Source organism: Limanda limanda, chromosome 16, assembly GCF_963576545.1.
Source record: "Limanda limanda chromosome 16, fLimLim1.1, whole genome shotgun sequence".
Lineage (NCBI taxonomy): Eukaryota > Metazoa > Chordata > Actinopteri > Pleuronectiformes > Pleuronectidae > Limanda > Limanda limanda.
In genome coordinates, this window is record NC_083651.1 from 5715144 (window position 1) to 5786860 (window position 71717).

The window sequence follows — 71717 nt, forward strand, 5'->3', positions numbered from 1 at the left end:
ACAACATAGACTGTATATATAGAAAAACAGGAAACCCAGATTTCAGAGGACTTTCATATCCATTAATTTACCTTCAAACGTAACATTAACCATTAACTCACCTTCATCCAAGTGTGCACCTATAAATTTAATCACTAACATTATTATTTTTTTCCCAAAACGACTCAAGTCCCCACAACGTGAGTCTTTTTCACTTATTGTATCCATTCCAATGGTCACATAACGAATTAAAGTTTAACTGATTTAGTTAATTTATAACAATCTATCAGGTATTTGTCACGATTTGTACGTATATTTGGATTTTTTAAATGTTTTTTTTGGTAATGTGAAAATGCTTCAGCCTTAAGGAAGGAAACGTTAAAATAAACCACAGAACTGGAGTTAAAAACTGATTTAAATATCATTAATCAGTTTGACACAAATATACATGTATATCATCACTTAATTTACTTTGCAGGAAATTTAACTCTAAATCAACAATTACTGTTTTCTGAACATAGTTTTAGTCCTGAATTATTCCCCAAAAATCTTTACGAAAAAGACATTTTGAAACATCAGTTTTTAACTCTGGTTTCCTGAAAGAAAAACAAATGTGTCCTGAGCAGAGAATCCACTCTGCACAAATAGATTTCCCTTCATTCCCCTGAGCTGCGTGTCAGGCGAGTCTGCAGCAGCTAATCAGGACATCGATTGTGTTAATGAGGTTGAGATTTACATCGGTTTGTTTTTGTCTCTCCCAGATTCAAGCTGAGCTGTGACTTCATGAGGCCGACGCTGGCAGACGACTCTCACCCGCTCAGGAGGGAGGAGGAGGGAGGAGAACTGAAAACCACCAAGGAGGCAGCAGAGATTTATGATCTCACCTCAACAACAGAACAAACATTGACTTGTTCCACTTCACAGCTGTAACTTCCTCCTGTTACATGTTAGTCTGAACCTAAAGCTACAGATGTGGGAAGTGGGAAGTTTGTAACCATTACATACATGAGAAACTGCAGATTTACACGTGTGCACACATTCACAAACCTGAAGTCTGGAATCTGGGGAAGGATGAACAGACTGAGATGAAAGATTCAGTTTAACACAGATTTGTAAATACAGCTGCTTCACTAACGTCCCAAGAGAGATGTGATGTTTTTAAAGTGACACGATGCAACTTCTTTGACCTTTAGGATTAAAAAGAGTTTGATGGTTGAGTGAGTGTGAACTAGGAGAAAGTTTCCTCCTTCTCTCCCTCAGCGTCTGTTCTCTGTGACTCTGGTGAGTGGGTTCCGTCTCCTGTGAGAAGAACTGACTCCGAGTCACAGCTTCAACTGTCACAACCAGTTCCAGGTGAAGAGTGAAATAGAAGAACACATCCCTGGTTTCGCCAATTCAGCCAGAACCGCTCGCATAATGGGTTCCTCCTCGGGTCAAATCCCACCGCTCAACAAAATGTCATAGAATCATTTCTGTAGTTGTTTTATCCTTTTAATAAACAAATGCAGATGAAAACATAACCTTAGAAAGTCTAGAAGTTATTAAAACCCAGAGTTCATCTCCAATATTCAGCAGAACACTTTTAAAAGATGAAGAATGTTCAGTTGTGCCTTAGTTCAACTCCAGACCACAGAATGAGTCCACACGAGTGGCTGCAGGGGGCGCTGTCGCTCAGTCAAGTCACCCTGTGTTGCTTTAAAATGTTAATTTGAAACGAGGAAGTGAATATGTTTACAGGATCATTTTAGCTTCTGGATCATCGAGTCCATCGTATCTGGGCGGAGTCAGACCGAGGAGCTGTGAATCACCGCACCAGACGACACATCAAACAGTTATACACACACACACACACATTCACACAGACACACATTCACACATTCACACATACACACATACACACAGTCACACAGACAGCTATACACTACATGTGATGTTTAAAATTTGTCTTTAAATAATAACACACCCACTGACTTTTGACATAAGCAGATTTATTGTTCTTGCTCTGTGCGGTTTTACATAAACACGTATGTGCTGGTGCGGGTCACACATTCAGGAGGAATGCTGCTCTGGTGACTGATGAGTCAGGACGCACAGCCGAGTGGCGTCACACGTCCACCACCTCATTTCATTTGGCACAGTGTGTAGTAAAGTACACAAAGGAAATCATATTTACATACTCTCCAATCAATCACCAACGCCCGGCCGAGGCCACTTTCACTGTACGACCATGGAAAGAAGGAAAAGGGCCCAAGAGCTCCGCCCACCTGACGTGTCCCCCTGTCAGACTCCTCCCCTCAGAGGATTTCCAGATGTTTCCACCCACTCCCACAGCTGGACGACAGTTTCACAGGGGAACATATGACACACTGTGTTACCAATATCAGCCTATAATCATCCGGGACGTTCACACATCAGAACCACAGTCTGACCCGCCGGCCACTGAGCAGCTGGGGTCAAACTCCTTGCTCAAGGGCACCTCAGAGAGAGAGAGAGAGTCAGTCACAAACCGGCCGAGCCTCAAACCACTGCAGCAGCTGGGAGGTGATCTTATCCTGGGTGTGACATATTTACTCGAGCACATGAGAATTCTTCCAGGCCGTCACCCCAGTGGGAACATGTGTTTCTGATTGTGAAGTGAAGCGTTTGGAGGTCGGTGATATTTTATATTATTCTTACTGTCACATGTAAATTCAACGAAAAGACCAAAACCAGCCAGGAACTGATTTACTGGAGATAATTGAGTGTGTGTGTGTCTCCTCAATGCTTCAGGGATCCATCAGGGATCCATCAGGGATCCATCAGGGAGCCACACCTCTGCACTGCTTGTTCTTTTTCACCCAATTAGCTCTTGTTCTTGAACTAGTTCCTTTCAGAATTATTGAAATCTGGAAATTCATGTCCACCAGTTTTAAAAGAAACCATAAATAGCGGTGTGTCATCAGCGTACGGCTTCACACAGCCTGTAGAATCTGATCGGCTGATGAACCTGATGCTTTAAATACTTTATATAATGATTCAATATTCACTTTAGCTCATACTATAATTTGTCTATTCAACAAAACAAAACCAAAATATATATTTACTGTGGGAAAAGGAGCCTGAAGCTGGAATTAGAAAATATTTAGTGGTTATGAGGGAAAAAGGTTAATTTTACCATCGGAATTATCGCAGATCAATTATCTATTGATTGACTGTTAAATGAATTATTGTTAAAGCATTTTCTATTTAAATCATGTTTTCAGATATTTATGTCTGAGGTCACTAATTCTCAAAGTACCGACGGACGACCACATGGCTGGTTTTGGTCTTTTCATGGTTTCATGATTCGATGAGAAAAAGACAAACCCTGGGGTTCAGATGGAGAGAGTGGAGTGCAAGTGGAGCAAAAAACACAACAACACACAAACATTAAAGAAAATCTAGATCTTTCGCTGTGCAAACTGAAGGTAAGACATCTAATGCTTAGTAAGTGTTAGTAGTACCACGTCACAGCCGCCTTCAGGAACATGTGCTTTTACTAATAATCCCGTGAATTTGAAGAGGAGTGAAATTCATGTTGTTCTGAGTCCTGTGCATAGTTTAGACTAAAAATAAGGGGCTTTTTAAAGTGTTTATAAAAATATACAAATATAAGTCGATGCTCTGTACAAAGAGTGAACGGTGGTTTTAAGTTGTCGGAGTGTTGGACTTCATGATCGAGAGTTTGTTGATCTGGTGTGACGTCAGATAAACTCATTGCTAACTTCCTCTCTCTAAACACAACTAAGGAGTTTGTGAACCATCGCTCCTCCGCCGGCGGCCGACGCCACCGCCGACGCACACGATGGAGGAAGAAGAGGAAGTCAAATATTTTCTCTGTGGTCGGCTCCGATCGTCTCTGTAGAGATTAAAAGGCCACATATTCCCGCCTCCGACCTCGGACACAGTCCAGTTCGTTTCACGTCAGCGATCGGCACCGAGCGGCGGGATGAGTTCAGTCCTCCAGGGATCTGTGCGTTGGACCGGTCCGGCCGCGCCCCTGTGCCGAGGGATCAGTGGACCCCTCCGTTGTAGGACTTCCCGTACATGTCGAAATCTGTTTCCACAAAGTGTGTAGTGACGGGCTGCTTGTACAGAGGGTTGGAGGCCTGCGGAGGGGAAGAAACACAACCTCATTTACTGTTGTTGAAAACACATGCAGTTAACGGTCACAACAAAATGCTACAGGCGTGATTCAGCCTCACCATCTCGTATCGGGCTCGTGAGCGTGCGTTCTGGAAGCGTGTGAACTCTCTCCGGTCGTGGACGGTGATGGCGAGCTTCCAGACGGCGAGCAGGACCACCCCCACCAGCAGGATACTGCCCACCACGGCCAGCAGCACCGTCATGGCGTCCGGGCCGCCAGCACACTCTGACACCGGAGGAGGAAAAGTCACTCAAACTGAACTTGACATTTGCCTTGTGGCGCTGAAGAGAGGATCCTCAGAACAACGTTTATTTGATTTGATTTTTTTATGTAAAATGCAGAAATGGTTGAATAATCCTTTAAATATCAATAAAATATTTTAAACTGCATGAAAAACAGTATCAGGAAAGTTCTCTGCAAAGACTGAATAAACAATGTGATCAGATCTAAAACTAGATTCTTTGCAGACTTTAAATTCCGACCAGAAAAATAACTGTGGTTGAAGAAAACCTAATTTGTTGTTGTTTAAAGATTCTGACCTGGCTCTTTAAGAGCGGTGAGGACGGATCGTCCGCTGGCGTGCTCCGAGTACGTGAACTTCATGACACAATCGTTGTCTGTCTTGTAGAGACAAAGCACAGCGCCGGGGTCGTCAGCGTCTGGAGAGAAACAGAGAAACACACTGAGCTTCAATCACCGAGACAAAGAGAAGAAGAAGGAGAGAAGGAGAGAAGGGAAAGAGAATCGTATAAAAACGAAACAAGGACGGCCTCGAAAACAACGGGTTTGATTTGATTCACTTCTCTTTGTTATCCACCTTCTTATTTCTCATGGCGTCCATCTTCATACTCAGGCTATGGTTTTATCTTTATTATCTTATTTTCTCAGCTTGAGAAAGAGACAGAAAAAGATGACGAGATTGAAAAGTAAACAGAAAACGTCTTCGTCACATAGTTTGAATTTCTTCCCTGATTGAGACGCTGTTGCTCCGTGTGCCCTCGTTTTCAGTCAATCTTCATAAACCCAAATATCTGAGGAACTCACAAGGGAGGGTGAGGTCAGAGCCCCCCCCCTCCTCTATTTCATGCACAAAGTATCTGGAATGTACATGTGGAGTCTATTAAGGCCAGTCAGATGGCTGAGCGAGCGGGGGGGAATGCTATGAAACAAGTGGGATCGGAGCCAGCGCTGTGCCGGGCCAATATTTAAAGGTCTTATAATAGAATCTGTAGCTGAACACGCAGCCGACGAGTCTCCTCGGCCTCCAGAGCGATGAGAGGCCGGAGATCACTTTGCACTTGTTAATACATTCCTGAGCATCATCTCCCGGCGGTTTCCCACCAGGCTGCGAGCGACAGAGAAGGGATTCTGCAGGTTTCAACTAGTTAAATTTAAGACTTTGTAAAAAACCATAATGGATTCAAATTTAAGATCCTTGTCGAGAACGATGGATATGAAGGAATATCAGAATTACTTCCACTTCCTCGTAGTTGAAGAGAAGTTTAGGTTATAACCCGGGAAACTACACGTTATCTTTCAAACTATCCAGTCTTTACCAAACCGAGTGAACTGATCAATTCTGAAAATGAAGCCAAAAAATCCCACATATGAACGCTGCCATCTTGAGGTTCCCCCGATAGACGCTTAGTCTCAGCTGTCAATCGTCACGTGTCATCAAAGACAAAGCTAACCCTCACCCTAACCTAAAATGACCAGAAATAAACTTCTAGACAAGTTGATTTAACTTATCTCTTGACTTTTGAGTTTGGTCCATGTCACATCTGCTAACATGGAGGAGACAGGGTTTCGGACCTACACTGCAACCAGCCACCAGGGGGCGATTGACACAGATCGACAACAACACAAAGAGACATTCGAAACTCTTCATGCCATCAAAACAAAAACAAAAGTAATGATGGAAGTAGTATTAAATAAATGTTAATAAACTTATTTAAGACCTTTTACGTTATATTTTACGTATTTAAGACTTTTCAAGGTCTAAAATTCAAATGATCGAGTTTATGGACGGAGTCAAACTGCAGCTCTGTGTGTTTTGAAATGACCGGAGAGGCTCGGCTCTGCATGTTTGCTTAGTGGGTGGAGTCTCCCAGTAGAAGAGCCCGGACACAGGAGGAGCTCTGTCCAATCTGAAGCCTGAATCCACTGAACTCTCTGAAGCAGAGCGGAGGCTTCAGTCGAGGATCGGCTGCAGTTTCCTGCTGCGTGAGGCCGAAGGTCGAGAGAGAGACACACCTGCTGCAGGATCATACAGAGTCAACACCAGCACCACAATGACCAGTGTGTTGTCATGACTCATCAGAGGCGTGTGAGGCCTTAAACCATGTAAGATGCGAGGCAGAGAACCTGCAGCTATTCTCCAGCCTGCGGGAGGCGGAGCTCAGTGACAACAGGTCGTGGTTGAGCAGATACAATCCAGTTCAGCTCGTTAGCCGAGGGAGAATCAAGGGATTTCAGTTTATGAGCTTTAAACAAAACCACATCCAGACGTGGTCGTTGGGACACGAGCTTGATTCACAGCAGGTTGTTCACTCACGGTGACAGAAGAGGCTGTGGTTTAAAATACATATACATGACGCAGATGTTAAGATATTCTCCATCCTGTTATTGTGTGTAGATATTTCAAATATTCCTGCTCTCAGCATGTCAGTGTTTTGAAAACCATCTCTTCAGATTCACTTTTACCGAATGGTTTCTACGTTTATGAGCTTTTATGAAGTATTTTGTAAAGGCTGTTTCAAAAGGTGCTATATGAATAAAGTAATAAGTACTATAATAACTAATCAAGCTTTTTGACCTAAGTCTGAATGATCATCATTATGTCTGAGTAGTTAAAGACTTCAGGTGACATCACTGTGGGCGGGGCCTCACAACGACAACAACCACAGCGAGAGCTCAAATTAAAAGTGAAGTTTGTGATGTGAAAAGTGAAACTGTGTCAGACGCCCCAGATGTGAAGACGTCTCTCTGCCAACCAGCTGCTCCCAGTGTGTGTGTGTGTGTGTGTAGAATGTGTGTGTGTGTGTGTGTAGAATGGGTGTGTACTCACTGAAGCTCTCCACAGTGATGATTTCATCCTTGCACAGGCGCTGGCAGGTCTGGTTGTCTGCAAGTCGCCCTGAGTTGAAAAGCCGGCACTCGATACACTCCCTGAAGAAGAGGAGGACGAGTTCAGAGGAGAAACATGCAGAGCTGATTCTTTAAACTTCAGTATTCATGAACTTCTGGCTCCATCCTCTAAATGTGTTATTGTTTCAGTGCTGTTTGTTTTCTTTGCTGCAGGAAATGCCTCCGTCAGCTCGACAGCCAGTGAGCAGCGCTGCAGTCTCTTCAGGTTCCAGGGACATTTCACAGACGCATCACTTTGATTAAAACTGTGTTTGAACTTCAGTCCAAAACCTTCAGCAACAACATAAACACACAAAGTGACACAACTCTCTTAAAGCAGGCGAATACAGCAGTCCTGAGAGGAATCCTCCCTCCATGAAGGTTAGAATGTTCAGCTGTTATTGATTCAAGTGTCTGATCATTCTGGAGGATTCCTGGTTTCTGTTGTTGAGCTGCACTGAATTACACTGACAGATTTTTGTATTAATTTCTCCACATCATTTATATCATGAGAAAAATGTACTCAAACACACACCTAAAAACTATTTGAAAGTCACAAATTTGATTTATTTGCCCTAATTTCAATGCAATGTGCATTTGTGTTGGAAAAGTAAATAAAAAAAGGTATTAAACTAAATTGGAATCGTCATAAGCTCAATTCAAAATGAAAGAATAGAGGATAAAGTATATTAAACTATATATATAAGCAAAAAAAGCATAAAAACAAATGGTTGATGGTTAAATCTGTCTTTTTTTATCTCCTGCTAAACTAAAAGGTTTCTGTTGCTTCCTAGTTTCATTTCTTCTGTCAACTTCCATCTTATGGACGCACACGTTGTTCACAGGCGCTGATAACCTGTCTCCAAAGGTCAAAGGTCAGAGGTCGTCCCATAAAAGAACTCCTGTGCCTTGGAAAACCAAAGCCATGTGCACGTAAGGAGACACGTTGAGAGGACACAGCAGTTACCCGTCCTCACACAAGACCGCTCTCTCTCTCTCTCTCTCCCCGAGACGCCTGATGGACGTTTGACCCTCGGCCTCAAAGAGTCCCCCCGCTGACGGATGTGGGCTCAAACGACGGGGGGCAACAGTTTCTCTTCGTAAGGTCACCAACGGTACGAGAGTTATCTTAAGACCCTCGTATAACTGAGTCAGATAAACGAGTGATTCATGTGTTTTCACTTCACTTTCTGGTCCTGATGCGTTTCGACCTCGTCCCTGCGTCTCGTCACACGCAGCCGATCCCGAGGTCAGATTCTTACCTCTTGGTTCCGCAGGCGTCCGGGCAGGTCGGGCACTTCTCACACGTGTCCCCGAAGGCGCCGGGCTCCGTGCACTGGCAGCGGCCGCACACGCAGTTGCCCCGCCCACTGCACATCTGCCCGTCGTCCGAAACGCAGACCGACGTCTCCGTGGAGCAGTTGCAGTTGTCTCCGATGTAGCCGGCGTGACACTTGCACTCGCCGCAGTGACACTCCCCGTGACCTGGAGGAGAGAGAGAGAGAGAGAGGAGGGATATTAATATATCACACATGCAACAAGACTCGGGTCAATACTGGAGAAACGCACATTTAGTGTTTAATCTGTAAACAAACTACAACTAACAAATGTTTTCATAAATATAATCCAGATGTTTTGTCCAAATCCTCATGAACGACAAAAACAAAGCTTCCAATCGTAACAATTGAGAAGTTTATAACATCAAATATTTGTGTTTTTTACATTGAACGACGACTTGAACAGTCCAGAGGGACCAGGATATAAACATGGACGACATGACAGCTCCCAAAAGTAAAGCCAAAGTGTCTGGATCGCCCCCTGGTGGCTGGCTGGAATATGGGTCAAACCCCCTTTCTGAGTGTCCAGAGAAAACCCACAACGACAAAGAGAGAACATGTTAACTCCACACAGGATGTGAGGTTCGAACCCAGAATCTACTTCCTGTTCCTATACGAACCAAACAGAGGCTCAGTCAGGTTGCATCTATGAAGAGTTTCTTAAACCTGAAGCTACAAAGCTTGGAAACACAAATCAAAAGTACACAAGCTCATCTGTCCAGATACTGTCGGTTGTGTTGTTTGTGTAAACATTTGTATTCAATGTCAGTCTCTTTGGAATCAGTGTGTGTGTGTGTTCCCTGATCTTAAAACCTTCTGTTTGACGTCCTGCTCCAACAGGGAAAACAACTTGAGGAGCTGTAATTCTTCAGTGACCGACTCGACAACCACGACCAGCCCCGAGCAGTCTGCCCCTTCTCCACCACACTTATTAACTTATTATCTCTCCTGGAACCGATCCAATAGGAAGCAGCCTTCAGGGAGGAGGCAGCGTCCTTCTGGACTTTGTTGAAACTGTGATTTGTCCCGGTCGTCTCTCCTCCCTCCGCCCGACAAGAGGCAAGAGGACCGGTTGATAGAGGGAGGACGGCAGCTGTAATCGAGTGAAACATTACTCGACAGGCTCATTTCACACCAGTTGGTCCAGGACCCTCCACAAAGGCCACATTCAATCCGCCGCTATCAGGGAGGGAGTTGACGGAGAGGAGATAGGTGCAGGTTCTCCCGGGAGGAACAAGTGGGTCAGGCCCAAAGGTTCAGAGGAAACAAGCAGAGCAACAGCAGGAGAACACATCAGCTCAGTGAAGTGACACAGGAGGAAGGGGAACAGCTGCAGAGCCCAGACGCTGCAGAAGAAGATCCTGACGCTGCAAACTGCTCTGACAGAATCCACAACTGGATCCGAGCCGTTGTAAAAAAGCAGCTGTGCCCCCCCCCCCCCCCCCCTCAAATCCCCTGTGTAAACCACAGAGCTGTGGGAAAGTTCATCCATGTGCAGCAGCGATCACTCAATTAATTAATTCTGCTGATGCACAGAAAATGAAACAGCGACTGTACTGATTATGAATTAATTCTTTAGGTCAGTTGTAGATAAAACTGCGGAACTTTCTGGTTTCAGCGTCGTCACTGTGAGAATTTAAAATATGTGATTCTACAATAAATATCTTTGGGTTTGTGGGCTCAAGGAATCTGAAGATTTCAGGCTCAAGGGAGTTGAGATGGGACTTTTTCCCCATTTTTTTTACATTTATAAAACCAACAAATGATAGAAAAACACATTCAAAATTGGGAAAATAACTTACTTGCTGTCCTGTATCACTGACTGTCCTATTCCAGATTCATTCTTGATCTGTGCCTTGTTATTGTCTAACCCCCCCGATCCCCAGGCTAACTTACAAATGTTCCAATTATTCAGTAGAGAAGCAAGTTTTCTAACTTAACTTCATGGATTCAAACAGAAATACATTTAAAACTGACGACACCCTTCAAGTAGATATAGACTTAGCTTACGTGTGTGGTGACGAGAGGACGCACTTAATGAAACGATGGAACAAAGAAGTGAAGCTTGGTTCAGACTCTCAGGTGAGACAACATCCAGGTTGTGGTTTATGTTCAGCTGCGAGTTCCTGTGAACTCTGACTCAAGGATTCTGCTGCACATTCATGACAAACACCTCCGCTGCTTTGTTGCATTTCTAACCAAACCAGAACATGTGGAAATGTGTTTTTACGAGAGTCAGTCACTCCTATGAGGGAAATTATCTTAAGCTGTTTTATATAAAAAATATATGACGCCTGTTGAAGTAAGCAGTTACATAAAACTGTTATTTTTCCAACAGAGTTTAAATGGAAACAGAGGAAAGACGGAGGAGGAATTAGGTCAACGAGCGTCTGAACTCTTAGGAGTGGCTGCTCCTTCTGTCCAGTGATGACAACACAACAATACGATCACACTCACACTCACACGCAGTGGGGACGGAAACCAGAGCCGCTGATTAGACCCAGACCCCGAAAGAGGTCGGAGGAACTTAAAGTGAACAGGAAACATTCAGCCTCGTTATCTGCGTTGTGCAACATCCTGTCTGGACCAACACGCATTGAATTCTTTTTCTATTTTTTGTGTAAACACATCAGTTATTAATTATTCCTTCGGTTGCAAGTCGCAGAGTTGAGTATTTTTAAGGTGGAAAAACTGACACTGATCAGAATCATCAGGTTTTTTTTGGGGCTTGTGGTCACCGAGTGTGGAGCACCACTCCCAAACCTCGGTGAGCGGAGGCAGGGCGACATGGCGCTGAGTCATGGTACCGACCCCGGAGACGTGACCTTCTACCACAGCGCTGCAGCTCAGCCACTCATAGGAAGAGATGATCCTTTCTTCACGATTTCAACTGTGCAAATCTGTTCTCCTGATCCAGAGTCACCGGTTCTGCAGATCCAGAGTTTCTCTTATGATCTGGCGCAGAGCTTGATGGTGGATGAAGCTTCAGCCAACCTCCACAAGGCAAACTACTGCTTTCCAGCCTCGTTGTTCTGTCTCTTCCTCGTATTCACTTCATGTGACCCAGGTGCTGTCAGGGTCACACAAAGGGCTGTTGGACCAGGTCTGGTCTCAGAGTGGTGGTGGGACTCGCCAACTATATGGACTAGTGGCAGAAACTTGGACTATGGGCAGAAAAGGTCTCTGGTTCGTCTCTGGTTCGACTCCACGGAGAAACAACAAAAAGACGAACCTGGATTGATCTGTCCAAAAATCCAAGAGGATTCTCCCTACCCTGTCTAGTGCCCCTGAGCAAGGCACCTTACTCCCCCAACATCTGCTCCCCGGGCGCCGTACATGGCTGCCCACTGCTCTGTGTGTCCTGCACCAGATAGGTTAAAAGCAGAGGTTACATTTTCCTCCTTGCATGAGTGTGCTTGTGCATGTGTTTGGGACAAAATAAATGTATCTTAATCTTAATCTTAAATCTCCTCTTTGTCAAATGATGGTATTTACCTGAACACTGAGAGCTTCCTGGCTCTCCACACCACTGGCATCAAGACAGATGAGAAAACCAGAAGTGCACACAACACGAGGCCACATCCCGGAAACACGTCCGTGTCTTAAACCAGATGTTTGGAGCAAGTGCACCGGATTCCTCGTCCCACCGTTCCCTTCTTTTTGTTATTAGGCTGCCGGGACTAACTGACTCACTGAGATGAAACACTGCTCATGATAAACACAGCTGTGGCAGAGGAGGAGATGTGGAACGTGTTCAGATCCTTCAGAGCTGTGACCTTACTCCTCCAGGACATTTCTGCAGACGCTCCGTCAGCCTGAACCAGCAGCTCAGCAGGCTCAGGCTCAAAGCTACCAAGAGGAAGAAGCTGCTGATGACAAATCTTTACTCTCCGGTTTCTCTTCTGCAAACCGTCTATTCCTGCGATTCAGATGCGGGCGACACATTCAGAGAGAGGAGAGAGAGTGACAGGGGGAAATCAAATCCCCGTGAACCAGGCTGTCAGAGTCCTCAGCCCGGAGCAGCAGGAGGCCTCCAGCTCACTTCCTCTGCTGGAGGTTCACAGGGTTCATTCCCTTCTTGCACTTTGGCTGCTGAGCAAGAACAAATATCTGATCATCTACAGCGAAGGAATTTAATGGATTAAGGCTCGGTGTCATCATACAGCACATTCTTCCTCATCCCACCACCTGTTTAAAATGTGAGTGAACTTGTTTCTGTGGCCAAATGCAATCAGCGGATCTCCTTTAAATGTGCTAAGTTTCTGATCTGTACATTTATGCTTCTTTTAAGGCTGTAGAGTACATTGACTTCTATAATGTGCTCTATAAATTACTGTGCCTTGCTTTAATGACCCTTGTCAAGAGCACATCACACCAGTACTTTCAGTTTTACTGGAGTGTGATATACTGGCACCGTCCCTTCACATACAGTGTGTTGTTTGTTTTACATAGGAGGGAAAAGATTTTAACTATCTCAGATCAGTTGATGTATGATTCGTAAGATGTTATTCTCAAATCCTAATTGCAAACAGATGTAATTGAGGCTTTGTATTTCATAATTAAAACGTAAACCTTATGATAAATAACTATAAATGAAAAGAAAACACAAATACAAACAGATACATCGAACTTGAATAATAAAATAAACATATTTTGAGGTAAAAAGATAAATTTAAATCTTTTCTGCATCGTTTATTCTGTAAAATCAAAGTGTCTATATATGGAGAATTTACCGATGTGAAAAACTCATATTTGCTAAACAGATAAACCCGTTAAGCTCTAATCTGAACGTTGAATTTGCCGATGAAGATCACAGGATTTGACCAAAAGCTTCTGGACACTAAACGGATCATAAAGAACAATTTGAAGATTGTTGATTCTTACAGGAGTTTAACGCCTGTGACTGTAGAGGGGAAACGTTTCAGAGAGACTGTGTACAACTCAAACTCTGCAGCTCCTGAACATCTCGTGGGTTTTACCTCCAGCTGCTGAAACCTGTCATGTCAGCTGAATCACAGCCCGTCTCCTCCGTCACAGCCGCTGCCTTTAAAGACACAATTACAGGCTCTAGAAAATATTTGACATTAAACGCAAATGCAGCTTTATATCACGGTGCAGGGCCGGCCTGTGAATACGTTCCCATGTTTCTTCTGCCTGCAGGAGACATACTGGGTTTCAACATCATACTTTAACAGGCTTATGTAAATAGTTGGAGATTATATACGGAGGAAATGAGCCGTCGGGTTATTTTTAGACGGATATTCACTGAAACTTATCATGCAAATGTGCCAGATAAAGCAAAGCTGAGGTTTTAGAATCAAACTGCAGCTCGGGTGAATCTGCTCCTCTAATGAAAACACATTCTCCATAAACACAATGTTTGCTGAGCAGATCAGATCCGACGTGCGGGAGCAACAGGCGCTTGAGCAGAACCAAATATTTCCTGTCAGTGAACAAAGCCGGGTTTCACACGTGGGTTCTGCTGGGAGACAGATGTGAGTAACGCTGGTCCCAGTTGTTAGAGAGAAGACTCAGAATCATGTCTGGTCTTGTGAGTTATTTGACTCCATGTTCTGAAGGATGAAGACGTTTACAGAGCAACAGGGAAGATTTCAATATGTCTAGCTGTGACGAAAGCAAACTAAAAGAGCTGTTTATAGAGGAGATGTATTCTGCTCATATTCAGTTTGATAATTATTATAATTAATAAGTGTTATTAGATGTTTTCATGCTCTGATGCTCAGAAAAACACATTCTTTAGACCAGTGGTTCTCAACCTTTATTCAGTGATGTACCCCCTGTGAATTTTTTTTTCAGCCAAGTACCCCCTAACCAGCGCAAAGCATTTTTTGGTTTCGCTTTGTCTGATTTATTAAACCTTGTAACTACACTTTCAAATTTCAAACATTTGAGAATACATCAACAAAACATTTACAACTCCATCCATGTGCATAACATTGCTCATTTGTAGTGGTCTCTCTTGAACTACTTGGAAATAAAAATATTTAATGGGTCTTGGTTTTTTAGGATAATGAAAATTAATAGCCTACTGAATATACTATTCAGTTTATGAACTTACACTTATATTTTATTGAATATTTATTAAATAACTATTTTTAAAGGATTTTTCAATGGACGCTAATTTTAAATATATATACATTTATCTCAAGTACCCCCTGGAGTGCCTTCACGTACCCCCAGGGGTACAAGTACCCCCATTTGAGAACCACTGCTTTAGACTGTCCATCGCTGCAGCTCCTCTGTTCAGCCTCTGTCTCAAACACTATTCAGCTCCTGTCTCTTTAAGTTTAAAATTTTCCATTCAAACAAAAAAAACTTTAAAAACACACAAGAGGAAATAAAAACTACAAAAAAAATCATGTGACTCCTTTCACATCGTATCGTCTTAAATAGTTACACAAACTTTAACATCCTCTTTGAATGTGGAACAGACGATAAGAGCCTGAGATCAGTTTCATATCAAACTGAATCTGGAGGAATCGACTCCTCTGAAGCTCGAGAGGTCGTGAAACCGAACTCAGTGACCCTCGTTTAAACGCCGTGTGCGATACGATGCGGTCGCACGCAGAGCGACTCTCCCCTTCGACCTCCTGCAGCGCCGCTCACATCGCTGCTGTTTGTGTGCATGAAAAGAAAACTCGCCCTCTGACCTCCCACATCTGCAGCTCCAGTCCAAAGCATCGCCCTGAGTTCTGCTCTCAGCTGAGAAAGATGCAAAGCTTCACTGGATACTTGGAATAGTTGTGGTTCGCCTGCGTCACCAAAGCATTTGTTCAATAAGTGAGAAGAAATTACAGTAAAGAGGTAACGACCGAGTCCCTGGAGACGATGGAAAAGGCAACAGCTTTGTTTCCTGTGTCTGTTTCCTGTGGGAAATCCTGCTCTACATAATTAAAATGCCTGTATATCATTTTCAACATGATGATGTTGAGGGAGAGATATGCATCATGGGTAAATATTCCATGAAAACAGCAGGTCAATGGTTGAGAGGAAAAACTTCCTGTTTCCATGTTGACGTTATTCAGATTATGGATATAAACAGTAAAACAGTGTCAGATGCTCAAAGTGTAACAGAGACATTTTGATTATTTCAAGGTTTCACAAATTAAACCTCCAGCTCCTCAAGTGAGAAAGAAACAACAACCCTGCGTCAACACAAACACACTTTCGTTTGTGCGGCCACATTGTTCCATCTTGGGAACAACGTGCAACAGAGATTTGTTTTTTGTATCTTTGAAGATGCGACACTAAGAAGACAGCGAGGTTTCCTTGGTTTGTGACCTTGAACGAAACATAGAAACTCCTCACGCGAATGAAAGGATTCGACCTGCATTTTAAAAAAACCTCACGTAGCTGCTCACGTTGGTGTAGAAGACCTTTAAGAATAAAAAAAAGCTGCCGGTTCCAGCACGTCGGTTAATACCACGGAGAGTTGCTGCTTCTTTTGTCTAATGACAGAGCATCGATTTCAAAGACTCATCTGTCGTAGCACGCAGCCCGGCCCTGAGAATGCGATTGTACGACTTTAAATGAAAACTCTTCACAGTCGAACAATATCACACAGACACAAAAAACAAAAACTCCACTCCAGTTAATTACACAGTCGGCTGCTGTGGGTTTCAGATTACTGTTTGGCCACAGGCTCAGACCGGCCGGGGAGTGTTTCCCTTTTGTGTTTGGATGAAAAAACACACAGAGGAAATTTAAACAGTAGCTGCGCTCGTCGTGTCGTGGAGTCGACACAACGGGGGGGGCTGGCTTGTTTGGATTTGAAATTTGAAGTACGTTTAAGTGTCCAATAAAAGTGCACACACACTTATTTGTGACCTCAGGGGTCAGGATGGCGGGCGGGGGGGCTGGGCGGAGAGATTCCTGCCCATTTGTGGTCAACTCGCATTTCAGTTTCCTCAAGAACAGCAAAGACAAAAACTACCGAAGCAGTGATGGAGACAAGAAGTGATGATGAGAAGAAGAGACACAAAAAAACACACAAGCAGAGAAACACACGAAAAACTGCTGAGCTGGCAAAAAGTTTATACAGTGTTGACTCATCGTTCCTGTAACTCCTTCAGGGCCGAAAGTGAGTAGTTGTACAATGAAGTGGTTCTGAAGCTGTGACACAATCTTATACACAAACTGTGCATTTCACTATTTACACAGCTTTTCAAACTAAGAGCATGTAGCTACGGTTCAGTGGGATTCTCCTGAGCTCTGCACACACTGGGCTGCACAAACATTATCACACAACCCTATCTCAGTGTATATATCCGCGAGTGTGTCTGAGTCTCGGGGTGAAACAGTTCAAATATGTGGGCTGTTAAAATGCACAGGCTGAGACAAGCTGTCCCTGAAACACTGAGGCAAAGTTCATCATCGGAAATACACACGGCCGATATGTACGGTGGCCTTGAAGGCAAATGAAGAAACACAACTTCTAACACAAAGGACGGCAGCTGCTATCCACGAGGCTCTTTGCTGATTGGACGAACAGACCACGTGATCTCTTATTTGTCTCTTATTTGATCTCTTATATATCTTATTTCGACTGTAAACATTTTCTTATTTGCAGCCGAGTTTGATTAGTTGTCGTTGTGTTTTGTGATTTTCTGTTGTGACACCACAGGGTCACTGTGCATATCTCCTTTTTAAGGAAGAAAGACGTCTCCTCTGCTCAGGTTTGGTGTTTGTGCGTCAGTAAGAAAAGAACAACACAACCTTTAAACAGCCCAGTCTGCACAGAGTCCAGACACACAGCTCACACACACTGAAGGAGCACGTAGGGAGGATCAGATTGTGTGTGGTTTTTATGGGAATAACATCAGGAGCTTGACACACAACAGTGATTATCAGGCATGAAAACAGTGTTTACTTCTGGATTCTGGTGCCTCGGACGACATTAGTCACCGTGAGCAGAAAAAACAAAAGCCCATAAAAATCCATCAGAGACACAATGATTACCTCTGTGTCCCCGAGTTGAACAACACAAACGGCTGTTTGTGCAACACTGCTGCATTTGCTGAGTCAGCAGCTCTTTCTGTTGACACTACACACAGAGAGAAAAGATCATTATCTCCGTTTGTTTTCCTCTAGATGAGATGATTTCTGATGATGGATGCTCTTTAGTGTTGAGTGGGCGTCACCGCAGAAATGTCAATCAGCAGGAATAACTGTAATCACCTGAATACCCGTTTCGCTGCTGAAACCAGAGAGAGTAAATAAAGATGGCGGACATGATGCTCCCTGAAAGTGAAGCCAAAACGTCTCAACGGCTCCCTGGTGGCGGGCTGCGGTACAGCTATTAAACAGGATTATACCAACGTTTTATTACCATTTTAATTCATTGGTTTTTTTCACATCCAGCAACATTAGCATCCATTAGGGGGTTAGCATGGTTAAATAAAAAGATGGACGCTAAAATAGGCTTTATGTTTTGGCTTCAGTTTTGGGACGTTCACATGTCGTCCATCTTTATCACAGTCTGTGATTCTTACCCAGCGTGTTCATCATTGTTCATCAGTGTTGTGGTTGCAGATTAACCACAGATTCATAAATCTGCCTGTTACATAATCATCACAGAGAAGCTTCCACAGAAGCTCGATCCAGGAACTCTCCTCTATTTGTTTTCCCATCAGCTGTTACCTCACACATCCCACAGCTTCCTGCAGCTGGGACACAGGCTCCTCTTGTTTTTAAAATCCAACTCCAACAATTACAGTCAGCTGTGGATAAACACCGGGGCTGAAACGGTGACTTCCAGGGGATCTTCTCTTCACGCCCAGAGGCTGAGCTGGACGTGAACACACTGGACTTCACCCTGAGGCCTGAAAACAGCGGCTGAGCCAAGAAAATGAAACCAAACACTTCGTTGCCAACTTCAGGTGCAGCTCAAAGAAACTCACGACTCCAGTGAAACTCATTGAAGGTTCTGAGACTCATCAGCGACAGTGTGGGCCTTGTGTCTGCAGCTCATCACCGTGGAAACCTCAGGTCTGTGTCTGCAGATGTCAAGTTCAGTCAAGTTCGGACGAGCAGAGGGAGGAAGAGCAGAGGGAGGAAGAGGAGGAGGAAGAAGAGGAGGAGGAGGAAGAGGAGGAGGAGTCGTGCACTGTTTGTTTTACCTCGAGGGTTCCGAGCGTCAGGTGTCCAGGTGCAGACTCAGGTAGTTTTGTTAAATCACATATTTCTGCATCAAGTAGAACTCAACACTCCACCAATATGTGATCATACTTTTACTCTGCTGTACTCAGGATCTCAAATCTATTTAGTCAGTATTGTCTTAAAATACGTTAACCCAGAAGTGCTTTAAAGCTTGTTGTGTGGATGTCGCCACAGAGTGAGTCTGTGCTCCAACATGTTTTTAGCTGTAAGAATAACTTCTTGACCTTCTCTGTTTCCCCGGTGTCGTCTCCTCCCGTCAGACTGGAGGGTTTTAAAGTCTCTCGTCTCCGACTGACGTCTCAGAACAAACAGACTCAAAGACACTGAGGACAACTGCCTCCATCAGCAAAACACACTTCCAGTAATTCCAAGCACGAACATGTATAAACACACATGTTCCAGTTTATGCTCCGAGGAGGCACACGTGCACTCGATGTGCACACACACACACACACACACACACACACACACACATTCACACAAACACGTTTTATTTATGTGGTAAAAAAAAAAAAAAGAGGGTTTGTGCAAGACTGGAAAATAGAGCGGTGCTATTTCTGGCAGTCGGAGTCCGTCGGGTGCTTAGATCATTATTTAGAATCAGCTGAGGATCCGGGGAGCAGATGTTGGTCAGATGTTGGTCGGGGGGCGGGGGGGCAGGAGGAGCAGGAAGTCAAGACTTTTAAAAACAGGAGGTTTTCAGACAGATCCTTTATAACTGTTCTGCAAAGATGGAATTTGACTGTTGATCAAAGTTTAAGGCAAGAAACTCAAAACTATACATGAATTTATCGTCATCAAACGGCAGATTATTTACATTCAGACAACATCTTTCTTACTGAAATGTTTCAACATGCAAATGAGTAATTATCTAATTAAATATTAAGTACTTAATTAAGATGAACATACTTATTTCATTTTGTTGACATATAGGATTTAAAGGATTCATACTAACATCTGCCTGCAGATTTGATCAGCCGGCCTCTAAAACCCAGCGAGTGATTTATCGTCGCACGAGTTTCGACTTAAGAGAAACATATGAGACAGTAAGTGAATCCGGGCACTGACCCACAAACAGGGTTTAAATCAGGCCGTGCACTGAGACCATATCTAAACCCAGAGTGTGTTCACCTGGAGGATCCACACGCTGACACAGAGATAAACACAGACAGATGAGGAGCTTCAGAGTGAGACTGTTAGAGAAAGAGCAGGTCGGCCAGCTCAGGTCACCTGACCTCGACCAGCTCAGGTCACCTGACCTCAGATAACAGAACATCCTCCTCCAGCATGTTTCAGCTCAAACTCAGACGACTGACAAACAACAGAAACGTTTTCAAACTGAGTTCAGAAGCTTGAAAAACAACTGGAATCAATTAATCAATATCAGTATGGCAATTTTAAACTGGTGGGAAAATATAATCTCCTACTATCACACATCAGCAGCGTGGGATCATGGAAGTTGTTGTCTTCACCACCTTTACTGTTTTCACTTTATTGGGAACGCGACAAAACACATAGCAAACAGCGACGAATAATCACAATCTGTTATGATTTAGATTAAGATTCATATTTTCAAATTCAGACAATTACTTTCTGGTACTTTTAAAAACCCTGCAGAAGCCCTGTTATTCATGTGCATGTTATTATTATGTTGTTTCTTGTATCTTCACCAAGACCACCACTGAAACAGAAACGATATCTGAACACCTGAACCTGATCACTGTCACTCGGTCTGAGATTTACAGACGGCAGCTCGGGCTCCATGAGAAAACTAGTTACAGACATTCATGGAGACAGAGTGATTTAAGAAGAAACCACCATGAGGATGCCGTGCCAGCTGATTTCCCTTTTTAATAAAACGTGCGGTGCCTTCGGGCGGTTTATCAGTCTGAACGCTCCACATTCTCCCAGACAAGACGACAAGCGAGCTGCTCTCAGCGCAGCGTGACCGATCCAGGAGGAGCTCACGGCCGTTTACAAGATGCTGCTGCAGACCCAGCGGCTGGAATCAGAGCTTCACACTGTTTCCTGTTGGTTCTGTAGAAACGTGCGGGCACAGATTTGTTTTTACAGCCTTTACAAACAATAATGAACAGACAGATTCACAGGAGCGAGGAGAGGAAAGTGCAGAGGAGGAGGAGGAGGAGGAGTGTTTGGTATCATTAGGAGGTCATTATGGCTCCATGTGAGGAAGGAGGAGAGAAGAAGGTAGTGGACTGTTCAGATTTAATGATGATGCTCACGGACGATCGGCACAAACAAACAAACCTTCCTGGGTTTGTGCATTCAGCGCCAGGAGCCGGGTTTAGATAAATACAGGCGGGCATTGTGTTGTTGGATCGCACCAAAGCTGGCCCCCCTGTCACAAAGCCTTCTCTGTGGGTTCACAGAACTGTTGTTGGCTTGGGGATGAGCCAGTGAACCCCCCCGCCCCCACCAGCACAAACCCACTTCAGCCAGGAGGTCCCACATCAGAACACAGAGACTTGGACTCGATGTTCTGGGAAAACACAAGAGCTTCAGCCTCAGAGCCGATCGACGCAGCCAAACGGGTCAAACCCTTTCAGACCAAAGCTCAGAGCAGTGTGATCATCAGAATAAAGAGAAGACGGATCATTGAGAGGAAGAGGAATTCAAACTGGCATCTCTGATTCACAGAGAGCGTTGGTGTCCGGGCGGCACAATGTGGAGAGAAGTTAGAACCACGGTGCTTCAGCTCACAGCGTTAGAAACAGACGATAGAAAACTCCATCTTTATCAGGCTCTATATTAAAATCTTTTTAATCTGCAACACGTCTCTTATCCGTCTCATCCTGGATATTTATTTCCAGTAAATAAGTCTCTCCTCAGTCTTCGTACCAGAAACATGCAAAACAGAACCTGAGCCGAACAACGACTTCTGCAGCTGCTCCTCAGATTGTCTCGGGCTCGAGGCCAGAAACCTGTGACGGGCTCAGCTCGCCCACCAGATCAAAGCCAGGCTGGTTGTCATGGAGACAGCAGACACACACCCAGCGCAGGTATGAGACATGACTCGACATCGGGCATTCGTTTTAATTATCACCCAAAACCAGCAGCAGATCCAAAGGGTTTACCGTACGACTTGTTTACTCATCATGTATGGAGAGGTGGTGGACTAGTGGCAGAAACTTGGACTATGGGCAGAAAAGGTCTCTGGTTCGTCTCTGGTTCGTCTCCACGGAGAAACAACAAAAAGACGAAGCTGGATTGATCTGTCCAAAAATCCAAGAGGATTCTCCCTTTCCTGTCTAGTGTCCCTGAGCAAGGCACCTTACTCCCCCAACATCTGCTCCCCGGGTGCCGTACATGGCTGCTCACTGCTCTGTGTGTCCTGCACCAGATTGGTCAAAAGCAGAGGTTAGATTTCCCTCCTTGCATGAGTGTGCATGTGTTTGGGACAAATAAATGTATCTTAATCTTAATGTTCAATGCTGCCTGGGGAGGATGTCTTGACAGCTGTAGTTCAAACCACAGAACAGGATTCTCCTCACATCAGCGTGACAGCAGAATTCAAACGCACAGCTCGGACCCGCTCCTTCACAGAGGGAACGTGAAGGATCGGAGGAGGATGATGTTCCTACCGGAGCAGAGGACGCCTTTGTGCCGGGCGCAGGAGAAGTCGTCACACTCGCAGAAGGCTCCGTAGATCTTGCCGAACTCCGACTCGTAGCACAGACACTGGTTGCAGCTGCACTCTCCGCGCCCGCTGCAGATCTGCTTCCCCTCGGCCTCCCGGCAGGCGCTGAGGTACATGCTGCTGGCTTCGCCCTCCTGGCACTCGCAGCGGGCGCCCAGGTAGCCCGGCTCGCAGCGGCACGTGCCACAGTTATAAGTTCCTGCAGGAGCAAAAGTTCAAGATTCAAGATTTTTATTGTCAAGTGCTTACAAGAGATAACATGAAGCAGTCGCTGGCAATGAAATGCTTGAGTCACAGGCTCTCTTTTAGCAGTGCTCAAGTAATTACAACCAAAAAATAAAATAAAATAAAATAAAAATAGAAATAGTACAAAATAGAATAGAATGAAATAGAATATCAAAAATTTAAAATAGAAAATAAAATATATATTTATAAATATATTCAGCTTGGGCCTGTTCACCTTCTAATTTAGATCAGACATCAAATAAAATTTTCAATAATATCAAGATGCTTTCAAGGTTTGATTCTTATACCCAGTTATCCCTGTACCACAGAATTTGGGCTTTTTAACTTTGGAGAACTTTTACTTACACAAAAAAGCCTTTATAACATACTAGAGGTAAAAAACATCACGTATCCTCTAGGGACGGGAATCGGCAGGGACCTCCCGATACGATACTATCACGATACTTAGGTGGCGATACGATATGTATTGCGATTCTGTAAGTATTGCGATTCGATATTACGATTTCCTGGGATTTCTTTTGGTTATTTTTTTTTGTGGAAAAATGTTGAATCATACCTTCAAATACAACACAGTCAAATTCACTTAGAGCTTTACCAGTTTTATTTCAAATATTAACATTAACTTAATGACTGCTGGGCAGCCAATAGAGAAAATAAATAAAAATGTGCCTTATTATTATTATTACGGTCAACTGCACACAAACTGCAGATTAAGAAATGTAAGCCACTTAGGCTACTTTTAAACAATAAATAAAAGGTAAATTAAATAGAATGAATCAAAGTTTACTTAAAATATAAACTTTGAAATAAACAAAAAGTAGGCTATTGTTGTTTGCATGTAGGCGATACAAAGCTACTGCTTGGGTATGTTTAGATTCTTGTGCAAAAACAAGAGCTGGTCAACATGCTCTGGGGTGATGTTGCCCCCCCCATATATCCCCCCGGTATAAACCAATAAATATGTTTTTAAAAAATAAAAAAAAATAAAAATTGAACCAAAATAAGTTGATGTATTCTTCCTAGAAATGGGATAATAACTGATCTACCTAAAGTGTATTTTCTGTATTTTAAACATCTACATATCTCAAGTTATAAAAATGGTAGTGAGTGAAGTAAAGAGTGTAATTCCCGTTATATTACCGTCTTTAACTCGACAACAACAACCACAAGTGAGAGCGTCTCCATAATCAGGCTGAAGAAGCAGTGAATTAAGAGGGAAGAAGAAGGAGTTTTCCCTCAGTTATCACTGATTGAAGTGTCCAGCGTCTAAACTCACAGGAAGCGGAGCTGGAGCTTTTCTCCGTCTCGTGTCGTTCACTTAACCACAAGCTGCTGTTTTTAAACCAAGTTTGACCGAGAGCAAAAGTCCAGGATGGTTTTCTTGAAGGAGCAAAAGCTTTGAACTGGTTTTCTCATGGATTTGTGCTTTTAAACACGTGTTTAAAACTGAATTACAGATATTAAAACTATTAAATTAAAAGTATTAATCGTGTAAAAAGGGTTGATTTAATATATTTCAGCAATCTATTTTTTAAATGGGATTTTGTTTGTGTGTTTCATACTCTTTCCTTCTCAGAAATGTTTGGTTGATCTCACCAAGACAAATTCAGCTGAAGTTTGTTGCTATGGTAACTAGGTGTTGGATCTGAAACGCTCCTCTTTCATGCAGACGTACCCATGGAGCTGCAGATGCTGCTGTTGCTCTGTGCCGTCCGGCTGCAGCCGCAGTCACACTGATAATCCACCAGCACCTCCAGGCGGTCCTTGAAGCCCACCGGCTTGATGGTGAAGCTCTGGTCGGCGCCGCGGCCCGGGCAGCTCCTCGCCTCCACGCTCACGTTGAACGAAACCTGCACAGAAACACACGAGAGCTCGAGTTCAAACGGCAGAACTGCTGGAGAAATGCTGCTGACTTCCTGTTTGCTCTCCTGCAGAGTTCACGCCAGGTTCAGACGACAGATGAAGGTTTTGAAACAGTAGCGGCTTCAAACAGCTTCGGAGCCACAGTCTCTTCTGACATCTTTTATTTTTCCATAAGTGGCCTGATCCCACCCTGCAGCTCTTCATCGGAGCAAACACACACGTCCTGCAGATGCTCGACAATCTGAACTACACACGACCCGGCGTCTTTCTTTCACATCAACGGACTCATTTAACCCCAGAAGGAGCTGAGCTCACCAACTGGGACGTGACTTCAGAACTACACCCATGTAATCTCTTTCCTGTTCCTCTGAAGAAGTTCTGGTTCTTCTTCAGCCTCTTTGTGGAACTTGGGTCCAACGCACATTAGATTGATAAGCACTGTGCACTGTTTTGATCTAATAACACATTTTTAATCTCTGGACCATATATTCAACACGGGTTGATTCAGGAAACAAGAAAAGCTTTCGTCACATCTTGCTTGTACTCTCCCCCCCCCACTCACTCCTGAGCGGGAAACTGGTTAACAAAATCAAATTTACTGTAAATGTGAGTCGCGAGGACCAACTACGTGGCTGGTTACGAACCGAGAGGGGGTGGGGGTGGAGAGGAGATTGAACTCATTGAGGAAATACCTCGACACACAGATGAGTGAGTCGTGTGTGAAGCAGACGCTGGTGTGTACTATGGGATGGTGCACATGTAGAGGAGAGACCAACACATTGGAAACTGTGTTTTTCACGATGACAACTTGAAAAGACAAAAGAAAATCTGTGTCTCTCCACTGGGAATTCATTTTTGACTGATGGAATTCTTATGACCGGCTGAAATTCAATTTACTGGGACAAAAACAAGTGGAGGTCAAACAACACAACATCTGATTCCTCTGTTGTGTGTGCGTGCGGGTCTGTCCTCATCCATATGCATGAGTCCATTCAGCGCTCGCACAGTTCTGCAAGTGTTACAGAGAAAAGGTGCCGGGCTTAACCACCCACACTTCAGTCCCCCCCCCCCGCCCCCGCCTGGTTATTCCTTTCACAGTCGGGCGGTTTCACAGGCCCCTCCCCTCCCTCCCGCCTGCTTTTGTGCGATGTCATTGAGATGCAGCATCAGGCTCGGCGGCGAGCTCACACGGGACGGCGTGACTGACACCCGGGGCCGCGGGCCAGGCCACGTCCCCCCCCCCCCTAACCCGGGAGACCCCACTTTTCATTCAGTGCTGTTATTCTGCCTCCAACACACATTCCCACCCCCCTAAAACCCCGTCCCAGCAGGGGGGGGGTGAAGCTCTCCATGTGACAGAATGTCTGAAGCTGCCCTTCGACTCACACTGTCAAAGGATTCAGAGCAGATTCTAATTAGGAGCCTGTGCAAAATTCAAAGTGATTAAAATGTCCCTCATCATCCTGCTCCACCTGATCTGAGAGAAAACCTTCAGACCGGGCTGAAGCTGCTGATGGCAACAGACTTCAAATACTTCAAACATTTATCATTATCATTCTGTGTCCTTCTCTCTGTACAACTCGATAGAGATAGAACTACAGAAGGAAAATGTCTGGAGTGGACGTGTGGATGAGGTTTCTAACTCGTGACGGACGTGAAACTGGAAGAACATAAAGATCTCAGGATGAAGAAGAGGAGCCGGACACGTAGAAGACGAAGACGCCAACTTGGAAACACGAGGAGATTCCAGAGCTTCTGGTGATGAGGGCCGACGCCGGTGTGGAGGAGCTGTGAACAACAACACTGATCTTTCCACAGCAGAAACATGTTCCTGTTGTTGTGAGTCGGACCCGACAACCTGCTGCTGCTTCACGTGATAATATCACAACTTCTGGATCTCAAATGTCAAAAACTGCCGAAGAGATTTATTGCTCGAGAGTTTAAAAACCAACCAACTGATGATGTCTCATCTCTTTTCCCTCTTCATTTATATTCTCGCTGCGTATTTGGCAGCAGCCGAACTTCCTCCAACATTCAGAGCAACACAACCACAAGAGCAGACAACACAAAGAACTAAATCCCCCGGAGGGACAAGCTCAGGCTTAAAATAAAACAGTTTTAAAAATGCACGGGGTGTGTTAATGTTCCCGTGCGTGTTGCGACAGGTGCAGATGAGAACGAGCAGAAAGTCCAGTTTGAGATCTGTGAGCTTCAAGACAAATCTGACACCGAAGCAGAGACACAAGGAGACGGGTCCGGAAAGACACCACAGCAGTCGTCAACTCTTTCCTCGGGACTTGAGGACGATAAGGAAAATGTTGTTGCATCGTGTGGTGTGAACGCAGCCTGAGGAGACGTGAAGCTTTTCTCACAGCTGCATCCACACAGAAGGGAAACCAGCTGAGAGGCAACAGAGGACAAATATCCCTGGAGGAATGAAGAGTCTGAGCCAAGACAGTTGAGTGATGATAACTTGATCTTTCCTGCCTTTAGATACAGAAGATGAGCATCATGCAAGAAACTGAAATACAATCTACGAACCACTTAATTTTGAGAAGAGGAAATTCACGACAACAAAAAACAAGAAAACGGGTTCTGGTTGGGAGAAGGTAATAAAATGAACGTCCTGGAGTCGAAGTCAGAAGCTCAGTCGGTCACATGAAGGTGTTTGGTTACAGTGAGAAGATAAACTCCATTCACACTCAAATCTTTTAGTTTTAAAACTGAAAAGATCTCTGTACTCTGCAGAAGCTATTAAGCCGAATATCAGTTATAATTATAGAAATCATCTTAAGAAACATTTATTGATTTAATTTGTTTTTCCAGCATGAGGAACAGCTCATGACCTGCAGCCGGCGACCAGGCTTCACTTTAGTGGAGCTGTTGTGTCCATAGATATCATATATAAAGGCTAGATGTTTTGTTCGACGGAGCCGGACGTCCGCACATGGCGGCCATCTTGCTAGGGGCCATCTCGCTCACCCATAACATTGTGTTGGTAGTGGTACATAACCATAACTTGCTCAATTTTCAACCGATTTTGAAACGATCTGGTTTGTTATAAACGTCAGAGAAGTAGTTATGACACTTATTCACAGATTATTCTTTTTTTTTAGAAAATAACATAATTATTCATAAGTATGCAGTTTCATATCTACATCTCTGACGTTTATAACAAACCAAACCGTTTCAAAATCGGTTGAAAATTGAGCAAGTTATGGTTATTTACCAACACAATTTTATGGGTGAGCGAGCTGCCCCGTAGCAAGATGGCCGCCATGTGGTGACGTTCGTCTCCGTTGGCCGGCAACGCAGACGAGACATCTAGTCTTTACATATGATATCTATGGTTATGTCAATCATCTTTATTTACAGTCATGTCCTGGTCATGTGGTGTAAACAGGAAGTAGATTGTCCACCTTTCAGTTGGTTTCTTCCTTACAGAAAATACTTTGAATGAGGAACAGCAATGTTCACACATAAGAGCAGGGATTTCTTCACTTGGATCCACGAGTTGTGAGCAACAAAAACAAATTTTGAAACTTCTCCGTTCCTAGAAAACTCTGTAGAAGCCGAGATGCATTTTGAAGCCGAAATGCGATCGTGTGGATTCAGCCTCAGAAGCTCAGGCAGTTGCTGTGACTTCTCCTCAGGTGCCAGTGAAGGGGTTTGGTTACAGTGAAAAGCAAAATAATCCTCCCTCCCCCCCGCTCCGCTTCACTTTGGCCTCATCACAGCAAACTCTGCCAAAACTCTGGCAGAACAAGCCAGGGACTTTTTTAATCCCTGAGTCTTCAGCCAGCGGACGTGTTGCAGGAAAATCCCACCGCCGACACACGCCACTGATTTCAGAAGGTCGTTCAGCGAAAATAAAGGTGAAAATCCTAAAGCTGCAGATATATTTTTCATGACCTGAAAAAGTAAAATGATGTAGGTGAAGACGACCGAGCGGCTGGAACACTCGGGTCCAGCAGGATGAATAAAACATGAAGTGTGTGACGTGAGGGAGCTGCAGAGGAATGTGTGGACTGGGGGGGGGGGGACTCACGGTGTCTCCTATCTTCAAGTCGGCACACTTCCTGAGGCCTGGCAGCGGCTTCCCGTCCTGGCAGGTGGCGGTGAAGGAGAGCCCGATGTCCTCGGGGTGGTCCCACACCGACAGCTCCACTTTAGAGCGGATGTTCTGAGGAGAACCAGGGAGAAACATCAGGGAGAAGTTAAAACCAATCCTCACAGGGTTCCTCCACGATATCGCAGACAGGGTTTTTATCAGCGCACATAAACTCCAAACTGCCGCCACGTTAATACGTTGACATTTATATTGAATCCAACCTCAGTGTATCTGCTCGTGCCTGTAACTCCGGAGTGTAAAAGAGGGAAACATGGGGAATGTGTTGCTCTGGTTAGGCACATTTTTATAGTTGATCTCACCACGACCACACGAGCTGTGCCGGGACGCAGGTTGCGTGCGTGTGCATGTGAAATTCCGCGGCTGTGTGCAAAGCCAGCTGCATCTGGCTCCGCGCTACAGGGATAAAACCGGATGGTACTTGGTGCACAAGGGCGAGTGTGACCTCATTCTCTCTCTCTCTCCCTCTCACTCGCTCTCTCACACAATTAGACGTTTCTGACCCTGAACTCGATCACAGTCGAGACGAGGAGAGAAACCAGTCGGCTACACAACATAATCTCATAGTGTTTGGCAAAGCTCATGGAGCTAACAACCCCGGAGCGCTGGATATGATGTGGCAGCTGGAATGTTAATAAAGGGCCGTCAAGTCAAAGCACTTCATTCAAGCTCTGCCCCCCCCCCCCCACACACACACAGGCCGAGCACAGCAAGTCTGACACAAGTTTCTGTCGCAGAGAAAACGCCGTCACGACGCAGCTCCTCCTGAGTGAGGAGAGCTCTGAACGCCCACGCTGGAAAACATCTGATGGAACGTCTGAGCTGAGCTGCAGAGCCGAGGCTTCAAACTGAAAAACTAATGTATGAATATCAGGCTTCAGTTCGTGGTTCAGACAGAGAGTGAGGGTTTAAAAACACCGCACATATCACTTATTTTCTGGAAAACCCAAATTAGTTGATTTTAAATTGTTATTATTTGTTAACTGCATCGCCCTTTTCTTTTTTAACAGACCAACAAGAGGAAATAAACAACATCATATGTCTCATTAAAAACGAAAGCAGACCAGAGTTTCCTCTGAATCCGTCTCCCGTCCAACATTCATTTAAATTTAATTGAAAGTCAAACGTACTTAATTCAGCCTGATTCTGTCTCATGATTCTTTTAATGTCCGTCGTCATTTCGTCTTTTATCTTCTGTGTGTTTTGCTGCGTTTCTCTCTTGTTTTTCCTTTTCCATCCTCATGAAGCTTTTATGTCCCATATAAATAAGTCTGACCTGGTTGAAGAGAATGTGAGTCCATCACCCCAAGGCTCGCCCTTGATGATCTTCCCGCCATTTAAACCTCAACTTTAAATAAGATGCATTCAAATTCAGTTCGTAAATATGTCCTGACCCGACTATATACAGACTAATCTATTGTATTATAGTTTATTTTCTCCTGTTTATCATTTTCAAACCCCTCAGATTCTTCTTTCTGAGCCACTGTGAAGATCCTCAGTTATAACAGCTGCTTTGTTTTTTGAAAATGTTCTGCAAATATGGTGAAAAAAAGCGACATCTTTAAAATGTTTTGAATCAAATAAACCAGCAAATAAAGTCAGCTCACAACAAATCCTCACGTTCGAGAAGCTGAAACTAAAACATTGGAGTTTTTTGGACTTTGAATAGATTAACTGACTTCTTTGAGAAATATGAAAAGCATCACTACAGTGTCAGCTGTTAAAACCACTTCAACACTCGCTGCAGAATGAGAAATCCAGCTTGTGTCGGCTGGAGGCTCATTAACAGACTTTAAAAGAATTTCCCTCACTTTTCCTCCCCCCCTCTTCTTCTTATCCCTCCCTCAAATCCCTCTTCTCGTTCTCTTGGTTCTCTGACGGCACACAAACAGGAAATCCTGCCGTTCACTCACGTTGTAGGCCGTGATGATCAGCTGGATGACGTTCTTAGAGTCCTGATCCAGGATTTCCACTGTGGTTCCGGGGATGAGCGCAGTAAAGTTCTGTATAAATAAGACAGAAGTGTTACTTCCATATAATAAAAAGGAGCATTATGAGTATAACGTCTTCAAATCATAAATGATAAAAACCTTATAAATAACGTAGAGTCGCTTTGTGACTGCGAAGATGAGAAAGATGTTATTTTCTGCCAGTTTCTCTCCCAGAAGAGCAAGAGAGGGATAATCCTGCAGAGAGAAGATGGATGGAGATATTAGATGTTTTTTTCTACACACTTATACCGACAAATATATATATATATATATATATATATATATACATGTCCACACACATACTACACTGCAATATATACACAGTAGTTTCCGGTCAGGAAGCTTGCAAACGGATGTTGACGTTCTTTTCCCTCTGAGATGTGTGTGTTTTGGGAATAAAGGTTGAAGAACTTTCTTATATTTAGAGAAAAGCTTCAGGATCTGACACTTTGAGATGTGTTTATGTTTATTGGATACAACACAGTCTCTGTCTGAGGTTGGAGTAAGTTGGTCTTTAGAGACCGAATGATAAATTGCTTGGCTGATTAACCACCAATACGAGCTGGTTTCAGTGGTTATGTTTAACAGTATGAAAACTTTCATTTTACAGAATAAACAATGCTGAAGGGTACATTATTTATGTTTATTTTCTTAATTCCAGTTCTATTTGTTTGATTGTATTTGGTCTTTTCTTTGTATTTATGTCCCACATACATACTTCACTTGTTTAATCCGGATGTCTATTAGAAAGACTCTGGTTGATACAATATTCTTCATAATACAGAGGTTAATATTCAAAATATAACAATATATTCAAAACTGTTAACATTAAGATTGCTAGATTTGTTTAATTGAATTGTTTTAGGAAATATTTCATATTCTAAATAACACACCAGCATTTATATAAAACATGTTGCTTAGGAGAGGAAGATTCAAATGGCTGAAGATAGATATTAGGAAGTTTAAAAAATAAATCAATATCCAATTATAGGTCCAAAAAAATATCAATAATTCCCATGTCATTATCGAACCCTTATGACAAAGAAAGCTAATTGAGGTTTGATATTTTACAGATTAACCATAAAAATTATATTAAAAAGAAAACACTAATACAACCAAACACGTTAAACTATTTGAATTAGGAAGAAGTTTCTACATCAGTCACAAATATTTGAATATAAACTATTAATCTCAACGCTCAGCTGCATCAGCATTTTCTTTACATAACTACAGACATAATAAATAACTTTTCTCTCTTTGTGCTGCTCATTGTGGGAACTGTTGGTTTCCTCTGATGTTTCAGGTCTCGACCTCACTATGTAAAGAAAGAGATAATGTATGTTATGATTTGGTTCTATATAAATTAAATTGAATTAAATAACCTTCCTCCTGATACAGTGATGTTTCTATACGATCACTCGTGTCAATTAGAAACTGTATTTTTAGGATGAAAATAAACCAAACGGAAAGAATTCTTTAGTGAATCACAGCACGGCAGCATCCACATGATTCTGATCTATTTTTCCGAAGCATTACTGTGCACACACAATGAACTTATTATGAGTGAAAGACTTTAGTTGTGTTCGTTTTTTTTACTGACTTTAATTTGAGAAGAAAAAATTCCACCAGCTCCTGATTGGCATTTTAACTCGTATCCAAACGGAATCACGGGTTCAGGTCAGTAGTTTGAGTTCAGTTGAGAATCAAACAAACACATATTTTCATTTCTGCAGCACGGTGAATTCTGTGGTTTCACCAGCAGCCTCCACTGGCCCGTCCCTCCACCACCACAGGCTGTGGCTATTAATAAGTGCTAGTTCTCAGGTCGTCTGGTTGAAGCAAGTTGCCGTTTTTACTTCAGCTGCCTTCACTCAAGCTTTTTCTATGGAATGAGACAGATTTACTGAACATGTCGGACATTACACTAAGTGAAATCTCTAATGCAGACGCGGACGTGAGCCAAGTGGAGCCAGAAACCCTTAAAAGGTTAAAAGCAAGAGAAACAACCTTGTTCTCCGAGAAGGAATCAGACTCATATCTTCTCTTCGTTCTTGGAGTAAACTGTGGAAATTCCAACGTCCACTCACAGCTGGACTTTGTAAAGAAAACGTACCTGAGATTTATTGAACAATGTTCTGTGTTATTATTATTACAGCAACATAAAGGTTTCAGGTTTCTTAAGGGACATAAAGCTGCAGGGTGCATGTGCTGCTATAACGTCTGGGATAATAGGGGCACATACAGACATCGACCAAGCCGGCGTCCCCCGGATTTTAACTTCAACCTTTCAAGGGTCTTGCTTCCAACCATCCATTATCTTCACTTCACTCCACAACCAGCAGCTCTTCTTACCATCTTTGTGGAGGCGCTGTACTCGTTCCTGTCGTTGAGGTGGCACCGCCCGTCGTGAGGCTGCACGAGGCCGCCGAGCCGCCCGTCCAGAGCCAGGTGCGGCACGTCGTCCGTGGCGAACACCAGCAGGTGGTACGCCCCCTTCCTCCAACCTATCTCCTCCTGTGTAAAAGATGTGCAGCAGATTAGAACCCAGGGGTTTGTTGGGGTGTTAAAATGTAACGGCGTGACTCCTCCTCTGGGTTTTATTATCACAATTAGAGCAAAGAGCAGGTTGGAGAAGTCGTTATTAAAAACCACTATGACTGAACAGACAACACAAACACGTTTACTGCAGGTTTGAGGAGCCACTGGTCCAAACAAGCACACAACAACAACACTGAGTCACCGAAGCCAGTTCAGCAGGACGAGGTTGGTGAACAGGAAACAACCGGCTGCGGAAGATTGAGCGTCTGACAGATCGCTGACGAATGCACAACACTTAAGAAACATGACATTTCAACCAGGGAGCAGAGAAGAGGGCTTGACTCCATTATTCTGTCTGTAGAGTATAAAACAGAGCTGTGTTCTGACACATGAGGCTAAAACAACCACAACACAGATGAAGTTGAAATCAAATCCAACAGCATTTTAAAGCTCGAAAACCTTTCAGCTTTCCCAGCAGCCATTTACAGCTAAAACTCGGAAAAAGTCTGAACTTAACTTTTCCTTTCACACATGAAGAATGAAGAAGCAATTGACTCTGACCTTTACATTCTCACACTGAAAGTTGACTGACTCTCTAACAAAAAGGTCCTCTTCTAGAAAATATCCCCATTCATGCTTCAGTAATCTCCACAACATCTGATGTCTGACCACCGGTGAATGAAGCTGGATCAATCACGGCTGGGGACACACCCAGTCTCCTAACCAGACTGTTTGAAATAGTGCAGCCGGAGTAAATTACAAGGCAGCGGCTTCTCGCAGGGAGTCATTCTCTTCCTGGAGAAAACAATTAAACCGGGGAGAGGACGAACAGGGATAGGACTGAGCCTGCCAGTGACTCGTCCTCATGTTTAACCAGCTGCACCAGACTGCACTTCCTGTCTGTCCCCCACGGTGCTTTTAATTAACAGGCAAATAGGCCAGACGCTTGTCACGGGGGCATCTCGGTCATTTCACATCCACAGCGGCTTCCCTCTCCGTCTAAAACCCAAACATGTGCTGTCGCTAAGTGCAGCCGAGTCCCGGTTAGATCTCCAGAGGGAACTCAATACAAACTAATGAGGATGAAGGGAAGTTTGTCACCTTACAAACCGCCGCCTGCAGGATGGCGTCGAACCCGCCCTCAGGAGCGTCCCGGTTGCGAGACACCATCTGCTTCTGCACCTCCTCGTTGAAGCGGTCCACTTTGTCCGTCAGCGAGACGATGTGGCGGAACCCGAAGGTGGGGACACAGTTGGGGAACAGTTTGTATCTGTAGGGGGGGAAGGGGCAGAGAAGCAGAGATCCCTGAGGTGTTTCCTCCGAGAGTCACGTCAGGACACAGCAGCAAAAACACTCTGAGTTTCATCCGTGGTTTATCGAGGCTGGCTATGTAAATAAAGAAAACGTGGTGAAGCTGATGTGAATTTGTGAAAACAAGCAGGATTATTGTGATGAGAGTTTGATGGGATCCAGTTCGAATCAGGTCTGTTTTCTTCTTTTATTAAAAGGATGAGCAGCGGCAGGAGTCAGTGGTTCGGGGTCAAAATGTCGACATCTATCCCTTTAACATTTCCCTGCTGTGTGCGACTGTGTGCGAATGATAAACACACACACACACACAGATGCGTGCACACAACCGAGGCCACAACCTAGATGGGAAGTGATGCGTGATGGCGTGCAGCGAGTCAGAGCGGAGCAGTGTCACCTCCGGGGCAATGATCGTGGGCCACAGCTTGTTACCCTCCGTCTATTCTGCTCCTTTTCAGTTTGACCTCATCAACAGACGTGACCGGCCAGAGAGGAGAGGGGCCATTTTGAAACACTGTCTATTATCAAGCTGCAGGATGTGAACGATGCGTGAAGGTACAAAACAGAATGTTCGGTGTTAGAGGAAGATTTCCCCTTCGTCTACTGCAGCAGATTCAGGTCAAGTAGATACAGATCTAGCTAACTTACAGCTGAAAATAAATAACAATGATATCCAGAGTAAAACCTGCGTCCACTACCCACCCGCTGCATGGATTCTCTTGATACTTGGGCGCCGTGTAGGAAAACGGCGACATGTTCTTATCCACGAAGGAGCCGAAGCCCAGCCGGAAGTTGCTGGTGAGCTTCCCCATCTCCTGGGCCAGCTTGGTGCCCAGGTTCCGGATGGTGTCCAGGTCGTCCTTCATGGACAGAGAGAGGTCCATCAGGTAGTAGAGGTCCACCGGGTAGTCCTCCACCTGCCGCACCTCCACGCCAAACCACGTCTGGTCTCCTGGATGTGCAGGTGGAGAGAATGTCTCAGCTGCTTTACTCGTTAGAAAACTCATTTTAACTTCCCTCGTCCTCGTTCATGGTTTTTCTCTGAGTTTAAATGTTAATGATTCTTACCCGGCCGCAGACTGAGGGAGATTTTCTGAGGCATAATCTGCACCACGTCGTCCTGGCTGGACCCGGACCCCTTCGAACTCAGGGGTCTGTTCTGCAGGATGGAGAAGCTGCTGGTGGGGAACTCGATGGAGCGAGACTCGCAGCCCCTCTTCTCCAAGTTCGGAGGGAAATCGCAGCGTGAGGTCAGAGTCCGCCCCTTCCCAAAATCCTGAAGGATGAATAACGAATCAAAGAAAGAGTTTCAGATATAATAAACTAGGGACGGGAATTGGCATGGACCTCCCGATACTATCACGATACTTAGGTGGCGATACGATATGTTGCGATTCTGTGGGTATTGCGATACTGTAAGTATTGCGATTCAATATAACGATTTCCTGGGATTTCTTTTGGTTATTTTTTAAATACTGGACCATGGAAAAATGTTGAATCATTCCTTCAAATACAACACAGTCAAATTCACTTAGAGCTTTACCAGTTTTATTTCAAATATTAACATTAACTTAATGACTGCCGGGCAGCCAATAGAGAAAATAAATAAAAATGTGCCCTATTATTGTATAGCCCCTGTCAACTGCACACAAACTGACAGATTAAGAAATGTAATCCACCTAGGCTACTTTTAAACAATAAATAAAAGGTAAATTAAATAGAATGAAATAAACAAAAAAGAAACAAAAAGGAAGGCTATTGTTGTTTGCAAATAGGAGATACAAAGCTAGTGCTTGGGTATGTTTAGATTCTTGGGCAAAAACAAGAGCTGGTCCACATGCTCTGGGGTGATGTTGCTCCCCCCATATACCCCCCCCTGTATAAACCAATAAATATGTTTTTAAAAAAAAAAAAAATCGTCATTCACAAGAATCGCGATTTGTAACTGAATCGATTTTTCCCCCCATCCCTATAATAAACACACGTGAGCTACTGTTCCACCTCTGTGAAAGCAGCTGGAACTCCCAACACACACTCATGCATATACACCTACTCTCCAGAATAAATCCAGAACACAATGCAGAGGGTGAGTCGTACCTCTTGTGCGCACCAGGCGCAACTGGGATGAATCAGGAGACACTCTTCACAGGACGTAGCACTGCCACTCATACACATGTTCAGACCTGAGATGGTGGAGAGGGATGAGAAGTGAGTTGTGTGGGTGAGGAAGGACTTAAAAGCTGAATACAGAAAAACCTGTCCACAGTAACGTTATCTGATCCACAACAGTCATAATTGTAGTGTTTCTTGGTTTGAGCTATAGTTTGTTGGCTTGTATTGGAAAGTCCATCATTACCTCCACCGAGGAGGTTCTGTCTTCAGTGCACTTTGTCTGTCTGTCAGCAGGATAACACAAAACCTACAGAGCCAATTATCTGTAAACTTGGAAGGATGAGAAGTGGGCAAACGAAGAACCCTTCAAACTGTGGAGTGAATCCAGGAAACGTTTCAGTCACTTTCCTTAAACAGCAACACAGGCTGTTATTTACTTGTTTTTTTCTTCTGGGTTTGTCTGCCGGTTTATTTGTCAGCAGGATCCCGATTTCAATTTCAAACTTAAAAGAACATGTTTGTTTGGTAGAGATTTGCAGGATTTTAAACTATGATTTAAACTATGTTTTAAGATAAATAAAGTATTTAATACATGACATTATAGTACAAGAATATACTCTGATGTAGGATTGCTCAGCCTCAGTGGACATACGTGCTTCTGAGTGATATTCTAGTGTTGTATCGATGCTTCTAGTGTTTCAACAATACATCACAATAGAAAAGCAGCTACACACACAGGCCAGATAAAACACCACAACATCATAATCCCACAAAGAGAGCAGGAGAGGTGACACATTTCCTGGTCAAGTGTACGTCGGGTGTGGTGACACCTCAGTGATGTTTCAGCAAACGTAAGCAGATAAATATCACACAGTAAGAAACCCACAAGAACAGCTGCTCTGTCTGAACAAATCAAATTGTGCATATTCAAGCACTTTAACTTCAACTATTGGCAAGAATTAGTTCTTAGTTAATGCTCTCATGTTTGGCTACATGCAACGTCACCACTAGAGGGCACTACATTCTACACACTGAACCTTTAAGCCTCTTGTAGGTTCTCCACATTTCCCTGTTGTTGTGAAGGAGTCAGATCCGGACAATCTCCTGCTGCTGCTTCACATGCGAAAGACAAATGTTCCGGACTCAATTGTCCCGGACATTTTCCCAGAGGTTCGAAACCTGTTCCTTCAACTCACAGAACCTCAGTGACACGTGTAACCCTCGACACAGAAAACATCAACAACCACACACTGAGGCTCCTGTCGCCTCCATGCGTCCCCGGGTCAGCTGCTGGATCCCGGGTCAGCTGCTGGGGTCCCGGCTGCACACCCTGGTGCACAGCTCGGTCCTGCATGAAGGAGGACACAGTTGGAGGACACATTCCCAGAGGACATTGTCCCTCTTACCTCGGACCGGGGTCGTGAAGGTCTGCAGCAGCATGCAGCAAAGAGCCGCTCGCCACAGCCACGTCCCCGGGCTCCAGCGCATGGTGCCACTCGCTGTGTGTTGTTGATTCCTCTGATCTCGATCCCTGCACGACACGAACTGTAATCACTTTCCCATCAGAAACAAAAAAAATCCTCCAGCAGACCTCCACGTCTCCACTACTTCCCCCGGGGACCGTGACAGCAGCCCGGCAGCTTCTCCTCCGACATGTCGGTCCAAAACGCGGAGGAGGAGACGCGAGCTGCGGACGAGGCCTCGACTCGAACACTCCGACTCCTGCAGAGACTTTCTGCTCGTTGGACCAGTTCGATTCCCAGCTGCAATCTCCGCCCCTCCACAGGCACGGATTACATTAACTCCTTCACTGCCCGGAGGACTGAGGGCTCCATGTTGGAGTCGACACCCCGCGGCGGTACGGTGGCCGAGAGAGAGCCACGCGAATTAAGAAAACACACGCAAATAGAAAATTGTGCAAATTAAGAAAAGCACATGCAAATAGAAAATTTTGTGCAAATTAAGATAACACATGCAAATAGAAAATTTTGTGCAAATTAAGATAACACATGCAAATAGAAAATTGTGCAAATTAAGAAAAGCACATGCAAATAGAAAATTGTGCAAATTAAGGAAAGCACATGCAAATAGAACATGTTGTGCTAATTAAGAAAACACATGCAAATAGAAAATTTTGTACAAATTAAGAAAAACACATGCAAATAGAAAATGTGCAAATTAAGAAAAGCACATGCAAATAGAAATTGTTTTGCAAATTAAGAAAACACATGCAAATATAAAATTGTGCAAATTAAGAAAACACATGCAAATAGAAAATTTTGTGCAAATTAAGAAAAACACATGCAAATAGAAAATGTGCAAATGAAGAAAAACACATGCAAATAGAAAATTGTGCAAATTAAGAAAAACACATGCAAATAGAAAATTGTGCAAATTAAGAAAAGCACATGCAAATAGAAAATGTTGTGCAAATTAAGAAAACACATGCAAATAGAAAATTGTGCAAATTAAGAAAAGCACATGCAAATAGAAAATTGTGCAAATTAAGAAAAGCACATGCAAATAGAAAATTTTGTGCAAATTAAGAAAACACATGCAAATAGAAAATTGTGCAAATTAAGAAAAGCACATGCAAATAGAAAATTGTGCAAATTAAGGAAAGCACATGCAAATAGAACATGTTGTGCTAATTAAGAAAACACATGCAAATAGAAAATTTTGTACAAATTAAGAAAAACACATGCAAATAGAAAATGTGCAAATTAAGAAAAGCACATGCAAATAGAAATTGTTTTGCAAATTAAGAAAACACATGCAAATATAAAATTGTGCAAATTAAGAAAACACATGCAAATAGAAAATTTTGTGCAAATTAAGAAAAACACATGCAAATAGAAAATGTGCAAATGAAGAAAAACACATGCAAATAGAAAATTGTGCAAATTAAGAAAAACACATGCAAATAGAAAATTGTGCAAATTAAGAAAAGCACATGCAAATAGAAAATTTTGTGCAAATTAAGAAAACACATGCAAATAGAAAATTGTGCAAATTAATAAAAGCACATGCAAATAGAAAATTGTGCAAATTAAGAAAAGCACATGCAAATAGAAAATTTTGTGCAAATTAAGAAAACACATGCAAATAGAAAATTGTGCAAATTAAGAAAAGCACATGCAAATAGAAAATTTTGTACAAATTAAGAAAATACATGCAAATAGAAAATTGTGCAAATTAAGAAAACACATGCAAATAGAAAATGTGCAAATCAAGAAAAACACATGCAAATAGAACACATTTTCAAATGAGTCCTGAGCGTTAGTGGGGGGGCCGAGGTGAACGCTGCAAACATCTGTCACAATAAAACACACACAGGCTCAGAGATGTGGAACCTGCAGGACATCCCGTTTAATAATAGCACTAAATATTGTTATGAATACTGATATTGACTGAGGAGGTGGGGAAGGTTCATCTTGTTGCATGTAAATCAACATCATTTAAAAAGTCTCTCAACTCAAACCTGGAAGTATCAACCTGCAGTATCTACGTCACAGCATGAAACACTAACATGTCTATAACAGGAGGTGCATCAAGCTAAACGTACGATATCTATATGAAGATATACCATCTTATGATTATGACGATTACTTAAACATTGCAGCATTAACTTAACCTACAGCTCCCCCTTCTGGCACTCTGGGCAAAAGGCTTTTTACAACACATTGGATCAAAGACAATCATTCATATTATTTCATCATACATTACATTTCCTTACATTTCATTTAGCTGACGCTTTTATCCAAAGCAACTTACAATAAGAGCATCAACCATGAGGGAACAAACCCAGAACGAGAACAATCAAGAAAGTACAATTTTCTTACAAATAACATGTCACCATTGTAATGTATAAGAATAACAGCTGGATCAGAAGAACATGAAGATACAGGATAAAATATTCCAGCTTTTGGACAACAAACTTCAAGAATCAATAAAATGGCTGAAAACTGGTTAAATCCAGTCCACACGATAAAAGTGACTTTTTATATAAAACTTTACAGACTGTGGGGCCTTGGCAGTGGTTTAAACTAAATCAAAGTTTCCTCTGGGAGTGTTCCCACCTTTGTTTCTTTTCTATTAAATGAGAATCACATTATTACGAGTGACTTTGTTTTCACAGCAGAAAGTAATATCAAATGATTCCTGATATAAATCTATCGATGTCAAATGTGACTCTACTATGGTATGATTGTGACGTTCTCATCGAGGCTGCTGGGATCAGCTGAGGGTCCAGTAGAAGAGGAGGGAGCTTCCACAGTGCTGGAGGCCACTGCAACATCACCACCCTGGATCTGTAGGATATACAATCAATCAATCAACCAATCAATCAATCAATCAACCAATCAATCAATCAATCAATCAATCAATCAATCAATCAATCGTACCGCACCTTTCATCAGGTTAGTGTAGTTCAATCTGCTTCACAGAACACTACAAATACAAATGTGGATAAGGAAGTATGATAAAAATGGATTTTAAAAAACCCGACAGAACAGGATGTATTACACCACAGGTCAGGATATAGCACAGTTACCATAGTGACCAAGAGACAACACAATGCAAAAAGTTATTTAAAAGTAAAATAACCTAATGCAGTGTTAACAAAACCATCACAGCATAACAACATGTATCAAAACACAAAGAAACATCCATAACTTTAACTTTCACATTAAAACTTAAGAACTTATGATGACATCATTATTTCATGGCGTTATTACATGAAAAATAAAAACTTGGAGGAGGTATAAACTCTATAAGTGACATTTTAGTTTCATCTGTGAATGTTCCCACCTTGTTTCTTCTCCGTCTGATGAGAATCACAACCAATATTACGATTGAGGCAAAACCCACAACCAGAGCGATGTACCACCACCAATCTGTGTTCTTTCCTTCTTCAGAAAAAGAAATGTATTAACAAATGTAATTTATTGGATCAGGAGCAGTTCATCGTGTTCTGTGTTTTCTCACCTGATGACGGAGGGATGAAGGAAAACTTTTCCTCTTTGTCACCATCATCCACTTCACATGTTAATGAGCTATAGTTTTTCATCTTGTGATCAAAATGGGATTTTGAGAAGCTCACATTGGCCGAGCAGGAAGACTGTGATGTCTTCAGGTCTTTGTTGTTTTCTTGCACATCCATATTCATAAACAGCCACTTCACTTCACTGCAGGTTACAGATGGTGACACAGAGCAGCTCAACGTCACCTCATCAGTTCTCTTCTGCTCAGTCACTGGTGATGATCGAGATATTGTGAGAGAAAGATAACATGAGTGAAACTATGTCCATCAGAATGATCAGAATTATCATAATGTTTTTATGAAGAGTCTCTTTTACTCACCGTTGACAACAGAGATATAAAGCAGATGCCCCTCATATGTTCGTGCTGTCCGGTCAAACTGTCTGCAGTCGTATTCACCAGCATCTTCAGCTGTGACCTCCCTAATAACCAGAGAACAGTTTGCAGCAAGACGTAGTCTGTCGGCTTTAGATTTGGAAATCTCAGATGTGGAGAGCTGTCTGTTTACAAACAGGTTTACTGTTGTATTCCTCTGTATATCACTGAAGAGCCACTCAGTAGCTCCACAGTTCACATGATCATCTCTCACATTGTCACAAGGCAAAGTGACTTCAGCTCCAGCTCTGATGATGATGGAGGAATATTGTACAGCGAGCACTGAGGAGGAAATGAGAGAGATACAGCAACAATTAAATTGAATGTAAGGATTATTTTAGACATAACTTTGTAAACTAAGACCAAATGGAGCTTGACTGACAAGATAAACCTGAAAAACATCCACTACAGTTTTCTCGCTGCATTTGAATGCCTCAGCCAACCAGTCCAGTTCCAGTCTACGTACATTTGTTTCCAGACTCATGAGGTCACTCTGACACTTGATCACTGAAATCGAATCTGTTAAGTTTTCATTCCAGGAGACAACTGGTCAAAATCTGAAGAAATTCAGACTTGAGATGTGCGAGAGGCCAAAAACCTGAAACCTTGACCTTTAACCTCCAAATCTAACCAGTCAAACCATGAGTTAAAGGGCAGATCCAAATATGAGGAATGATCCAGTACACAAATATACACAACTACAATATCAGAGTACTCATAAGTATCAGTCCCCTGAATGAGCCAGACTTGTGCCACAACTCATCAGTAAAACTCTTCACTTTTAAAAGCAAACACAAACAATCTGGTACTATTCTTATTATTCACACTGATAAAGTTGTGTAAGTGTATTTATTCTCACCTGTAAACGGAATCAGCAGCAGTAGCAGATGTAAAGACATTTTAATTCGTTTGATTTCATCCATTCTTCTTCTCTCTCTTCTCTGCTTCTCGGTTCTTAGTAAAAAGTGCAATGTGGCGATTAGTTCCTGTTGATCACTTCCCATCAGTGACATGTCTCCTCTGTCGTCATGTTCTAGTTGCATGTAGAGAAAATATCCATCAGCACCGACTTTCCCCCGTCGACCAGAGACTGTGTGAATATGTTACGATGAACTAATGAGCAGCAGGAGAATTTTAGATTTAGACACTTGTCATCATTCACATGAATGATGCAAACATCAGGAGATTCAGTCCAAATAAAGGACGACACACGTCACCTCTGGAGCAGCTTCACACCTGGACTTTTATATTTTACAGGTGGTTGAGCTTGAATTTCTGTCACATGTTTATTTCTGTGTTAAAAAAACAATAACAAATGCAAACTTATGTTGAAGTTACTGAATTAATGTAACTTATTCAGGGGTATATTTTCAAACACCTGGAGTCAAGGGCCCTTTAACCATTTGTTCAGGTCACATGTGCATGGAAATTTTTCTGTAATAAGATTTATTAACATTATTGACTTGGGCTTCAAACTGTTCACGTGAATCAAATGAGATTCTGTGGTTTCCAGCTGTGGATTGAACTAAGTTTGCCTGTGGACCAATAAAGTAAATGAAGAAGTAACCGTCTACATGTCTCAGAGTCGTTGTCACATATGGTCACATCTTTAACTTCAGTGTCTGAAAATATATGAACAAATCATTCAGTGTGACGAGCATCACGGTTTCTTCAGTAGAAACGAGAAGCTGCTCCCACTTACTACTCATTTACTAAGAAAGAGAGAAAGAAAGAAAGAAAGAAATGTCTCCAATCTTTATAATGAAATCTGTTAACACACAAAGATACAACAAAATCAGCATTAAACTCAACAAGAATCTGACCTTGGGTCTGGTTATAAAGTAAATAATTAAAGGACGAGAGCAATAATAATAATAACCAGAATTGCTCAACCCTGGAAAGTACCAGCTATAAAATACAATTTCTAAAATTAGTTAAGGGCCAGGCTTGGACACAGAGGCAGAGGCTGAGGCAGGAGTAAAGTTAACTGAGGTTTATTGGAAAATGTCCAACAACATAAGCAGGCAGGCAGACAGGCAGGCAGAACTCTGGAGCTGGAGTCGAGGCAATAATCCAGCTGCTGGTCCTGAGCAGGAAGACAGGCAAGGTTAGGACACGGAACTAACAGGACGTTTCAGAATCTTAATAGAACGATAGCGGAAGCTGGAACTGAAATAAACTGAGTCTACAGTCCGGCGCAGACTGAGAGCAGTAGTGGAGCTTATAAAGGCAGCTGGTCAATCAAGGCCCGAACTCCAGCACAAAAGGTTCACATCTGTAATCAGCCACGCCACCTACACACCAACAGAGAGATAGAGAGAGGGAGAAAGAGAGAGCCTAGTAGGCAGGTGAGGAGGAGGGCATGACACTAAGGCTGCAAAGCAGCACTGGGCGGGCCCGAGCACATACATTGTGAAGCTTTGCATGCCTTTTGCCTGAAAACAATAAATAATGACTGAGGAAATTTTGACACATAGAGCTGATTAGCTTGGAGTATGATCACGAGACAAAAGTTTGGTGGTGATAGGACAATGCACGGTGGAGTTATGACATCGTCTCCTTTGGCGAAGGATGAACCTTCGTCGCAACTCAATGTTTACCCAGTTTGAGAAATGTACCAATTCTGAGAGAGACATCACCTTTGCAAGACATCAAGATTCCTTTGATCTATGAAGACTGACACTGCAGGAGTGGAGTTGTTTGTTAACGGCTCAGCATCAAAGGATTCATGGTCTATGTATGTCCGCGTTCCAGAACATTGTGTTTTATTGGCATGTAAGCTAACTTTGACGCCACGCCACGGTCACACCGTGTGGCGAAAAATCGATCTGTGAATAAATTTTTATCTCCGTCTTGTTGTGAGGACACTCATCTCAATTTGAAGTTGATCCGATGTAAGCCCTGGTACAAGTTCATCAAAGTAAAAATGTGGAATATGGCCAAAATAGCAGGCTTCCTGTTGCGTTTTTCCAATTGCACCTAAAGATTTTTCTGTTTGTCTGGTCATGATACACCTGTTTATCGATTTTTGTTAAGATTGGTCAATGTGAACACGTTCCGGGGGTCTCGGAGGGCACCGTTGAGACCTTTGATGTCAGTGCTCGGGCCCTAATTAAGAAAACACGTGCAAATAGAACATTTTGTGCAAAACAACAAAACACATGCAAATAGAAAATGTGCAAATAAAGAAAACACGTGCACATATAATAAACATGCAAATTCAGAAAAATCATGCAAATATAAGAAAACATGCAAATGTAACGAAGCATTTATCAATAGAAAACATCTATGAATGCATTTCTATTTGTGCTATTTTACAAGATATTTAAAGAACCTTTCAGTAGGCACCACTAATAGTAAGGGAGTCAGTTAAGGATGTGCAACCACTTCTGCCTCAAGAGGGAGCTGTTTTCATCTGGGTTTACATAACTGAAAATTCAACATTTGAAGGTCTGTGGTAAAGACAGAGGAAGCACAAAAAAAAGACAATATTTCAATCTGCATCTTTTATATCAATGAAACGTAAAACACTTACAAAGCTGCTGATTTACAACGGTGAGCAACCTCATGAGCCACTTTACAAATCTCTACAAACAAATTCCTTTAAAAGAATTTAAACATTAAAACAAATGTAGGCACTGTGTGAAAACCTCAAACTTGAACTTGCAGCTACAACGAACTCAGCACTGAAGAAGAATCAAAAACAATCTGATGCTACCTGAACACAGACGCCATATTAAACTCACATTTGAGAACTACTTTCTAAGGCAAACACAACTTCTTCAGCCGCCACACGATTGATTTTAGATTCATCACTTCCCTTCTTTCATAATAAAAAAATGATATGGTTGTGATGCTTTCTTAACAAAGAAAAAACAAATCTCCAGCCTCCATCCTGCTCCTGCTCCCTCTTGACTACGGGACGTTCTCTGGCCGGGTCAGAAGCTCCGAGGTCATCTCCCTGATTCTCCGGAGGGGCAGGCCACAGAGCGCCCCCTGGTGCTTGGCCCCCAGTTCTACCATAGCACCGACAATCCTCTGCCTCCCGACATTTGGGTGGTGCAGAGTCAGCGCTGCCATCAGGGTCTCGAAGCTGCCCATGGTGCCGTAGTGCTGGGGCACAAAGGTCGCCCCTGCCGTGGGCGTGATGCTGACCACCTTCCTTCTCTTGGTGCTGGAGCTCAGAGGCAGCTGAGACATTCATGAGGACAGAGGTTATTCATTATTATATTATAATGCACCTTTATTTTTGATAGGACAGAGAGCAATCTGTGAGAGGGGGAAAGAGAGAGTGGGGGCCACCGGTCGGAATCGAACCCGGGCCGTTGCAGAGGCGTGTAGCCTAAGCTACTTTAATTAACTCCAAAGTTTAGGAATATATACAAAGCTGTTTCAGTGTCCAGGGTTATTGTGCAAGATGAATATACTGATCTCTCAGATCCTTAAATTGAATTAAAGGACAAAAACGAAAGATTTTTTTTATTAACGATCAATCAGCAAATTATTTTCTTAATATCAATTAACTTTTGTGACTAAACTCTTGCTGTTTTATATGGGGTTTTTCTTTTGGTCTTTGTTTTAATCTTGTCGCCTAATTGGCTTTAATCTAATGTATTTCCTGGATAGATTTTGTAGCCTTAAATAATCGTTAATATGAATAAGACCTACTTTAATGTATTTAAGACCTAGCACATAATATATTTTAACATATTTAAGACTATGTTTTATAATTTTAGACTTTTTAAGATCCTGGGGAAACCCTGTTCACAAGGCCTACTTCACCTCCACTATGCCCAGCACCTCTCACCTGTCTGCCAGTGCTACTGGGGTCAGTCTGGGGGGGTTGTGGTTTGGTGGCTTCCTGTGAGGACTCCCTGCCGCTGCCTGAGGCCGGGCTCAGACTCTGGCTCAGACTCTGGCTCAGACTCTGGCTCCCACCGACGGCTCTGTTGATGTGCTTCACATGTAAAGTACGGCCCTCCACGCTGAAGCCATTCAGTTCCCTCGCCGCAGCCTCTGCAGACTGGAGGCCAGTTACCGTCACTATGGCAACCCTGGAGAACGCAGCCAGCGAGAGGGTCAGTTCACTCACATGAATGAGTCCACACGGAAAAGAAATTGCTGTTTTTACATCACTTTTCTAACTGAAACTGATGAATTTGGATTTTTGATACATTCAAAACTGAGCTTGGTGAAGCTGCTTTATGCAAATCACCATGAATCAGATTTATAAATAAGGTTGAGAGAGTAAAGTCATAAATAATTAAGTGTAAACAGTTGATGTTCTCGTGCAGCTCACCTCAGATCATTCTTTAAAACAGAGATGACGACTTCAGACGGATGGTACTTCTCAAACCAGGTCTTCACTTCACTCTGATGAAGATAAGATTTAGTTAAAGCCTGTGATGCCCCCTGGTGGCTGCAATGGGACCACACAAAGCATCACAGTGGATGGAAATAAACAAAGTTTAGATTTGATAACAATGGTGGTATTTATCCTGTCGTTGGAGATGATCTTGTGTATTATGCAGCAGAGCCGTGTAGAGTCACCTCTGTCACGTTTCTGGGAAGGTGAGTGACGCAGAGCACTGAGCTCTCAGCCTCCTCACAGGGAGATTCTGTGGTTACAACAAACATTCAAATTTTAAATCCTCCACACCTACAGCTGTAGAGCTTTAGCTACATTCACTAACCACTCACCATCAGTTGGACCTTCTGGGATCGTGGTGGTGTCCTGTCCCGTGTCAGCAGCTCCTGCCGGCTGCAGGTCTTCCTCAGCATCGAACCATGACTCGTTCATGTTGAGCTCTTTGCATGCAGCTTCTGCCCATCAAAGGATGTATTAGCTTATTGATCATGATTTAAAAACGTGTGAGAGATTCCTTTGCTTACTGGTTTGCTTTTCCTCCGGCTTGTTTGCATCACGGTTAGCCTCTCCTCCCTGAGGGACACAAGTGACGGCTCTCCTTGTTTTGCTGTTCTCCTCCTTCAGCTTTTTGTCCTGAGTCTGACGAACCTGGGAAAAAGATCAACTGAATGAAATAAAGCCAGCGTTTTGCATTAAAAACTGTTTAACCCCCAACAAAGCTGTGCAAACTGACAACTAAACACCAAATAATCGGAGAAATGAATTCCCAACTGGGAAAATTCACGTGAATGCCGTCTCAAGTTAGAACAACTTTCTTTGATCTTCATTGATCTTTATTGTTATTCAAATATTGGAAAGAGGCGTCAGGGTTTAAATGCTTTAAAACAGATAAATACGTAGTTGTTTTCCCACATTCCAACTTCAAAGCACAAGAACACAATGAAGTCAGAAGGACTTCACAGATTGGGACTTTCCAGGAGCATGTGAACAAAAGTCTGTTAACATACCTGAGAGCCATCGCTGCCTTGATCACCAGGACATCCATTTTCCTCAGCTAGTGTTTTATACCCCTGTGGCTCCAGGGCGTTCCTTAAATTCAGATGAGACAACATTACAGCCGCCTGACTGGTGAATTACATCAGACACACACTCATTTATGTTCCAACGTACCGGGAGGGAAGATCTTCCAGCGCATCGCCGATAATCTAAACAGAGACATGTGGTTAAAAAACACAAAACCACCAACAGTTTAAATCATTCTGACATCAGTGGGTCAATGAGGCTGAGTTCTCACATGTGCAGGGATGTAACTTGCTCCGGTATTAATCTTCTCTGAGTCAACACACAGAGGTTTAAGTTGCTCCAGAGGAACTCCCTCCAGGATCTGCTCCCTCATGTGGTTGTAGTCACACTCCAGTTTTTGCAGGACACCTGAAATGTTTGCAGGAGGCTCCTTTGGCCTAAGAAAGGAGAGTGATAAAAAGGTTTTAACAGCTGGTTTCCTTCCTTTCACTGATGAGCTGCATTATTAACATCAACCTATTATAATTTGACTAAATCTACACAGGTACGTTTTCATTCTGAAAGATTTTGAGAGCTGTTTTACACTGTTTTGGTTATATTGGTTACTGGTTACAGGAAATACTATAAACCAGGAAAAACAATGTTGAAAAGTAAGAGCAGGTATTTCTTTTCTTGGAATGACGACACGGTGGAAAACAACATTTTGCCTTCACCGCTGGTAGTCCAGTCATGATAAGAGCTCATAAAGTGACTGTCATCGATTTAAAAGGCTCCATTTCTACCGGTCCATACTACAACACAGCCCTGGAGTCGTGTGGAGAGCAGGCGTAACCTTAGCAACGGTTTAAAACTCAAACACTGTTGTGCGGATGAAGTCTTTCAATCATGTTATGAACTGACCGGTGTTGGTCCTTCTCTCTGTGTGTTGTATTGAGCTGGTCTCCCTCAGCAGAGGAACAGGAGCGTCTCCAGCAGTGTTGCCTGCACATGAGGAGCTGCACAGCCAGGAGGCGCAGCTCGGCCTGCTGAGCTCGCTCAATACAGTCACATCCCGTTCTCAACTTAGAACCCAATCTGCAAGAAGAACAATAAGATAATGACAGATATTAGTTTTAATACTGCAGAAGATTGCATATTCCAGAGACTGTGTGTTCGGTACCTTTTAATTGTCTCCTTTTGTTCCTTTTGAGCCGCATTAAGTTTGATAAACTCCTGAAATGATAAACAGAAGCTGATGTAAGGTTTTTTCTGGTCTTATTCACAGGATGTGGGTATAAACCCGTCATTGTTTCATGCATCAGTTTTTAAAATGTTTGCTACAGGAAACACAACCTACGACGCAACCTACACCCTGGAAACATTGGTCTTATCTCCGTCCAACACAGATCCTCATAGTGTTTTCTCCTGACTGATATCAGGTTCATCCTGACAGCACTGTGGAGAACGTATTTCTGGATTTCTTATTATTGTCTTTATTAACGTCTCAACCTTACCTTAGCCAGATAGTCCAGATCCGACATGTGAACCTCAGTGATGAGGTTCTTGTCGGCAGTTTGTGGATCCTCCGATTGGGTGCAAGTGGACACACGTGGTACAGACTCTGTGCCGACCATGACATCACAGGTGGGAACGCGATGCTGAGGGGGGGTGCAGGTTTCTGGGGTGTCCTCCTCAGCTGGAGACGTCACAGTCTCATTGGTGTCTGACAGTGCTTCACTATGATTGGCGCCCGGGCCTGAGTGATGTGCTTGCGGTCCTCCGGGAGCCACTAAGCAGAGGATTCCCACATCGTCCCCCATGATACTGTGGAAGTAGTCCTTCTGATCGTCCAAACTAAAGTTAGCTCCATCGTGGTGTCCACTGAAGGTGTTCGCCCGACTCTCGTCTTCGGTGCGGGTTCCCTCGGCTGATTGGATGCTCCAGTCACTGTCTTCTCCACCATCAACGTCCACACAGTCAGAGCTGCAGGGCTCAGAGGGAGACTCGTTTGGATTTGACCTGTAACATGAAACAACTTTGCTCATATCAACACAACTTTAAGTTAAACAATGAGATGAAACCATCAAAAATATAGATTTAAACCAGAAATCTCATCCTTGATACAGCTGATACGATTAAATATCTTTTATAGAAAGCTAGGTTTCCCTAGTTTATATATGTATTAGTTTGAGACTGATGTTCCCAGAGTTGTCTACCTAAACAAATTCAGTGTTACCCACACAGTGCACAGCACCTGCACCAATTCCCTCTCGTGAACAGGGTCAAAGGTCAGATACACAGACTAGATACTCACTGTACTCCACCTACTCCAGCATCGTTAGCAGTGACGTTAGCATTCTGGTCCTGCATCACTGAAATCTGGCTCTTGATCTCAGGATTTCCTCTCTGACCACTTGGCTCCCACTCCTTTCCCAGTGCATGTGCTTCCCTCTTTCCTCGCCACTGGCTTCTTCCTGTCAACGCCACGAGTGCAATGCATGATGGGTAAATATATTGCTTGCCTAGTGACCATTTGTTGCCCACTACTTTTTACAATGCACTGTTGGAGACAGTCTATGGTCCAAGGCTTGAACTATAAGGTTCTCTGTTTGAGAAGCTCATGTACCTGCACCTGTTCACCCATCACTACCAGTGACAGACCTGTGTTTCATACATGTCATCACTGTGCGTGTGTGAGAATTGCATTTTACCAGATCTGTGCTCCTTTGCTCCTGGTGTTTTAGATCTGAGGAATAAAACATTTTCAACAGTGAATCACAGTTAAGTGGTGAATCCTTAACATGGGCGTTATCAATTCACTGCACACGTACATCTGTTGGTAGCATGTGATGGACGGCTGGACAGGAGCGGCCCTTTCCCTGTTATCTGCTTTAGTTATAAAACAAAACGCTCATTGATTATATGCATGAGTCGATGAGTGACTGGAACGTGAATGAAGGATGTTAACGGACTTACACTTCACATAAACATGAAATTGAGACAGTTCCAACGCAGGGTGTCTCTGCAGAAACTGGTCAAAACCTCCTTCATCTACAAGAGGGAGAAAATTAAACTTCACTTACAAACATTTCATTGTTCATCTTTTGGCCTTCCCACTAGGGATGGGGGGAAAAATCGATTCAGTTACAAATCGCGATTCTTGTGAATGACGATTTTACATCTCCATGCTGCCTCCCAGATCGATATTTTTTAAAACATATTTATTGGTTTATACGGGGGGGATATATGGGGGGAGCAACATCACCCCAGAGCATGTTGACCAGCTCTTGTTTTTGCACGAGAATCTAAACATACCCAAACACTAGCTTTGTATCGCCTACATGCAAACAACAATAGCCTACTTTTTGTTTATTTCAAAGTTTATATTTTAAGTAATCTTTGATTCATTCTATTTAATTTACCTTTTATTTATTGTTTAAAAGTAGCCTAAGTGGCTTACATTTCTTAATCTGTCAGTTTGTGTGCAGTTGACAGGGGCTATACAATAATAGGGCACATTTTTATTTATTTTCTCTATTGGCTGCCCGGCAGTCATTAAGTTAATGTTAATATTTGAAATAAACTTGTAAAGCTGTGAGTGAATTTGACTGTGTTGTATTTGAAGGTATGATTCAACATTTTTCCATGGTCCAGTATTTAAAAAAAAAAAAATAACCAAAAGAAATCCCAGGAAATCGTAATATCGAATTGCAATACCCACAGAATCGCAATACCTATCGTGTCGCCACCTAAGTATCGTGATAGTATCGTATCGGGAGGTCCGTGCCGATTCCCGTCCCTACTTCTCGCTGTCCTGTCATTTTTTAAATATTTTCTCTGTTCTTAGTATGTTTGCTGTTCTAACCTCATATTTTCAGCTTCTCCTATTTAGTCTTTCATCTGCTTGTAATCAATTGTTCTGTTCATTTCCAACCACTTGTCGCAAAATAAAATGACAAACATTAAACTGATGATTGAGTCGTTCTCTCTGAGTCGTACCCAGTATGATCTTCCTGTCCTCCGGAGTCAGACAGAGATACCAGCCCAGCAGCTTCCGGTCATCACGCGGCAGGTAGTGATGAGCTTCCACCAAGTCGAACACAGACCTGCAGCCGGAAGAGGAGAAGCTGGAGGTCACCTGATCAGTGGAATCAGTTCAAACATGCTCACATACAGTGGTGGACGTGGTTGTGTTACCTCTGCAGCAGGAACGTCCTGTTCTGTTCTGTTGATGGAGACAGAGACGGATGAAGCGTAAACAACAGGGACTTGATCATGAGGACATTTTACAACTGGGTCCTTTCAGAGACTTGATCACTGTACAGATTCAAACCTGCAGAAACCGATGTCACCTCATATGTTTTTCTAACCACACCTTCGTTGGCATGCAGATTAGTGATGTGTCGTTTGTGAACGAATCCTCACAAGGACTCAGGAGTAACGAGTCCTCTCAAAGAGAGATTCGTTCATTTTCTCGTTGCCGCGCATCGGGACTGTTGCATCGGCTCAGTCAAGGAAACAGAAATGATTGTTCACAGACGATGTAAAATATGTTTACAGACGATTCCAATTGTTTGGCTAACTATTTATATCTCTGGCATTGCATTAGTCTTTTTTTACAAATATTTTTATCATCTTATTCTACAGAACAATGCCACGTGCACTATCTCATGTGTGGAGACATTTCACCCCATCCAATGTAGAAGGAAAGGCTGTGTACATTTGCTAATACTGTGCAAAGACCTATGTTAAGAATGACACAACGATGCAGAAGCATATAGTCAAGTGCCCAAAGTTTCCTCAGGACTCAAATCAGCCTATGACAAAACAAAATGTTTATATTTATGTCTGTATATGACAAGGTAAATACAGTTAGTATAAATTACCCACAACATTTCCCGTATATTTCCGTTAATTCCCATGGAAAGTTTCCAACTTTGAATAGTCCCGGAATTTTGCAACCCTCGTCATGATACATTATTTAATGCAGGAATTTCATGCAGGAATGTCTGGGACAAGGTTGTCTAATGGGGGACTTACTGGGACTAGGTTGTCTGCAATGGGAGTTAATGGGACATGGCTCTTCGACCACCGCGTAGTTGAGGACCGGGACCGGCTGATGAGCCGCGGAGCAGTGCCCGTGGTGGAGCAGCTGGACGGGGAAGGTCACCGGGAAACACGGCCACACTGTCTGGAAGCAAACACACACATATTCAACAACCACACACAAACATTCAACAACCACACACTGGTCGAGTCCACCTCCACGTGTCCACCTGAGCGGTTCACACGGTGTTAAACCTCCATCAAGACCGGAAGGTGTTAGTTAGCTTAGCGAGCTAGGTTAGCTCGCTAAGCTAACTTCGAGCTAACCTAGCTCGCTAAGCTAACTTCGGCCAAACACAAACGAGAGAACAACAACTTTTAACTTTAAATTCCCCATTAAAACTGCGCATTACACGCGTGTCACCTGTTGTGTCGCCATTCGCAGCTTGTCTACACAAAGAGAAGTGTGTTGAGTGCACAGCAGGTGTGTGAGTCTCTGCTCGTTAGCGTCCTGAACTTCACAATAAAATCTGTTTGTAAATTATTATATAAAACAATCTGTTCGTTTGGTTTTTACTTGTTTGTGTATTTTCAATTTTTTTATTTGCATGTTTTAAATAAATAAATGAATAACAGATAATGAATAAATGTCACGTGTGTCTCATGGAGTTCAGACTGTTAATGTTTTACTTCAATCTGTCCAAGAGGTTTTTACCTTGTAATGATAAAGTATTATTATTATTATTAGTCATTCTGCATTTTAATCAACTTTAATAATCACATCATATAGATATTACAATTCAATCAAAAAGAACAGAGCAAGTACCTGATTTATCTTAAAAAATACAACACAATAAAATTGCGATTATGAAATACTGCGCTTAACTCGACAAAAAATGAAATAAAAAGTTTAATTGTTGATTGTTTCAGATCTTAACAGCTTGACCTGACTCGACTCTCCACGATTGGCTGAACTCTATCACCTGAGATGATTTACAGCTCATTCATTGGTCCGCGAGTTTTCAACTTTACATAAATAAAATTAAAAGTGTAGCTTGTTTGCTGTTTCTTTGAAGAGCTCACTTAATCAACTTTTTAAACATCACAGAGATATAAAAATTCAAGGTAAAAAAAATGTCTAAGGACAAGTATTATATTATCTATTAAAATACATAAAACTGTTTTGAAAGTAAATTCCTTCTATATAATCTTCACTGGTTTATTCAATATTGTGACATTTATATTTTATCCATGTTATAAATGTACTTATAACATGTTTTAAACCTCTACTCATCATCCCACTTAGCTAACAATTATTTTCCTGTTTTGTTCCAGGATCATTTTCCATTAAAACGGGGAAATCCAACTTCACCAACTTCACCATTCAACAGAATATTAAATCAGTGGGTTAATAACGCTGACGTTGTTTTCCACACAGACCTCAACAGTCAGGGAATCTCCCCAGTAACATAAATGATCTGCTCACATAAGACGTGTGTGATTGAGTTACCTACTTCCTCTCACTGCAGTATTATACATTTTATTATAACCCCTCATTCTGCAGCATATTGTGTGTATTTATTAATAAACACTGCCTCTTTATTCTTTGTCTGACCTTTGAATGTCAACTGTAGGTTCAGCTCAAAACGATTCCCTCCTATGAATGTGTCCTTTTATTGCACATCCATTGTACTTTTTAAAAGCTCTTCTTAGTTTAATGATTTATTTTGTGCAGTGTTTTATTTATTTAATCAATTTGATATATATACACATTAACTGGGTTTAATGAACAATATTTTTCCTCATAAACATTTGAAAATGTGTGTAATGTGAGCTGGTAATAGTCAGTGTGGTTTTGCTGAATGTTTATGGCATTATTGAACATATAGAGCTCTCTGGAAAGATAAAGTGAGTTATTTGAACACTTTGAGTCTCTATACACTTACAGTTAGTGCTCAGAGCCATTAAAGCACCACACAAGGATCCTGTTGTTGTGGTCTCTGCTGCAGCCACAGGGAAGATCATTATATAATGCTGACGTCAGCTCGTGGAAAAGTCAGGGACAGGGTTGTTGTGCTACGAGGACACATTCACATCCCAAAACCGATAAGTGCTTCTTTTAACTCTGTGCAATTCAGTTGTGCACCTTTTATTGTACTGTGGGGGGGAATTGAATGTGCAGCTGAGAGCGAAAAACACATATTAGACAAGCTTCAGATCCCAGCTCCCACTCTACACCCACCACTCGCAGACAGAGAAGCTGCAGCCTGTGGATCAGGAGCAGTTTGTCTATTGTAACATGTTGTTTTAGTCAGTATCATGTCTCACTATGATCAGCAGGAAGAAGCTAAAGAATTGTTTTACACTTTTACATTGCAGTAGTATCCGACAAATCCTTCCAGATGATATACCTACCTACCTACCTACCTACCTACCTACCTACCTACCTACCTACCTACCTACCTACCTACCTACCTACCTACCTACCTACCTACCTACCTACCTACCTACCTACCTACCTACCTACCTACCTACTTACCTTCTAACTCACCTACCTACCAACACCTTCCAACATACCTACCTCCCGACTACAGCAGATCAATTCCAAAAAACTGTTACATTAAATTAAATAGTTAGTCATCAAGTCAACTCTAAGGAAAACTGTTTCTAGACTTGCATGCTCTGTAATTACTATGTATAAGGTAAACTGGGCTGTGTCTTATTTGATCTACATTATATTATTTGTGGGACACCCAGGTGCTCCTGTAGTTCAGTTCTCTGTCCACTAGGGGGCAGCCATGGCCAGCGTAAATACATATGAGCTCCCATGAAAATCTGACATAAGTAATGACTTGTTGTGGGTGGTGTGTGTGTCTGTGTGTGTGTGTGTGTGTGTGTGTGTGTGTATGTGTTAGAGAAATCTGTTATGTAACAGAGTTTCAGGGAGCAGAGCTTCTCCATGGTAATTAGCACAGTGCGAACACAAGTTAGGTTAGCCAAATAATGTGAAAGATTTGTGCTGGTTCCTTCCCGACAGCGTGACCCATATTTCTCAGTAGCCGTATCCAGAACTGAGTCGTTCACTCTCTTACACTGCAGTGAAAGGAGGCTTTGTGTGTGTGTGTGTGTGTGTGTGTGTGTGTGTGTGTGTGTGTGTGTGTGTGTGTGTGAGTGTGTGTGTGTATGTGAGAGAGCACCTGCCTTAGTCCTTTAAAGAAGAAACCACATAATGCTTGAGCGGCCTTGTCTTTGCCTTGTGTTTGGATTAATAATTTACTTGAACCCGGCTCGTGGTTGTGTATCAGGCCCACGATGTTGAAGGACCCATTAGGTTCACTCTACTCCCTCCTCCAGCCCCGGGGCCATTTATCACCAACGCTGTTATTGACCCAGAGACTTGTTTACGATGCAGCCTTGTTTGTTTCTTATGTGTCGGTGCCTAAAACGTAAAATATACATCGGTCCATACCTTGATTTAATGTCATTGTTGTGTTTCCAGGTCAATATATGGTGCTGGACTGCGGCTCAATTCAGAGGCTTACTCATTGTGGTTCGGCCTTCGAGGTCTATGCGGCCCATTGAGGAGGTGGTCCACATGGGCCAGGTGGACCCTGAATCGAGACACAGCTTGTCCCATCTCAATCTGACTCCCTAAAGTGCTAATGTAGCTGCACATCACAGCTTCTTTGCGAATATTCATATTATTATTTCTAAAACAATATTACAGTTTATCAATCCAGGAAATAGTCAGGGGATGAGAGGGGGGACTTTGTGTTTCCAGTTTATTGGGGCATAAAATAATTCTAATTCTAAATGTGTCTTTTTCCTCACAAACACACACACACACACACACATACAAACACACACACACCTCCGACAGCAGCTTTCAATGAAGAGCAGCGAAGTAAAGGTAACAACCAACATGAGTTATGAATGTGACCCACACAATGAGAGCAGGTCCCATGAGCCCATGAGTGCTTTCATGAGACTCAACACCAGGCCGACTGCTGCCGGCCTTTAAAACAAGGCCCCAGTCCAAAGCTTCCGCTGTTTGATCAGTTACCATCATGCTACATGTTCCAGGACAGATTTAACACCAGGTGACATTAGGAGGCCGACGCTGTAAAAACAAAAAATCAGAGAGACGTGCCCGAGGGAGGAGTTTGAGCCCGAGCTTCAATGAGCTGTTGAAATGAAGCAAACATCACAAGATGGTTGTGAAACAGCACAAAGCTCACACTTCCTCAGGCCTCGGAGTAAACATATAACCAAACAACACAACACCAGTCAAACACACAGTTTAGAGCAAATAATTACATCCGGAAAAATATGGTTGCACCCCCGTCTGTCTGCTGGTTTGTTTGTTTGTAAACAAGATTACGCAAAAAACCACAAGACGGATTTCCACAAAACTTGGTTGTAGGATGTGGAACGGGTCAGGGAAGAACGCACAACAATTACATGTGCAATAACTATTCACACACATACTACAGACACACTACAGACAGTTAGAGTTCTTCATTTGCAGCGAATGTCACACTGCACCTTGGAGTGTTTATAGTTTGAGTTTTGTATTGTCTTTTTCTTATAGTAAGCTCTTTCTTCTTTGCTTTTATTTGAATTCAACTATTACACTATTACTTTTCATTGGAACACGAAATATAATATAAACAGCTTTTGAAATGCAGTAGAAATCTCTCAACGCAACTTGTGAAGTCCTCTTTATTGTGGATTATCTTACAACCCGAGGTTTACTGTGTGGTAATGTTGTTCAGCACCAATGTAATAATGTGTAATATACACCAATGAGCAACAACGTTAAAACAGGGACCTGGGTTTAATGTTCAGGTTGATCCTTGTACTTTTATGTTTGCACTATTCATCAGTAAATAATTCACAGTTTGACACTAAAACCTTCAGAACAGGAGCAACAGGAAGACATTTCTGATGCTGCCGTTCGTTGATGGTTCGGAGTTTGCCGAATTATTCATGAGCTTCAAGCATTAGACTTGACTGAGAGCTGGGAGTGAGCCATAAATATTAAAATATCCAATACTTGCACATACGTGAAGTTAAGGTTTCATCTACAAGCTGAGTCAACACAACGATAAACACCAGTAGATGATTTTATATTGAAGGGATTTTAAAAAATCAATTAACACACATTTCTATAAAGATTTATATTACTTTGTTTTGTTTTCTGTATATTCTACAAGGGGTGTCTGACACTTTATACAAATCTATGCTCTTTTTTTAACTCTTACTTTGCAAAATATAATTACCACCACACTTATTGAGTCTTATGTACGTAAATAACTACACACTATGCAAATGTATTATATAAATTTGACTCTTTGCCTTTAAAAAAATGTAAACACCAGTGACAGTGTCGACAGAATGAAACACATGGAACCAGGATGTTTTTTTCGGATCCCGGACTCTGCTGAATCACATTTGCCACAAGTTAAAAGAGAGTTAATGATTAGCCAGTCAGGAGAGGCATGTGACTCAGAAATCAGTCAGGTCAAGCACAGTGACTGCCAGAGCACAGCAGCCAGTCAGCTGACTGCAACAGGAGTGTGGGGGGAGTGAGGAAACACACCAGGACTGCAGGCAGTGAAGCATAGAGGACCGTTTATTGTACCCAGTACAGATTATTATAAACTCAGCAGTGTAAGAAACACGTTGTGAGGGGAGTGGACTGAAGCCTATACAAGGGCAGACGATCCCTGTGCCCTGGGGGGGGGGTCCCATGATGCCGTGCGTCTTGCACAGACACACGTCTGCAGGCGTGATCGTAACAACTCCTCATCCCACCCCAGCACAGGGCTCTCGTGAAGAAACAGTCTGCAGTAGCTGCATCGTTAGGGTGGAGATGGGTTTTTAAAAAGGTACATGTCTATTAAAGCCAGAACTATACAGCTCATACATTAAAAACAAAACAAATGCAGCCTTATAGCAAAAATATATACTTTATATAAGTTTGTCTTTGCCCCCATTCAGAAACAGAGATCATGAACACAAGAAAATTGCAGAGAATATCACAAATATCTTCTTTGTCCCGAGACGGTAAAGCGATATGTTAGTGGGCACACAGTCTCGACTGATTACACCATGCAGAGAGAAGCAGAGGTTTCCAGGTGACAGCTCGTGATTGGCGGAGAGGTGTCCCCCCAAAAAAAAACAGGTCGTCAAAATTCCACCCCTCTTATTCTTTTTTTTTTTATTTGCATGCAGCTTCCTGATGCTCCTGCCATACTGGTGCATCAGAGGGACGAGTACACTGCCAAGGAAACGTGAAGCACCGAGACAGAGGTATGGAAAAACGAAGAGGAGCGACGTGACCATTTATCATACACAATAACTTCTTAGGCTTTTTTAGGAATTATCTGGCAAAATACGTGTTATGTATCCCTTTCCGAATGGAGGAGATGGAGTGCTAACCAACCGCTAACAGTCGAGCGATTAAAGGAGCCAGCAGTAATGAGCAGAGACTGGAGGAGTGGACTGTATAGACTGTGGGCTCCTACTGGGGGGGGGGGGGGGTGCAGCTCTAAGGGGAGGCAGATACAATCTCTTACGAGTGGAGAACCATTAAAGAACATAACATTTACACGAGAGAGCGACTGAAGTACAGCAACGGCCCAGAAACCTGAGAGTTCTGGGTGTCTAAAATAAAACTAGTAGTCGTCCTATCGACAGAACACAAGCCGCTGGATGTCTTTTTGTTAATCCGTCTTTTTGCAATTTGAAGCCCTTTCACGGATTTTGTCGTTAAGATGTGGTGACGTGAAAATATGTGTGTGTGTGTGTGTGTGTGTGTGTGTGACGGGGAGGGGGGTCCCAAAAAAAGGCAACTATAGAATAATGCTGCATTTTATATATCTTATTCGATTTTTCTTTTAATGTTTTTAACTCTTATTTGATTGTACTTAAGAAAAGCAGATTGTCACAAAATCAGAAAGGTAACAACATGTTGCAGTCCCGTACAAAGGGGGGGGGGGGGGGGTGTGGAGTCTGCCAGTTCGTTTAAAGTTGGCGGGCTGTGGCCTCGCTTGGTTTGGTCTCCATAGCAACAGTAGCCCCTCTCTCCTTAAGCTTGTGAGAGCGACCGGTTCTAGTTCAACGTCACCGGCCTCACATCCCTCTCCCTTTCTCTCTCTCTCTCTTTCTCTTTTCTCCGTCGTTGGTGTGATGCTGCAGTAGAAGAGACGCCGCAGGTTTTTTCCCTCGTTCATTCTTGGCCGGGGAGCGAACAGAGTTTTTAATAAAGGTTTTCCAGGGAGCAGGAGAAGGAACAGAGCGGAGGTCCCATCCTCCGAAAGAAGCTCGCCAGGTCCAGCTCTGGGTTTTCTTTTAAGAGTGGGCGTTCGAGAGACTCTGGGAGTGTTAGCGTGTGCGTGTGTGTCAGGACGCCGCGTGCTAGTAGCCGTAGCCGTCTGAGAAGGGCAGGCCCGCCACGCACTGCTCGCCGGCGTCCAGCAGGTAGGGGGAGCACTCCTCGTAGTGGGTGAGCGGCACGGTGTCATCGTCCCCCCCCGGCAGGCTGTCCGGGTCCACCTTCAGGTTGGGCCTCTGGTTGTCGGGGAAGGCCATGGAGAAGAGCGCCTCCGGGTCGCACACAAACTTGTACACGTATCGTTCACCGGCCACCTGAGAAACAAGACAACAGACATATTGACTCTCATGGGAAAAGTTCCAGGATTCATGTATTTTGTAGAAGACGAGATCATAGATATGTATATAAGGCTAGATGTCTCGGCCAACGGTGTCGAACGTCGGCACATGGCGGCCATCTTGCTACATGCGGCTCGCTCACCCATAACATTGTGTTGTAGTGGTACATCATTTTTAAATAACCATAACTTGTTATGGGTGGGCAGGCCGCCTGTAGCAAGATGGCTGCCATGTGCAGACGTTCGACTCCATTGGCCGGCAACACGGACGAGACATCTAGCCTTATATATATATATATCTATGGATGAGATTGCTGCTCGCAGGCGAATATTCACTGCATCTATTTAGCTGCTATAAAACTATGTCATAGCTCACAATGGCTGGGAGAGGAGAGTGGAAGGAGAGAATAGAAAGGGGTGAACGTGCCTTTACCTTCTGCATGATGCCCTTCTCGTAGTAGTAGCGCAGCGAGCGGCTCAGCTTGTCGTAGTTCATCGCCGGTCGGTTCTTCTGGATTCCCCAGCGACGAGCCACCTGACGAGAAAGAACCCATGGATCACCAATCCACTCTGTAAAGTTCAAACCTCCATGCAGTTGTGCAAAGTAGAGACTCACCTCCTCTGGCTCGATGAGTTTAAACTCCATGCCGCGGCCGGTCCAGGCGATGAAGTGGCCGTTGGCCGGGTCGTCCAGTAGAGTCACCAGGAACTGCCAGAGCTGCAGGGAGCCGCGGCGCTGGTAGGGAGGGCCGTCCCGGTACACTGAAGGTTCCTGTTTCACTTTGCCTGCGAGAGGAAGAGGAGCGAAGACGAGAGGACAGAAAGAGATGAAGAGGCAGAAGGGGAAAGAGCAAAGAAAGAGAAACGTGTCAGTCAGCGCTGGGCTCCGCCACGGCCACAGTGTGGTGAGACATTCCTGCCAGATGGCGAGTGTGAAGAGGACTCGCTGTTCATTATGCACCACGAGCAGCCAGAGCACTCAGCTCTGCTCACAGGAGAGAATCCTCTTTAGAGAATCTAGCATAACTTGGTTTCCCTTGATCTTACCTTCTAATCTTTCAGGGACCACACAGGTATCGTCGAAGTAGAGCTGAGTATCTCTGTCGAAGGAGAAGCCTGCGATTGAAAGAAAGATCAAACAATCAGACGAAGGTGCGACAGCAGATCCAGCGAGGTGTTCTCACACCAAGGCCAGTGACCACAGATCAAAACTGCCTGCTAAGCAATAAGTCCGGGCAGCTACACAGGGATTCACTGATAGATTAACTTCTCCTTGAGTTGTCATTTCAATGCTGCCGACGGCTACTTTATCACCCGCTGAGTTTTCAGCAGCTCGATAAGTCACAAGGTTCAGGGTCACAGAGGATGAATTGAAATGAATGAAGACAATATTCTCAACTTACTTTCATGGTTATTTTGGTAGAAGCTCCCCGCTCTCCCAAAGGATGACTGACAGTTAGGCACTTCTGTAAACAAAGAAGACAGGAGCATGAATTTAGACCGGCCGTCCTCACCGTCCTATCAAATGTGTAATACATCAAAACCCAGCTCACAGCTGACAGATATATTTGGACGCCTGCCACCGAGCACAGGGATACGCAGCTTTGATATTGTATCTGCAGCTTCACTCTGTGTTCATAGAGACATCCAGGCCAAGCTATATCAGTGCGTTAGGTCACTCTGACAAATATACAGAATGGAAATAAAAGGTCAAAACACACGGTGGCGGCTTTTCTGTCCAACCAGCAGCCATGTTCATCCGCAGCTCCAATAGCTGGGCTGAAAAACGTCCACCCACGCACACACAGGGGGGGGGGGGGGGGGGGCCAGAGCCCGGATCAGAGTACACTGCTCAGCACACAACATCCCTTGCATGTCCGCCAAGCCCTTAAATGGGATTAGCACCATGGTTGCTGTATTAAATCTCAATGACAATCAAGTTATGCCAGTCCTCCCCCCCGAGGGGTCGAGGCCTGTCTTCCGTTCGCAGCGTTTCTGTCCCTCTCCACTCCTCTACTTCCTGTCTGCTGATAAGATGGCCACAGATCAATCATGAACGAGTGTTTTCCTCAAGTGTCGGACTCAGGACAGAGTCTGCAGGAAGCAATCGTTACTGTCACGTCTGAGAAGAACTCTCCAAACTCCTCCGGCCTCATACACGGATTCAAACTGTGGCTGTGTTTCTGTCTCTGAACATGCACATCATCCCTCCATCTCCAGCTACAAGGCCTGTGACGTAGGTATTTAAAGACCAAAAGAAGCTAAGAGGATTTGTCATTACATCACCACCCTGCCAGCCGCTCGTACAACAGGCAGGAGAAGAATGAGAGCGGCTGAACGAGATAAAGATAAAGAACAAAAGCTGCAGAGTCTCGGGAAAAGATGGAGCTAATGCATCAGAGCCGGGACAACAGCTGGGCGTGTGGGTGTTTCGGGATCAAACAACGCACAACCCACTCGTTTGATTTACACAACACGAGTAAACAGCAGCTCTCTCATGACTGATTGACAAGAGAGTTGTGTGAAATCCAGGCTCCTACAATGGACCTGCTGTGCTGCAGGTCACCAAGTCCTCTGAGGGCGCTGGCCTAGATCTATTCCAGGTAGGCTCATTGAAGAGGTTCTCTGCACCTGGCTGGATGACCCATTTACTTTTTCGCCCTTGGAGGCTTAAGCGGAGCTAACGGACCCACTTTACTCCTCCTGCCGTGACTCTGGAGGAACAACGATATTAGGCTCCGAGTCTTTGAGTGTGTGAACTGAGCGTCTGTGGGACCAGGCCTCTGCTGCATGCTAAAACTCACAGGCATGTGTTACTGCCCAGAACAAACATGGCCGAGCACATTCCTCACCCTCCGCTCGCTCTCCGCTCCGGACAATTACTTTCACACTGATAGTGAGAGACTCTCACGCTGGATTCTCTTCTCCAGCTCCTGCTACTCACCAGAATCAAAGCAGAAGTCGCGCGGCTCCTGCTTGATGGCCATGGGATGGAAGGAAGCCTGACACTGGGGGGGTCCTGGACCGGGGGGGCCCATGGAGGGGACGCCCTGCTCGGCGTACCGGGGGTCGATGAGCTCTTGTTTGAAGCCCTGGGGGGGCACCGCCACCAGCGGCTCGGACATCTGGCGGTGGTACGGTGGCCGGCCGTCACGTGGCAGGTTGTTGTTGTTGTTGTTGTTGCTGGGAGGCTGAGGCAGGAACTGGGGGGGGCGCCCTTGACTCTCTGACGTGGGGAAAGGTAGACATGGCTCTGACATCTGCCTCTGGAACCTGAGGATGGAAGAAAAAAGAAAAAAGGGGATGGTCATTGGAAGATCTATATTTACAAAACAAACATTGGGCTACAGCCACTCTATCTCTTCTCTCTCATCAGCTGGAATTGTAATAACATCAATACCCGCTCCCAGAGCTGGCTTTCATTATATCTGCCTCGTGGTAAGACCAAGTTGGGGAAGATAGCTTTCTGTTATAAGACACCCTACATTTGGAATAAGGTTGTGCTCATTTGTTTCATTGAGGGAGTTCTCCAGTCTGGTCTCATGTACAGCTGACTTCTCCTGCACTGATTGTAACTGCTAGTTGACTTGGCCATAGTATTTTATACTGACAAATTGTTTTATACCTTGTATTACTGTATATATATATATATATATGTGCATATTTATTTCATTCTTATTTATTCAATGTATTAAGTCTTTATTCGGCACCATTGTAAATGAGGGTCTTATCCCTCAATGTGTTTTTTCCGAGGCTTAAATAAATATTCAATCAATCAATCAAATGACAAAACAACGTGAATAATGCTGGAAAAGACAACAATTATTATAAACTCCAACTCGAGGTGAAGCGGCTCACCTGTGCTCAGGTGTGAAGTTGTTGGCATCCTGACCGACGGGTGCACAGGGCACGGCGAAGGATGGGCTGTGGCTGTGGCCTGGGAGCGCCTGCTGGTTGGGCGGCCCTGCTGTGATTGGCTGTTGTACGTGCACCGGACGCGGCGGCCCCTGGGTCGGATTGGCTACATGGGAGTGAGGCGGGGGGGTCTGCCCGCTCAGTGGGTGCGTTCCTGGCGTGCTGCTGGGGCCGCAAGGAGAGACCGGCGTTGAGGGGGGAGTTAATGGCTTGAACCCTGGGCTGGGCTTCCTGTCGCAGGCACTGTGGAGGAAGAGACGGGTTCAGGAGTCAGAACTCGGATCGATTTTGAGACGGATCATCAGTCCGGTGTCTTCTGTTGACTCTACCAACCTGTAGCTGTAAAGGCACTTCTCCCCGTAGGGCATGGGACTCCGGTCCTGGCGGCAGGGAGACAGCTCCTCGGAGCGGGTCAGCTCCCGTTTGATCTTGGCCGGTGGCGGGCCATGAAACATCACTGGAGAGAAGGAGACAAGCAGAGCAACAACAGAATGCATTACTAGATAAACTCCAGATATCACCTAATTGAGGCTATAAACAGAAGTGCTGCAGTTATCTTAACAACGTTTGGATCTGATGGATAAATGGACGCATGGACAGGATCTGTGCCCACCCCCCCACCCCCCCAACTGACAGAGCCACTTAGCAGCTATTTATCATCCGCCCTAATGACGCTGGACTCCGCGCTCCATCCATCCACCAGCGCTAGGTAGCATGAGACTAACTGCACTGTACACACAGAAGCTATCAAACTCCTCGTCTGATTCCCATTAGGCCAAAGCAATACCAATCCCCATGAATCAGTGTGGCTGTAATCTAATGGCGGTGAATGATTTTCTTCTCCCGGGCTGTAACCATTAGACACTGGCTGCAGCTCTCTGCGTATCAGCGGCAGTTTCCGGGGCGCCACATAATAGCCAGGCAGAAACTGGATCCCTGGGCCCAGAGGAGCGGGAGCTGGATAAATCACCGGGGGTGCTGATGGACCCGAGCAGAGCGAACAATGGGCACGTGAGCTCCCTTGTGTGCGCAGAGAAACCTAACGGCTCGGGCGTGACTCCTCACACACACAGAAGAGTAAATAACGGGAAGATTAGACGTCTTCTCTTCTCTCTCTGGATCGTGCCAGGGGGCGGATTAATGAAAAAGCAACAAACTCAAACTCTTGTGCTGTTGCATCTCAGTCGATCCACAACTTCTCTCTTTTCAGCTTACGAGTAAATTATGTTCAGTTCGCTGAAGGAGCCATTACTCACTGAACCTCATATTTGAAGCTCTAGTTTTGTCGAATAAGGGATTTGAGAGAGAGAGAGAGAGAGCGACAAAGACCGCCAAACTCACTCCTCTGTATCAAGGACACAGCTTTAAAAACCGATCATTGGGGACAGCATGACTAAAACCTTACTGCTAAAATTGACCAGGACCTCAGACATGCCTCATTAGGCTCTGGTCCCCATGAGGTGCACTACTCCTGCCAAGTGTTTAAACTGAAAAAGGGTCCTTCAGAGGCAACACAAACTAGCACACACACACACACACACACAGCGTACTGACAGCACAAGGTCACGGACGCAAACCACAACGGCACTTAACAGTGACCCAGCAGCATTCTGAATAAACCCACACACAACCTTGGATGAGGCCGTGTATAAAAGAACACATGCATGTCACAGAACCAGCGTCAGTAACATGTTGCAGCTCTGCACGCCGGCGTTCAGTTCACAGCTCGCCGTGCCACAGGAACCGAGAGGCAGCCACCACACCCAGTCTCCATCTCCTACGCATCAGACCAAAACATAAACTCAGAAAGACATGGGCGAGGGAGGGGGGGGAGCACATAAAATGCTCCACTGGGCATAATTCAAACAGCCTAAAGGCGGCGTGCAGAGCAGGAGTCTGCACGGAGAGTTTCTGAGGGATGTTGGTTCAGGAGCAGAGATTTAAAACAGGCAGATCTGAAGCCGACCACGATCCTCTGGAATCCAGCCCACTCTAGCAGCAGGACCCGAGTGCGAGAACGTGTGAAATCAGATTAGGAGCTTGGCTCATGTGATGCCCCATGCCAATCGGCTGATTAAACTCAAAATGGAGGAGAGGCAGGGAGGGAGGGAGGGAGAGCAGCCCTTCGTCAGAGTCGAGTCTTGAAGACGAAGGATGAAGAATGCTCGTGAATCGCAGGAGTTACCCGGACGTCTTTCCAGGGACAGTGATTCAAAAAGAAAAAGATTTCCTCGTAAGAAAACCGAGGATAAGTCTCATTTCCGCCCGATTGAAGACGGCTATTTCATTTTCCTGAATACAAAAAGAACCGACCGGGACTAAAGCATTTCCGATCGTGAGCAGCATCAACTGCACGAAGGCCGTTACACAATCACAACAAACAACAGACGAACAATGGAAGTGTACTCACAGCTCTCCGACTGGAAGTCAGGGACAAACTGTTCGTCATCAGGCACCTGGGCTGTGGAGACACAGGAGTAAAGGCACGAATCAAAACAATGCTTCTTTGGATATTTCAAAAAAGCCAATTTTAGCCAAAACAAAAAAAAAACAAGGTCAGCAGTTTCTCGTGAGAAGGACTTTGATCTTCTTGTTCGAATTGCTAACTGAGGAATAGCATATATTTCACATTCCATCTGAGTTAATCTTTCACTTTAAAACTTGCCCAATTTCATCGTGTTCACCTTTTAGAAACAAAATGTCTAAGAGATAAACACGGTTGGTTGATAATAGTGAAAACACAACTTTCGGAAAACTTTGGTAGAATTGTCGAAAAATTTATTTCCTATAGAATAAATAAAAAAAATCACCTTCTGCGATCCAGATCTCCTGCAGCTGGCTGAGGTCCTGGAAGAGATCTGGAAATTGAAAAGTCAAAAAAAAAAAAAGAAGAAGTTATAGATCATATAGATTTTCCCACAAATGGAAACAAGCTGATCACAGGGACGTGGTTTACCTTCTGTGTCCTGGGCGAGTTCTGTGTCCACAAACTTCCTCTTCCTGTCCAGCAGAGGCCTGATGTGAGACGACTCATCCACATGAGACTTGTGCTGCTGATGGAGAAGATGGAGAAGATGGAGAGATGTCAGAACCTCACCAGACAGGAGGCAGTGACCAGAGCACAATGTAAAGCCACTGGTCAACAATGTAAGGACACGATGACGTGTGTCCACTTACGCTGGGTGGGACCATGAATGGGACCTGCTGGTCGTAGAACCCGTCCATGTTATCTGGTCGAATGGAGGGGGGGGCTTCAGTATTGGGGGGGAGGGGGGAGGTGTTCGCTGTTAAAGCGACAGCGCCTGCGTCACTTTGTAGGTCACTGGAGAACAAGGATGAGGAGAGGACACAGAATCAGCTTCAGGGACGAACAGTAGAATATTAAATATCCAGAACACTGAAGTAAACAGTGTTCTGGAAACATCTGGACTCCAGCAGCACAACTGGTTCCCTGCTTCATCTTCTGATGCTGCAACAAGGCCACCATCTTCCCTCGGCCCTTTATTTAGGCAACAAACAGCTCTTTGAAGCCAGGGGGGGGGGGGGGGGGAGCAGCTCAACATAAACACACACACACGCTCATTACGACACACATGTAGTGCATTTATATAAGCTGCACTACTCTGCTGCCACTGTAATCAGCTCAGAGACGTGGAGGAGAGGAAGAGGAGGGTCGCTCTTCCACGAGATGAAACCGGGTCGGTCACAGATCAGATCAGAGTCTTATCGAGGATCTGAGTTATTGCTGGTTCATAAAAACTACACGAGCCATGACACATGTATGTACAACCCTGCTGGGTCGAGGAATTTAAAAAGACAAAGTTAAAGAAGTAAATGAGAGGATCCTTGTCCTCAGTGACTCACTCCTCCTTCTCCTGTTAATAGACAACACACAGAGGGAGTGCTGGGCGATGAGTCCAACAGCCGAGCAGCAGCCAGCGTCTTCATGTGTATGAGTTATTAATATAGCTTCATTAATCTGAAGCAGAAAGTTAGCGTTGACGGTTTAATTGGCTCGACTCGGACCTGCTATCTACGCATGGAAGCTGGAATAAGGCGAGAGAGGCAAGATGGAAGAATAACGCTTTTAGAAATTAAAGTTACTTCACTTTAAAAGGTTTTATGAATAAGTATAATGACAATATTTATTTTATCATAAAGAAGCAGCTATTAACGATAGAAATCCACTATTACAATATTTTGACTTTTTTTCCTCATGATCTTGTGATTTATTTGTTTTTAAATACCCCAAGAAAACAGATTTTTTTTAAAAAAAAAGTGCTTTATGAATAAATGTTATTATGGTTACAGTTCGATATAAATATTTTAGTGTAAAATTATAATGTTGACATTTTTGAAAACAGGACAAAGTTCGCAACAAAATAAAAATGTTCACGTCACGGGCTCATAAAAGAAGTTCAAAGTCAAACTGCGCAACTTTCCAACTTTTTTGCGCAAAAAAATCCCAATTTGCGTAAAAACTTTTGCGTCTCAGTCGAGGATTTTGGAGCGGGTGGGGGGGGTGGATCATCCGACACCGGGCCCCCCCCCTCCTCCTCCTCCCTCCGCCCTTCCCCCACTCCCCCCCCCCCCCTTCCTTGTTTTTCTCAATGAAGTGAAACCGGATCCGTTTGGAAACAAGGGAGGAAAAAAAAATGGCCCGTCCATTCATAAAAAAAAAAAAAAAAAAGAATCACAGTGTCCTGACCGCGCAACCACCACGCACGCAAATCAACACACACACACACACACACACAACAACACACACACGGTGTACACGCGCACTGTGTTTTTTTCAACGCACATAGAAGCGGAACATTTTAAAATGGTCGCCAAAGTAAATATCTTTAAAATAAAATGGCGTTTCGTGTAATCGCGTTAGAGAAGAGAAAACATACCACCCCCCCCACCACCACCACCACCACCAGCTTACCTTGCGATGCGCGTGCACGTCCTCTGCGTCCGAAAAAGATGCGTTAAAATATCCACGCGCACGAACAGTAATGATGATGAATAGCGCACGCAGCGTCGTGCACGGGTCCGCGCACGAACACGCAGGATGAAGCAGGATTTCACGCAAACTCTCACGCACAGATGCTGCTCGACCGACGTGCAGAAGTTGACTGAGCTTTTTTCTCAATGGGTCTCCGGGTTCTTTCCCCCGGGCTCCGGCGGCGCGCAGCCTCGCCCTCTGATTGGCTGGCCGGGCGAGTCCGTCAGCGGAGCAGCCAATCAGGGAGCGAGGAGGTGGAGACTCGTGCACGAGGGTCGGTTCGGCCAATCACAGCGCGGCAAGGGGCTGATATTTATGAATGGCTGGATTTCATTCACACTTACCCCCACCCTCCCCCTCTCCACAGTGTTTTTCTTAAAGGGCCAGCTGCGGTGGAAATGTACTGAAGACGTTACTGTAACTGTAACTGTAACTAATACACAAAACCTGACTGCGACTTAGTACATTTACCCCGACACTGTAAACAATTATTATTATTTTACTTGACTGATTCCATTTCTATTGTTTACTACTCATTTATTTACTTTTTAAATCAGAATCAGGTTTTATTTCCAAGCAGGTTTACACATACAAGGAATTGGATGTGTTGCGTTTAAGTATAAATATAAAAAATATGAAGATTTGTAAACAAAAATGTAATATGAAAAATACAATACAAGTACCAGGGGAGGGGTTATGCAATATGTTGTAAAATAAACACTTGAGACTGGATTGTGCAATGCACTGTTATTTGCCACAGGAAGTTAAAGTGTCATAACAGTTGTTACATTATATTTATTACACATTATATTTTCAGATAAGAGTATTTGATCTTTTTTTCATCATTTATTATGAATTAATCCCAACACGATTAAGATTAAAATATCTGTAGTATAAACTGGTGAACTGTCCCTAATGAATATGAATCATATGACTTGTTCCATTAAACCTCGGAGCTCGGAGTGATGTCTCACCCGGACAACCCGAGGTGTTCCAGTTTACGATGTTTACATTAGCCAGCTAGCCTTTGTTAGCACAAATGGTTAATAAAAAAAACGCATTACGTGACATTTCACACGTACTTACACCGTAGTAACACTTCCATGGACACTAATTGCACAGTACTTGATAAATATATATAGATTATTCTCTCACTTCCTCACATATGTTTAACAAAGTCACACGTCCTTAGTTAATCTGTGTATCAAACCCACTCAGTGTTGATACACACACAATCTGACGGTTTTTAACTGAAGTGTGGTCTGTGAAGGAAGTGCAGATGATGAGGTCATCACTTGGACCAGATAAGAATAAAATGTTCTTCAGATCTTTATTGACTCTGGATGAAGGTGATTAACGCTGGTGATCATGGGACCTTTCATCTGGTTTCTAATCCTGTTGCTCCTGTTTCCAAACATGTAGCGTGATAAATACTCCATCACTTCATACTTATATCACCTGTTTCATCTTTTAATGCATGTATTTATATCATTATATCCTTTAATCCCACACTGGACTCCAGGGACAGTAGTTTGTATGTTGGAATCCAAATAAAAAGTAATATATGCATATTTAAACACATATTGATCCTTACAAAATACTTGAATAAAAAATAATCTTTTATTATTAATAATAATAACAACATAGTCTGAGAAGAATAAGTAAAATTTC

The 71717-nt window shown here is 43.6% G+C and overlaps 3 protein-coding genes across 5 annotated transcripts; all 3 read right to left on the reverse strand.

Annotated features, from left to right (window-relative positions):
- Window positions 1-1946: 1946 nt before the first annotated feature.
- itgb5 (integrin, beta 5) lies at window positions 1947-38339 on the reverse strand. Its single transcript, XM_061088803.1, has 16 exons — window positions 38038-38339; window positions 36617-36702; window positions 35588-35795; window positions 35222-35471; window positions 34313-34481; window positions 33026-33187; window positions 30773-30868; window positions 30596-30685; window positions 28602-28736; window positions 24366-24540; window positions 22389-22643; window positions 8533-8755; window positions 7212-7312; window positions 4684-4803; window positions 4203-4369; window positions 1947-4106 (listed from the first exon to the last, which is right to left on the reverse strand). Exons 1-16 carry the CDS (start codon window positions 38117-38119, stop codon window positions 4011-4013), a joined length of 2415 nt encoding a protein of 804 aa, XP_060944786.1. The 5' UTR covers window positions 38120-38339; the 3' UTR covers window positions 1947-4010.
- A 2488-nt stretch (window positions 38340-40827) lies between these two features.
- LOC133022049 (uncharacterized) lies at window positions 40828-42959 on the reverse strand. Its single transcript, XM_061089064.1, has 5 exons — window positions 42906-42959; window positions 41993-42328; window positions 41618-41884; window positions 41483-41538; window positions 40828-40941 (listed from the first exon to the last, which is right to left on the reverse strand). The coding sequence occupies exons 1-5, from the start codon at window positions 42943-42945 to the stop codon at window positions 40828-40830; spliced, it is 813 nt and encodes a 270-aa protein (XP_060945047.1). The 5' UTR covers window positions 42946-42959.
- Window positions 42960-59079: 16120 nt separating this feature from the next.
- etv5a (ETS variant transcription factor 5a) lies at window positions 59080-70158 on the reverse strand. 3 transcript variants are annotated; one of them, XM_061088690.1, is made up of 13 exons: window positions 69987-70158; window positions 68231-68375; window positions 68010-68103; window positions 67864-67911; window positions 67464-67514; window positions 65387-65510; window positions 64997-65296; window positions 64083-64411; window positions 62542-62604; window positions 62186-62254; window positions 61755-61924; window positions 61572-61673; window positions 59080-61115 (listed from the first exon to the last, which is right to left on the reverse strand). In XM_061088690.1, the coding sequence occupies exons 2-13, from the start codon at window positions 68276-68278 to the stop codon at window positions 60885-60887; spliced, it is 1629 nt and encodes a 542-aa protein (XP_060944673.1). In that variant the 5' UTR covers window positions 68279-68375; window positions 69987-70158; the 3' UTR covers window positions 59080-60884. The 3 variants fall into 3 exon arrangements, with proteins under 3 accessions (XP_060944673.1, XP_060944672.1, XP_060944671.1); XM_061088689.1 differs by having other exon boundaries at window positions 68010-68106; XM_061088688.1 differs by having other exon boundaries at window positions 61566-61673; window positions 68010-68106.
- Window positions 70159-71717: the final 1559 nt, after the last annotated feature.

What these genes read in the sequence shown, in the direction of transcription:
- etv5a (XM_061088688.1), bottom strand. Translation starts at nt 68,278, where the DNA reads ATGGACGGGTTCTACGACCAGCAGGTCCCATTCATGGTCCCACCCAGC. An exon ending in ACTCGCCCAGGACACAGAAG is followed by an intron (nt 67,912 to 68,009) that starts GTAAACCACGTC and finishes TTCAATTTCCAG; the next exon opens with ATCTCTTCCAGGACCTCAGC. An exon ending in AACTTCACACCTGAGCACAG is followed by an intron (nt 64,412 to 64,996) that starts GTGAGCCGCTTC and finishes TTCCATCCTCAG; the next exon opens with GTTCCAGAGGCAGATGTCAG.
- LOC133022049 (XM_061089064.1), bottom strand. Translation starts at nt 42,945, where the DNA reads ATGTCTTTACATCTGCTACTGCTGCTGATTCCGTTTACAG. An exon ending in TTATATCTCTGTTGTCAACG is followed by an intron (nt 41,885 to 41,992) that starts GTGAGTAAAAGA and finishes GATCATCACCAG; the next exon opens with TGACTGAGCAGAAGAGAACT. An exon ending in TTGTGGGTTTTGCCTCAATC is followed by an intron (nt 40,942 to 41,482) that starts GTAATATTGGTT and finishes TATATCCTACAG; the next exon opens with ATCCAGGGTGGTGATGTTGC.
- itgb5 (XM_061088803.1), bottom strand. Translation starts at nt 38,119, where the DNA reads ATGCGCTGGAGCCCGGGGACGTGGCTGTGGCGAGCGGCTCTTTGCTGC. An exon ending in ACAGCGCCTCCACAAAGATG is followed by an intron (nt 30,869 to 33,025) that starts GTAAGAAGAGCT and finishes TTCTCTCTGCAG; the next exon opens with GATTATCCCTCTCTTGCTCT. An exon ending in CACGAGCCCGATACGAGATG is followed by an intron (nt 4,107 to 4,202) that starts GTGAGGCTGAAT and finishes TCCCCTCCGCAG; the next exon opens with GCCTCCAACCCTCTGTACAA.